Source organism: Zootoca vivipara, chromosome Z1 (genome assembly GCF_965207765.1).
Source record: "Zootoca vivipara chromosome Z1, rZooViv2.hap1.1, whole genome shotgun sequence".
Classification (NCBI taxonomy): domain Eukaryota; kingdom Metazoa; phylum Chordata; class Lepidosauria; order Squamata; family Lacertidae; genus Zootoca; species Zootoca vivipara.
Window position 1 is genome coordinate 74,544,622 of NC_142583.1, and position 60,948 is coordinate 74,605,569.

Genomic DNA, 60,948 nt, shown 5'->3' on the forward strand with positions numbered 1-60,948 from the left:
AGAACCTGCTGCAAGACAGACCCCAAAAAAGAAAATAACAGAACACCACTAGTCATCACATACAGCTCCCAAGTTAAAACAGTACAACGCATCATCAGAGATCTACAGCCTCTCCTGGACAATGACAGCTCCCTTTCTCAAGCTCTGGGAGGAAGACCTTTCATTGCCTACAGACAGCCACCCAATCTTAAACAACTCCTCACCCACAATAATACAACCACCAGACTTAACATGGACACTGGTACCAGAGCCTGCAATAAACCCAGATGTCAACTTTGCTGCCACATACACCCGGACAACATCATTACTGGCCCAAAACAGCATCCAACATACCATCTCAGGACTATTTAATTGCTCATCTTCTAACATTGTGTATGCCATCAAATGCCAACGGTGCCCTTCAGCTCTCTATATTGGACAAACAGGCCAAACCCTACGCCAAAGGATAAATGGACATAAATCTGACATCAGGAACCATAAGACTGAAAAACCAGTAGGAGAACACTTCAATCTTCCAGGACATTCTATACAAGATCTCAAAGCAGCTGTTTTATTACAGAGAAATTTCAGGAACAGACTGGAAAGAGAAGTTGCTGAATTGGAAATCATTACCAAGCTTAAAACCATGGAAGCACCTGGGATGAATAGAGACATCGGATTCTTATCTCATTATGCATGATCAAGCTTTCTTTAGCACCTCAGCCCTTCCTTCCCCCCCCCAGGACTAATTGCAGCCATCAGCAGCCATTAACAGCCATCTACAGGTTTACCACTCCCATCACCCATTCCCACCCAACCCCACCCCCCTCTCTCTATATATAGGGTCTGACACTTCTGTTTCTAGTGTATCTGAAGAAGTGTGCATGCACACGAAAGCTCATACCAAAATATAAACTTAGTTGGTCTTTAAGGTGCTACTGAAGGAATTTTTTTATTTTGCTTCTGTGCCTTGTAAAGTAGCGACCATGGAGATCAGAAGGGGCAATGGGGCATCAAACACACAGAGTAGGGAAACAAATATTGGTATATGTAAGGGGGTGGGCTTACAGGGAGCAGCCACCCCCCATCAAATCCAGCTCCTCCGAAAGGTCAGACTGCAGCGGAAGGACAGGAGACAGGAAGCAGGAAGTGAGAGGAAGGGGCCAGGGCTCAGGCAACATACAAGAACCCTTCCTGCAGCCTGGGATATCAGCAAGGAAGGAGGGGCCAGTGGAAAGTTCAAGCGGGGAAACAACAGAGGAGCGTCCTTTCAAATTCATCCCGGAACTGAGGAGATCAACGGCTCGCAAATGCAGGGGGAGGAGATTTGGGGTCCCCAAACTACTCTGCTGGGGGAGGAGCTGAAAAGTGCCATTGGGAGAATCTGATAGCAATGAGTAGACATGTTTTTCTGAAGCTCTTGCTTTGTAAATAGCTTGCATAATAAAAGCATTAAAGACAAGATGGTTTGGAGTGTCGTTGCTTGAGGGTAGCCAGCAACTTCCATGACAGTATGCCTTGCAAATAAATACATTGAACAGAAAACAGGCTATGACTGGACCCTTCCATTCTTTATTTTTGTAGCCATCTACGTTTGAGCTTTCAGAATAAGGTCTTCTCAAGGTGTTTCTCAGGGCTGATGCCAGAGAGTCCCATAATCTAGATGGCAGAGAATGGGTTGTGCATTAAAACATTGGGGTGGGGTGATCTCTTGGTTTTGTTTTTGATTAGTGATCATGAGATCCAGTTTCGTTCATCTTAAAGTGTCTTCTTAGAGCCAGTTATCATCAGGCACCTTTTTACAAACGTACCCTAAGCGTTCCTCACAGTGTAATGCTATCCAGCATCTGGTGTCGCAGTTAGGCCCTATTGCAGCACAGTGGTTTTTCTTTGGCTCCTTAGGCTCATTATCGTCCTCATTCCAATACCTGAAAGAAAAGAAAGACCAGCACTGATCCATCAAGATTGGATGTCTACTTCCTCACCCGCTCCCTGTGCCTTCTACCATTAAAAAGATGTTCAGCTCTTTCTCTCTTAACACCCACGTACAATTGTGATGGATTTTTCTCCCCAGGTTTTAGCATTCTAACCATGTAAGGAAAACAACAACAACAACTGTGGGTCAAGACTGTCTATTTTCTTTTCACATCAAGTGATTTCTCATAGGAAACTACAAAAAGGTGATGATGTCACTTTGGAAGGCTCAGTGGTGCACACAAGAACTTTCAGTCAATTTAGTTTGGGCAGTATCCAATGCAGTACTTCTGCTATTGCCAGGATCAGGGCCGGCCCTATGGCAAAGCTGGGTGGCGCAGGGCGCCAGGGGGGTGTCATGCGGCTGTGCCTGCAGCAGCCGCGCAACATGCACTATAAAACGGGCCCGGGGGAGGGCACCAGAGGGATCTTCGCACCATGGTGCCAGGGCGCCAGATATGCTTAAGATGGCCCTGGCCAGGATTTCCATTTCTGCAACAGAACTGCCCCTTTCTCCTTTCCATATGCACCCACATCCTCCTCAGATCTCCTCTGTATCATTGTGGGTGTTGGAGAGAGAGTGTTGAAAGAGAGATCCTTACTCTCTCATAGCAGAGTTAGCACAGGAGTGATTGTTCTGAGCAAATTAAAACCTCCTTAGATGTGCATCCACCTTTATCCACCTCATCTCACATCCATCACCCACCTCATGCATGAGGATAGCAATGAAACTATTACAGAAAGAAAAATAACTATGTCCTCAAATGAATTACAAAATATAAGAAAGGTAAAGGGACCCCTGACCATTAGGTCCAGTCGTGACCGACTCTGGGGTTGCGCGCTCATCTCACATTATTGGCCGAGGGAGCCGGCGTACAGCTTCCAGGTCATGTGGCCAGCATGACAAAGCCGCTTCTGGCAAACCAGAGCAGCACATGGAAACGCCGTTTACCTTCCCACTGTAGCGGTTCCTATTTATCTACTTGCATTTTGACGTGCTTTCGAACTGCTAGGTAGGCAGGAGCTGGGACCGAGCAACGGGAGCTCACCCCGTCACAGGGATTCGAACCGCCGACCTTCTGATCAGCAAGCCCTAGGCTTAGTGGTTTAACCCACAGAGCCACCTGGGTCCCTTCACAAAATATAATATATAACCACAAAGCCATTATAGGGCTGATTGAAATGATATGATCTCTCTCACATATATATCTTATCTAAATCTAACATGATGGATCTAAGTTTACTTTAATCAATTATCCATAGTTGACAGAGGTATCACCCTAGCCTCACTCTTATTGGCACTTGCATTCTCCAGTGTCCACTGTACAGTGGTGCCTCGCTAGACGAATTTAATTCGTTCCACGGGTTTTTTCTTATAATGAAAAATTCGTCTAGCGAATCCCATAGGAATGCATTGAATTTTTTTTGAATTTTTTTTTGCCCATAGGAACGCATTAATTGAATTTCAATGCATTCCTATGGGAAACTGCGATTCGCTAGACGAATTTTTCGTAAAACGAATTCGTCTAGCAAGGCAACCTCCGCTAGAAAAAACCTTTCGTTAAGCGGAAATTTCGTTAAGCGGGGCATTCGTTAAGCGAGGCACCACTATATACTAAATCAAGTCCCACTACACAGCACTAAAATTCTGTGATAAATGTATTCTGTAACTCCCTCATTTTTAGCTCTCTGTGAATCTATTAAATTGATATTACTAGTAATGGTGCAGTAGGTGTTTTTTTACTCCCATGAGATGTTTGGGTGAGATCTGTTCAAAGGTAGGGTGGCCCATGGCTTGGCTTTTGAAAAACAAGGGGTCTGCAGTACTTAGCTAACTGGGAACCACTGGCATACAGGGCTTAAGTTCCCAGCTAGTATTATACAACCCCACGGCCCGTTTGTAATGTTTACACAATACCTTTGCCCAAAAGGAGAAGTGGTTGGTATTGGGTGCAACAATGGAGATGAATGTCATTGGATTTTGTTCCAGGAGACCTTGCAAAATTGAAAGCCTGTTAATCCAGTCTTAGTAATAAATGCCAGACCAGTTCTCTGTTCTACTACCAAGCTGTGATGAGTGAGATCTTACTCTGACCTTGTACATTCATCAACAAAAGCTGAAAAGAGTTGTTAGATACTTAAAGGAAACCATGAACTGTCTTACCGTAACTGCCAGCTGACAGTGTTGCTCAGCTTTAGGTTCCTGCAAGTCCTTTTGAAGCTGAACTAAGCAGCACAAACCATTCAAAAGCAGCCTCTTCCAAATCACTACATTCATTAGGTCAGAGAAGGAGGAAGAGTAGCCTAGTGAGAAGCAGCAATCACTCACCTGGACAATGATGTGGAGGAGTACATATGTAGATCTTTGGTAGTAGAGAAAATTCCATGGCAAAATATATTTGGAAAGGGAAAGGATCAATTATGTAAATAGAATCTGCAACTTTATGGAACGCATACCATTAACAAATGTTTCTGCAGAAACTTACTGAACATTAGCATCTATTCCAATGAGCCATTTCCATTGGTCCTTTTCTTTAAAGACTCCAAGCCAAAAATTCTTATTGCGCTTTTTTACTTCGCTGTCTATATGAAGCTAGGGTAGGGGTGGTGAGAAAGAACAAATAAAATATTTTAAGACAGTGTCCCTTTCTCTGGGAGACTTATAGCTCTTTACAAAAATTCAACAGGCATAAAACAAACACATTTTAAAAGGAGCAAGTGTCACATTTGAAGACCCAATCCAAATTTTGGGGGGAAGCAGAGATCAAATCTATACATTGTATTCCCATCACCAATAATAATTTCGTACAGTGGATGTGATATTGTCCCCCTGATCAAAGTTACGATGGTGATGGTGATGGATGATGACGATGATGGAATCAAGGAAGCACCCAAAGAGGATATATTGCAGTGAAGGGTAACTTCGCCTGCCCTCACCGAGACTGGCTGGATATGTGTTCCAGTCATGACACAGAGTTCACATTTCCAGATACTGTAAATGTCTGTGCCATAGAACAGTCGGTCTTGGAACCACCTAGGAGGACAGTGACCTGTGTGGAAAATACTCCAATTTCTGCATTCATGTTTGTTGGTTGGTTCCAGAGACACTGGAATCGGTCTGGTTGTGGTATGCTTGATGGCGTGATGATGAGGTCTTATACATGTCTGGGCCCTGCAGCACCCCACTAGCCCCTCTGCCAGGGCTAAGGGCCTGGGAGAGGGATATACCTTGCAAGCTTCTCTAGAGTCAACTCCATGAATCTCTCCTGCCAGAAGGTTAGCATGGTGAGGGAAGCAGTCTCAAGCATGTCGGGCGCCCTCGCCCCGCCCCGTTTCTTGCCGCGGCTGGTGGGCATCCGCACGGCGCCCCCCTGCCGGCCCGGTGCCCCGCGCCACCCAGCCTAACCCTAGAGCCGGCCCTGGAGGGAAGCCATTTTTTCTAAGCACTCAATACATCTCAAAGAGCAGAGGAAGAATTTACAGAGAATCCAAGAAATAGATGCCTCTGAAGTATCATCTCCTCCTCCTCCTCCTCGACCTCCTTCCTGACTGCCAGCTTCATTCTATTAGAGCTCAGCAGCTCCAAGAAACCTTATTGAGTTCCAGATGGTAGCAGCTGCTCCCCGCCCCTCCCACCCCTTGGCTTGACTGAGGGAATTGCTGTCTTGGCTGCATACAAGTAGATGTAACATTCTTAAACGGATAGTGATCTTCTCAAGAAGATCCGCTACCTTTCCTATACTTAGCTTTGATGCTCACCTGTTCTTCCCTTGTTTCTACAGACATGAGCTGGGCGCCTTCCTCCTGGCATCTTTTAATGGAATCCGACCATGAGGCTTGGTCACGAGAAAGGTAATACATTGCCCTTGAATATATAAACCAACCTTCGTTCAAGTTTTCAATAATGCGGTCTTTGAGTCAAGCCAGATATGGAGGAAGAAGAGAAAAAGAAAACAAGGTAGGGAATTTAAGGAGAACCACTTTGTATGTCTGTGCAAATGTCAACTATTTTTTGTTAAGTTCATTTCTGTGGCCACATGATAACCATAGCTGCCAAGTTTTCACTTTTCTCGCGAGGAAGCCTATTCAGCATAAGGGAAAATCCCTATAAAAAAGGGATAACTTGGCAGCTATGATGATAACATATATCCATCTAGGAAGCTCAGAAAGATTAAAACAAGAACAACATTAACTCTTCAACCCCTTCATGATGCTGCAGGAAATACCTGGGGGGACATAGCTGGAACAGGGAGCACAGTCAAGAACCTTTTATTTCAGGGAATAGATGCAAGTCCCTCACAGGCCTTATCTGAACCCCAGGGGCCTCACCCACTTGTTTCCACCTGGATACTTAGGGCACAATTAGGGTAGACTTGAAGGTTGGGGAGGGGGAGTAGCTGTGGTTTATCAAAAAATTCTCTCTCTCTCTTCAGGCTCTCTGCTCAGCTGTGGAGGGAATCTAGAGTGTGTGTTGCTGGCATTGGGCAACTGGGACAGATGAGGGATTCTGCTGGTTTACCACCCGGTTTGCTGCCCAGCAGTCTCCCTGTCTGAGCTGACAGGATGGATCCAGTGGGCTTCCAAATGGCTCTTGGGGATTTTCTAGCTGATCTGACTGGTGCTCCTCCTGAGCTTTGGCTGACCTCTGGAACAACCGAATAACAACAACTACTAAAAGGTAAAGGTAAAGGTAACCCTGACCATTAGGTCCAGTCGTGACCGACTCTGGGGTTGCGCGCTCATCTCGCATTATTGGCCGAGGGAGCCGGCGTATAGCTTCCAAGTCATGTGGCCAGCATGACAAAGCTGCTTCTGGCGATCCAGAGCAGCACATGGAAACGCCGTTTACCTTCCCGCTGTAGCGGTTCCTATTTATCTACTTGCATTTTGACGTGCTTTCGAACTGCTAGGTTGGCAGGAGCTGGGACCAAGCAACGGGAGCTCACCCCGTCACAGGGATTCGAACCGCCGACCTTCTGATCAGCAAGCCCTAGGCTCAGTGGTTTAACCACAGCGCCACCTGGGTCCCTCCTGAGCTTTGGCTGACCTCTGGAACAACCGAATAACAACAACTACTACTATAATGATAATACTACTACTAATAATACAGTGGTACCTCTACTTATGAATGACTCGACTTACGAATGTTTCTACTTACGAATGGAGCTCCGTCCGCCATCTTGGATGCTGTTTAGATAGGATTTTTTCTACTTATGAATTTTTAGATAGGGTTGCTTCGACTTACAAAATTTTTCTCCCAATGCATTCCTATGGGATTCAACTTACAAATTTTTGCGACTTACAAATGTGCGTTCGGAATGCATTAAATTCATAAGTAGAGGTGCCACTGTAATAATAAGTAGCAGTCTTAGTAGTAGGCTGCCCATTTGACTTGGTTCCCCCCCCAACCACTCTGGGCAACTTCCAAAAAATTAAAACACAATTGAACACCAACCATTAAAAACTTCCCTGAACACGGCTGCCTTCAGATGTCTTCTGAGAGTCAGAGAGTAGTTTTTTCCCTTGACATCTGGTGGGAGGGAGTGCCACAAGGTGGGCGCAACTACCCAGAGAGCCCTCTGCCTTGGCTTGGGCCATTGACACAATTGGCCCTGAGCGCCCTCTCCCACTTCATGCAGCCTGTTTGGCCCCCTGGTATACCACAGAGGTGAGGGCGAAAAAAGAAGTGGAGAGATGGCTTGAACGCAAGTGGAGGGAAAATCTGGTTGAATGCTATCAACTACTGGTGAGGGCTCATCATCAAGCCGACCAAGTGGCAGTGAAGGATACAAAGAAGCCTTGCTTTGCTTCCTCCATTGTGCAATCCAGCAGAGCTTTCCTTCCCAGATAGTGTGGGGCCTGCTACAGTCTGGCCCGAAGGAGATGACAGAAATGAAAGCAGCTTTCTGTGACTTGCTTGCAAAGCATTTTGTGGATAAAATTGCTAGCACCCCCTGGCATCTTTAACCCCCCCCCCTGCTATTACAGCAGACAAATCTCAAAGAATGTCCATAGCAGAGTCTGTTTCCATTGTGTTGGGTGTGTTTCAGTCGGTAAGGTTCAAGAATGCGGACAAGGTGCTTGGATCGGTCAGGACAACCACTTGCGCACTGGATCCTGCCCCTTGTCGCCGATACAAGCTAGCAGGGAACGGACAGCTGACTGACCTAGAAAGGTGATTACTGGTCCTGGCCAGCTTGAAGGAGGCAGTGGTAACAGCACTCCTTAAGAAACCTTCCCTGGGCTCAGAAAATCTACGTAACTGCCTGTCAGTTGCTAATCTCCCCTTCCTGGGCAAGGTTCTTGAGTGGGTGGTTGTGGACCCGATCCAGGTGCTCTTGGAGGAAACTGATTTTCTAGATCCATGTCAATCAGGATTTAGACCTGGTTTTGGAACAATGTCTTTAAAGGCAATCATATTCCCCAAGGTCAAAGAGAAAGAGGGGAAATGGCATTATACGACTCTCACAAAATGTGTGTTTTGGTGCTGAAAATCTTTAGCTTGCTTTTTATGTACAAGTGACGTAATATGCATTCATTCCCATTCTTTGCTTTCGCATCTAAAGCTTTATAGACAATTTCATAATCACTTTACCTATCATGTATTCAGTGGCTAATGTGAGTGGGCTTGAGGGCTTCTTTCTGACGATGGGCTTGTGAAACAGGAGAGAGATTTTGCTGTTGCACCAATCACCCCACTGCCCAGCAGTCTCTCTGACCAAGTTGGCGGAAGTTGCCTTTGAAGTGCTGCTCAAGAATCTCTCTCTTTCAGGTGACCTCTTTTGATTGTCTCTGCAGAGGCGGGGCTCTCATGGGTGAAAATAATAAAGGACAGGTCTTTTAGCTGACCTGTTTTGATTGTCTCTGCTATAGCAAAGAATGGCAAAGTCTTTTCTTTCCTAACCATAGAGGCTAAATCAATTCAAAAGTTCAGGAGATAGCAGAATATCAGAATATCTCTGATGTTTCTCTAGGGTGGCCCCATGCAAAGGAGGGCAGCACTCTGCTCTGGCTCTAAGAGTTTTCAGCTAGAGGAGGGCCTTTCAGCTGGTGCAGACTCAGGGCAGGTTCCCACTGCACTACAATTCTTCAGCATCGTAGGGTAGCTTACCAATTTCTTTTTGCAGTTGATCATTTCTGTTGGCAAGATACCGCAATTCCTCTGATACGTTTTGAGCTACAGCGAGTATACCGAAGTCTAAAAGATTTGAAATAGTTCAAGGCAAAAGAGTATCTGAAATAACAATCTGCAAATATTAAGAAAGCATTTCCAAACATTTTGGAACACTCAAGCCTGAAACAAGAAGCAGAGCTCAAGGATCGGGTTCTCATAAATATGAGGGCAGACTTGATTCTCTGTGGCTGAGATTACCAATGAAAAGCCTCAGAAGAATCCTGCAGCTGGATCAGACCAAAGACCCATGCAATCCACTATCCTATTCTCATATTAAAAGTGGCTCGTGAAGTATCTCCAATATTCCCTTCCTATGTCCTCCTTTTCTGCTGGGAATCACAGGGCCACAAACCAATGCCCCACTGAGTCACACAGTAAAGCCAAACATACAAAGAATACTTTGAAGTTTTCTATTACGCTTTGTGAGATCTAAGACAATAGAGGCGCCAAATCTCTTTTTCCTGGTGAATACTGGGTTGCATTCCACATAATTCTAAGGAGGACATAATGTCAGTGCAGGAATTTCTCCGTGTGCAATGCCAATCTCCAGCCCCTTTCCCTCCAATCTGTCCCCCCCCCCCGAGTCCCCCCCCCCGGGAGAGCAGCTTTGGTGCAATGCTGTCAACCTTCCCTTTTTTAACGGGAAATTCCCTTATTCCAGCGCCCTTATTTCCATATCCGAAAGTTGACAGCACAATAAGATCCCTTATTTTCAAATCCGAAGGTTGACAGCTATGCTTTGGGGATGGCATGCAGGGAGAAGTGGGGGCAAAGTTCCCTTGTGCTACGGCTAAGATCTTGCAGTGGCACAAATCTTGCACTAGCACAAACATTGTGAATTACAGTTTGATGGGGAAGGACAGCATTTCTAGTGGGGAGATGTGAGAATGGCGACCATCTGCTTTTCTTCCTGCTGAGCAATGAAACAGTGATAAACTCTATTGGGTGATGAGTTTCATTGAATATATGTATCGCTCACAAATATGAATCCCAAAGTGAACTACAGGAATTGAAGCCTGTTTAAATTAAACAGGGCCCAGCAAAAGTGAGGATGTGCATTAAAAATGCTTACCATCCTTGTCTTCGTGGATTGAATCAGTCCCAACAACAAAGGTCCGAATTGAATCCATTGCCTCTTTAAACTGTTGTCTTTTTGTCATTTCCTTATTATCTAAGGAAGACGTAGGTAGAAAAGAAATGATTAAATTGTCTGATTATCGGGGGGAGGGGATACTTGGTTTCAAACTGTTTTTAATATTGAATTTAAATTGCTGACTTGTAACGCAGATAAGAAATCAAATCAACAAAACCATGAAGATGACTTTTTAAAATATTTTCTGCTCTCAGCCCTTGATAGAGGCTGCCCTGCTGGTCTGAAGTCCTGTTTCAATTTGGCCTGTTACTCCTGCCTGTCATCAAATGGTTGGCCTTCCTTAGAGAGCTGTAAATGTTAGGGTGTCTCCTTACACCTGTCCTCTTTGTCCTATGGACTTACATTTTCCAGGCTGCCTCATGCTCTGCCACATGCTTAAAAGATGCAAATTTTTGGATCATTTGATCCCCTCCCCCCTCCTCGAGCTTTGTTTACTTTTGAGTGCCCTTTCAAAATGAATTAGGTGTGCAAATAGGTCAAGGGCTCATCGATCCAGTACTATTATTCTAGAAAAGGAGGTGCTGGAACTCAGCATGAATGTCTCCCTTGTTCTCTTACAATGGCACTGGCGCCCACCTGATAGGGGCCAGAACAGAGTCCTGATGAATTTCGGCTGAAAAAAGCCCTGCATATATCTCAATAGTTAGATAGGCTGTGGACCCACCCACTTTGGCCATGGCCTTATCCTCTGCAGCCTGTTTCCCCCAAGCACTTTCTTTCCTTCAGGGGACTGGAGCCCTAGCAGAGGGCAGGGTGGCGAGGATCAGGAATGGGGGCTCTCCCACAGCAAATGGGGATTAGTTGGGAAAGGAGGAGAGAATTGCAAGCTGGGAAAGGGAATTGCCCAGGGAGTCCCAAGGACTTGTGTTAGCCTGTGCTTCAGTTCCAAGTGCTGGAACTCACTTATTAGGGAGAACAAAACAGTGCCATTGCTCTCAATGGGTGACAGCTGCAAGTCATCCTCGGAAATGAAAGGGGTAAATGGAAGTGGATCGAGCCGTCTCTTTTTGGAAATGCTATTGGCATTCAAGCAAAGCCCAAGACAGTAGTAGCAAAGTATGCCAATTATGTACTTACATAGCAGGAAAAGCAGCAGCGTCAAGGCAATGAGGGTGATCATCCCAAATACGATAACGTATTCACCCATGGGAGATTTTATGAAGGTTACAAACTTCTTAAAACCAGATACTTGAAGAAAGAAAATTCTGCTTTAGCCATCAGTAGCCAACATATCATCGCCACCCCAGAAAACAGGATCCTCATACGCTGTGGCAGCCATCAGCCAAAGACATTCAGTGGTTCAGGGGGCGGGCCCTTGGGAAGGTAAGCCGATGGAGGAAGCAAGGCGAGATGGCCTGCTGCTTGAGGAAACTTTTCTATCTTTTTTCTTTTAAAAAAAGTTTTAATCTATACTTTTCAAGTTTATAGATTTCATTAGTTTTACAATCATTTTAACATTTCTAGGTTTGACTTCCTTCCCCCTCTTTCTGTGGTTCCTTGAATTTATATTTTAAATATCTTCTGCATATCCCAATTCATTTAACTTGCTCATTTAGTTATCTATTTTAAATATATACTCTTATGAAACTGCAGATTACAATAATCCTCCTAATGTTTTTATCTGGTTTCAACTTATCTGTAACTATTCAATAAACCATTTCCACTCCTTTATAAAAAGTTTGTTATCTCGATTTCTTATTCTTCCCGTAAGTTTTTGTAGCCGTTTTTCCTTTGCTGGGACTTCTGCTTCTTTCTGTAGTAGCATACATAAATAAATTTCCATACAATTTAGGTAGCTCTGTCCCTATAATTCCCAAAAGAAAAGCTTCTGGTGAAGCATTGCCACCTGATGTCTATATTATGACTGATAATCTGTTGCCCAGTGATCACTGAGGATTTTACTTGCTCATCCTTTTTACTTGCTCATCCAATCTGTTACCTCCGAGGATGTGGACAGGCTGCTTGGACGAGTGAAACCAACCACCTGTCTCCTTGATCCATGCCCATCCTGGCTCATAAAAGGGCTGGGCGATGGGCTCCGCGGGGTGGTGAATGCTTCTCTCTGTGAGGGAGCCTTTCCAGACCCGCTGAAAGAGATGGTTATTAAACCGCTTCTTAAAGAAAAACAATCTTTAGACTCCTTTACTTGCATCCCATACCACTTTCAAATTGTCTCCTGATTCAAATTGATTTCAAAATTATCTCTTAATACCTCCCCCTTTCTAATATCTATTGATCATTTAAGAAATTCTCATTTCGTCTGAATTGGCAATTTTGCTCTGTTCTTAATTCTATAATAATCAAGTTGTGATCCGATAATGTCCTGGGTAAAATTTCTACCTTCTTCACCTTGGTGTACTAATCTCTATTGGTCCATCCAGAGTCTGTTCGACTTGCTGATTTATTCTCAGACAAGTAAAATGTAAATTGTCTGTCCAATGGGTATTTCTTTCTCCAGACTTAGGTTTTCTTTCATCTGAAAAAGGCCTTAGGTAGCTTCCCTTCTTTTGGATTGCTTCTTCTTATAGTCCTGTCCCATTCAAGGGAAGCTACATCATTCATATCTACCCTCAAAATTATCTTTTCATTCATATATTCAAATAAGATTTCCTCGTCTCTAATAAAAGTCAGCTTTTTTCTCATTTGGTGCATCTACATCTATTAATATTCTTTTTTTCTCTGCTTGTGATGTTATCTGTATTTACAGTGTTCTTCCTTGTTGTTGTTTAGTCGTTTAGTCGTGTCCAACTCTTCGTGACCCCATGGACCATAGCACGCCAGGCACTCCTGTCTTCCACTGCCTCCCGCAGTTTGGTCAAACTCATGTTCGTAGCTTCGAGAACCCTGTCCAACCGTCTCGTCCTCTGTCATCCCCTTCTCCTTGTGCCCGCCATCTTTCCCAACATCAGGGTCTTTTCCAGGGAGTCTTCTCTTCTCATGAGGTGGCCAAAGTATTGGAGCCTCAGCTTCACAATCTGTCCTTCCAGTGAGCACTCAGGGCTGATTTCCTTAAGAATGGATAGGTTTGATCTTCTTGCAGTCCATGGGACTCTCAAGAGTCTCCTCCAGCACCATAATTCAAAAGCATCAATTCTTCGGTGATCAGCCTCCTTATGGTCCTGCTCTCACTTCCATACATCACTACTGGGAAAACCATAGCTGTAACTATACGGACCTTTGTAGGCAAGGTGATGTCTCTGCTTTTTAAGATGCTGTCTAGGTTTGTCATTGCTTTTCTCCCAAGAAGCAGGCGTCTTTTAATTTCGTGACTGCTGTCACCATCTGCAGTGATCAAGGAGCCCAAGAAAGTAAAATCTCTCACTGCCTCCATTTCTTCCCCTTCTATTTGCCAGGAGGTGATGGGACCAGTGGCCATGATCTTGGTTTTTTTGATGTTGAGCTTCAGACCATATTTTGCGCTCTCCTCTTTCACCCTCATTAAAAGGTTCTTTAATTCCTCCTCACTTTCTGCCATCAAGGTTGTGTCACCTGCATATCTGAGGTTGTTGATATTTCTTCCGGCAATCTTAATTCCGGCTTGGGATTCATCTAGTCCAGCCTTTCGCATGATGAATTCTGCATATAAGTTAAATAAGCAGGGAGACAATATACAACCTTGTCGTACTCCTTTCCCAATTTTGAACCAATCAGTTGTTCCATATCCAGTTCTAACTGTAGCTTCTTGTCCCACATAGAGATTTCTCAGGAGACAGATGAGGTGATCAGGCACTCCCATATCTTTAAGAACTTGCCATAGTTTTCTGTGGTCGACACAGTCAAAGGCTTTTGCATAGTCAATGAAGCAGAAGTAGACGTTTTTCTGGAACTCTCTAGCTTTCTCCATAATCCAACGCATGTTTGCTATTTGGTCTCTGGTTCCTCTGCCCCTTCGAAATCCAGCCTGCACTTCTGGGAGTTCTCGGTACACATACTGCCTAAGCCTGCCTTGTAGAATTTTGAGCATAACCTTGCTAGCGTGTGAAATGAGTGCAATTGTGCGGTAGTTGGAGCATTCTTTGGCACTGCCGTTCTTTGGGATTGGGATGTAGACTGATCTTCTCCAATCCTCTGGCCACTGCTGAGTTTCCCAAACTTGCTGGCATATTGGGTGTAGCACCTTAACAGCATCATCTTTTAAAATTTTAAATAGTTCAGCTGGAATATCATCACTTCCACTGGCCTTGTTATTAGCAGTGCTTTCTAAGGCCCATTTGACTTCACTCTCCAAGATGTCTGGCTCAAGGTCAGCAACCACACTATCTGGGTTGTACGAGACCTCCATATCTTTCTGGTATAATTCCTCTGTGTATTCTTGCCACCTCTTCTTGATATCTTCTGCTTCTGTTAGGTCCTTACCACTTTTGTCCTTGATTATGGTAATCTTTGTACGAAATGTTCCTTTCATATCTCCAATTTTCTTGAACAGATCTCTGGTTTTCCCCATTCTATTGTTTTCCTCTATTTCTTTGCATTGCTCATTTAAGAAGGCCCTCTTGTCTCTCCTTGCTATTTTTTGGAAATCTGCATTCAGTTTCCTGTATCTTTCCCTATCTCCCTTGCATTTTTCTTGCCTCCTCTCCCCCGCTATTTGTAAGGCCTCGTTGGACAGCCATTTTGCTTTCTTGCATTTCCTTTTCCTTGGGATGGTTTTCGTTGCTGCCTCCTGTATAATGTTACGAGCCTCCATTCATAGTTCTTCAGGCACTCTGTCCACCAATTCTAAATCCTTAAACCTGTTCCTCACTTCCACTGTGTATTCATAAGGGATTTGATTTAGGTTGTATCTTACTGGCCCAGTGGTTTTTCCTACTTTCTTCAGTTTAAGCTGGAATTTTGCTATAAGAAGCTGATGATCTGAGTTACAGTCAGCTCCAGGTCTTGTTTTTGCTGACTGTATAGAGCTTCTCCATCTTTGGCTGCAGAGAATATAATCAACCTGATTTCGATGCTGCCCATTTGGTGATATCCATGTGCAGAGTCGTCTCTTGTGTTGTTGGAAAAGAGTGTTTGTGATGACCAGCTTGTTCTCTTGACAGAACTCTGTTCTTCCTTACTCATCTTTAAATAATTGTTTTGGATCTAATTCTGGTTTTTGTATACATTACCACACCTCTTTTCTTTGTACAGTCAGAGGCCACAAAGTCCTTTCCTAACCTTTTATTGATCAGAATTCTTCTGTGTTTCATCACAATATGTGTACCCTGAAAGCAAATCACGTCCAAATTTATTATTACCACATGTTCAATCTCATTCCTTTTTGTTTCATTATTGAGTCCATTTACATTCCACATTAAGATTATCAATGCCATTTTGTCCTTTGTTTATTTATCTCTCTTCTCCCCCTCTGTTGATTCTTCTTCATGTTGTGGCTCCAAACCAAATGCTCTTTATCCTGCTAATTCTTTTCCATATTTTCTCCAGAATTTATCTGCTTCTGTGGGATCTCTACATCTCTGCTTTCTCCCTTTAAATGTAAAGGAGACTCCCTCAGGGTATTCCCAATGAAAATTGATTTTGTTTTATCGCAGTGTGTCCGTCAGATATTTGTAATTTGCTCCTTTCCATAGCAGTCTCATCGGGATTTCTTTCAAAATTATTATTCTCTGGTCATCAACCTGAGATTTTTCTGATATTGCTTCTGTATTTTTCTGTCTTTAAATCTCTTTGAATTAAAAAAAAACATCAATCACCCGACAGATTTTTTTGCTTTAGCATATCTAGATTTTACATGAAAAGATTTATCCACTGCCATTCTAAAAGTTTCTTCATCAATTTCAATCAAATTGGCAAGTTCTTTTATTATTTTTTCTCTTAATTCCACTGCCATATCTTCTGGTAAATCTCAAACTATATATCACTATATTTCCACCCTTTGTCTCTAGTTAGTATCTATCCCCGTCAGATCCCAATAATTTTTTTTAAAAAGGCACAGTGCCAATTAAAAAAATATTAATCCTTAGGTTATGTATTACAAATAATAATAATAATAATCAGCAATCCACGAAGTAATTCAGATGAGATTTGGTCTCACAGTGTCCATCTCCTTTGGGTTATCAAAAGGCAGCAAAGGAAATAAAAATATATACAAAATACACATTTTTATAAGGAAAAAAAGGGGAAAGAAAGGAAAACACAGTCAAAGCCCCACTTTCCTCTCTTCACTTCCAGGACATTTAAAGATCTTTGCAATTTGCCCACTTGCTGGAAGATATTTAAAAAGTCACAAAAATTCTGCATCCAGAGCTTTAGACAGGGGTCCCAAACTTACCGCGCTTCGGGCCAGTGCCCGAAGCGCCAATCGTGCGGCGGGCCGGAGGGCGGAGGAGCGTGCTGGAGCTATTTCTGGCACTCGTCTGACCCGGAAGTGGGCAGCTGTGCTGCGCCACGCCGGTAAGAGCAGATGGCAGCAGCTGGCGTTGCTGCGGACTGGATAAATCGGTCCTTTGTATCCAGCCCGGGGGCCGTAGTCTGGGGATGCCTGCTTTAGACAAATTACAAGTTAATCGTAATTCTTCGCCTGGAATGCTTGTAAAAATAATCACTACCCTGTACTTCTCATTCTTAATTCAGTCCCTGCATATTTTTCCCATGCAGATCAACACCTGCATCCCGGGGTGGTGGTGGACCTCCTCTTTTCCACCGCAGTATGGATCCAATTGTTTTATTGACACGACCTTCCTGCCTTGTTGAATTGGTCCAAATTCCTTTGTTTGGAGATGTCACAGCTTCAGTGGAGGCACACGAGGCAACTTGCTGTGGGTCCTCAATTGTGCCGTGTGTCTGAGCTCAATCTGGGATCTTTCTCAGCTCCCTATGGAGTGTTGGGAGAATTGAGAGAGCGTATTTTGACACGACTGGACCCTTCAGAAACTGAACTTTTCCTTCACGCTCTTGTTGAGAAGGTGCTTTGCCTGAGCCCCATTCTTCGATCCTCACAGCAATCAATGTTATCCTCCATTATCCGTATCCAACAGGAAGTTTTGGAGGAAACTTTTCTGATAACTAGCAAATAAAAATGCTAGCAGAATTAAAGTAAATTCAGCAGTATATAATTAAGTTGGGAGAAAGTGAGAAAGAATTACATGGAGTAAGTTATACTTAAATGGAGTAACATATATGGAGTAATTAGAATATGCAGTAGCAGGAGGATAATAATTAGAAGGAACCGTGGAAGGGGGGAAGGAAGTTGATGAATAAATGTATTTGGGGTTTTTCTTTTTGTAAATGTGGAAATTTGTATAAGTGTGGCATAGGGCAGGGAGGAGGAGGAGGAGGCAGAGCAAAGAAGGCGATCATCGCCCTCGCTCATCCCAGCCCCCTCCCGGCTCCCAGGATACCAGGCAGAGGCTAGGAGGAGTGAAGGCAAAGATCGTCCTCACATGTCCCAGGTCCCTCTCAACTCTTGGGCTTCTGGGTGGAGTTTGGGAAGAGAGAAGGTGAAGATTCCCTTGCATGTCCCAGCCCCCTCTTGGCTCCTGGTTTCCCGGGCAGGGGTGAGGGCACACATAGGGTGCCCAGTGATGGTTGGGGGTGTTAGCCCCTCAATGTTGCAGGGGCTGGGACCGCTGCCTCAACATATGGACATGCCTGAAGCCCCTTGCACCTCCTATACCCAACACCCCTGGACAAGATACTCCCTCCGTCCACATAATTCCACATACAGAAGCTTTCCTAGGCTGGCTATGGGCTCTGTTTTCAATGATGCTGATGGGGCAGCAGACTAACTGAGGAGGTGCAGTGCTGCTTGTGTGGTCTACACATCTCTACCCACCCCGGCACCTGCTACCTCCACTCTTCCCTGACACATGTCTGGTTCCACTTTCTACCTGTCTCCCCATCAACTTCCCTTTCCCGAGCATTCCTCTGCTTTAAGAGAAACCTCATCCCACATTACTGTGCTGTATACAGACCATCACTTCCTGGTTGTTCTGCTCCCGCTGGAGCTGCAGGGGCTGCGGGCTTTGCGGGCGCTGCGGGCTTTGCGGGCTTTGCGGGCTTTGCGGGGGCAGGCTTCCCCATTCTGTCAGTCTTATCTGTGAAACAACAAGCTAGAATAAGACAACAGCAAATGGAGAGTAAGACTATGAGCACATTAGGTACAGAGCAGTGACTGTCAGTATTAGACAATCCAACATAAAGACGTTGCTGAGTCGAATATACCGGTAACTGAAATGTCTTTCTTTTTCTTTTGCTGGATCAATATGGATTCCAAGGCATTTTAAAAAATTGATTTAGGTCATATTCTCATTTTACATCACATTCCTCTCTCTTAACTCCTGGACATCTAGTTTATAGGACCCCAGTAAGATGTTCACCAATTAATAATAATGTGGGATCTATGAAGTCTTCAGGTGTTCCTGGGTGTCAACTCCCTCCATCACAGGGCCACATGGTCCCCACCCTTAACGGAAGGTATGGTCATTTAATTATATAAGTACCTCCTGATCATCAGAAAAGTTGGAGTTCTAGATCCGGTCTCAGTTGCATGCATATAAATCCAATTGAATCTAACAAGACTTTGGAGACCCTGGGTTGGTCCTGGAAAAGAAGCAGAGGGAAGCTGTTACACAGGCCATTTTGTGCCAAGTGTGCCATTTTGTGTCTGTGTGTTTTGCAAAGACCCAGGGGCGTAGTAAGAGGGGGGCAAGGGAGTGCGCCGCCCCCTCGACGCAATCCCGGTACGGTGCCATCGCGGCTGTCCCTGCCCCCAAAACGTGCGCCACAACCCCAGAACGTGCACCACGCCCATGCGGGCGGCGCCCTCCGCCCCGGGACGTGTGCCAGTCCCGCCTCCGCCTGCTCTCCGCCACTGCAAAGACCCAGTCTGTCATTTAAAGAAAGAAGAGGACTGTTGTCTAATCCCGTTTCAAAGCCATCTGAGCTAGCAGCCCTTGATAAGCTAGTATATATGGGTTTTTTCTTTCTTTCAAGAATTGTATTTTCTGGATCATGATCTGGATCATAATCTGGATCTGGATTTACAACCTGGGACCATGAATCAGAGCAGGGCACCTGTACATAGCCCTAGAATATACCACCCCTCAGTTTCATTGGATGACCCTGGACCCTAGTATTCGAATGAGAAAAACTATCTGAAGTTTTATAAACCTGCTTATCATTTCCCCTCTTAGTGACCTTTTGGTCCTGGAATGAGACCCTGCAAATATCATCGCTTGTAAGGAAAGTATTTCACCCACCAGACTTCTTTCCATTTGGTTACCTTGGTGTTGTCATGGAACAATCTTTCCTTTCCTTTCCTGTAATTTCTTCTTAAGGTGGATTCATCCTCCCACTGGCTAAGAGCCACCTCCCTTGTGATGTCAGGTATTCCAGAACTCCTCCCCATTTCGGCTATACCATTTCCTGATTGGCTGCTCATTATATCCAATCAGCAATCCAGATAAAGCATAAACCCAGGAAAATGTTCATTTCAGATCTGTTATACTACTTATCCCCCCCCCCAAAAAAAAGGTTATTACAGTTTTATTTTTGAACCTTTTAAAACTTATCTAGAAGTACATCTGACGGTCTTTGTTTTATTCCATTTTTGGAAAGTGTATCTTTTTGTAATGCCCCTAATTCACCTCCCGTGTTTGGTGAGACACTCAAGCATTGCTGTATCCCAGTTATTATTTCCCCATATGTTCAGGGATATTTCCTTTGCAATTACAGTACAACAATAGCCTCATTATAACAATACCAATTTATGATACAATGATTAAAACCAATCGTTCAAATACCTAATTATATAATTTAGCTAAAATGGCCCCCATGTGCTAGAATTTGTCATGGACAGGACTTCCCAGTCAAGATGAGCCGTCAGAAGAGGCAGAGAACTCTTGCATTTTTCACAGCTAGCCGAAAGCAGTGGGCTAAAACACCCCTTCTCAGGAGGAGGAGAGAATGTATCTGGTCAGCACAGCGAGAGCGGGCTGGATGGAGGTCACCTCTTTGAGGAACAGCTGCTAGTCACTTGGTAAGAGGAAGGGGTGGGAGCTGACCCTGAGAGTCCTACCGTAGGGCTCACAGAAGAACAAGGGTCCAAGAAAGATGCCAACCAAAGAAGAAGAGGGGGCCCTTTCGTGTTTCCTGTTGGCAATGCTTCAATGTCCTTTTGTTGTATGCCAAAAATGGCTTATCTTCTGAGTTAGCCAATAAAACTCGGAGACAAGAGGAGTTAGGAGTCCATTTTGTTTACTGCAAAGCAATAGGCTACAGTCGAATGTTTTTGGAAAACTGCAACCCCGCCCAATGTGGGGCAGAGGAATTTATAACATTTCAGACAAAGGATTTTGATTTAACCAATCACATAAAGCATTACATCATCTAATATTTAATATTCATAATCTCATTTCATATTTAATATGCATGCGCAATAAGCACCGCTTACCAAACTTTTATTCTTACCGTGATCTGTTACATATTGTTAGTTTGCATGTTTGGGAACCTGTGTGTTACGTGTGGATGTAACAATTTATGTTCTAGTTTATGAATTGCTTCTTTGTGATTGACATATTAGCTGACCTTCTACCCCAGTAGGGACGGCTTCTTGCTGAATCATCAGTTTATTTAAAGCAACAGGTTACCATAATTCACTAATATAAGCATATTCCAGGATTTGTAGGGATATACATTATCACCTTAATTGGGGCCCTTTGGGCCCCTGCTATATTCCTCCCTTTGACTTCAAGCTAAAGGTGCGAGACTATTCGCACCGATCAGCTTGACACTTATGTAACTCATTCAGCTTGAGCCTCAAGTAACTCAGTTAGACCCTCCTGCTTTTGGCAATTGGTGGTATTGCAAAAGTAACTGCTTTTGGGCCATGATTTTGGACTATGTTGGGAAGGATTCAAATACAGATTGTCATCAAAATTTGGTACTGGGTTGGCACCATTCCTTTTAGCCAATAAGACCAGTGCCAATCCCCCTACTAACATCCAAAAATGTATAGAATTGCCATTGCCCTATTTGGATGAGGGCGCTAAAAATAAGGGAGTCTTTTAGATTTGGAGATTAGGATCGAAGAATCCTCCAGCTTCCCCTTCTGCGTGGAGCAAAGCAGCTTCCGGAGTGTGACGTAGGGATCCTGTTGGTACAAAGTCAATTCTAAGTCAAAGTCTTGGTCCTAAGCACACGTCCCGGTGCTCACAGACCAAAGGTGAATCCAAGGAACAACCCCCCCAGCAATCGCAGTCTGTGGTCAGCAAAAACAGCAAACAGTCCTCGCCAGCGCGGTGTCAATGTCTCATTCATCCACAGATTCAGCCAGATGTGTACTGGTGCGCTGGTGCAGAGGCCATCGAAGGGGTATGCCCAAGGACGCACCTGGGGAGAAAAAGAAACAAAACACGGCAGAGAGAGACTGCACATGGTGATGTCATCCGTGGCGGCCAGCTTGGCGTGTTTGCCAACTCCGCTCTACGGTGTTTTGCTTGGACAATGGAGTTAACCCTTCAATGTGCTCTTTTCAAAAGATGACAATTTCAGGGTTCCTTTTGGGTAACAACAAATTCTGGGCAGGGTAATAGGGAGTACCACTGTCTATTTTATCACAGTCTATGAAGTGTTTGCTTTGTCCACTCCTCCAATACCCCGAAACCAGAGCCACCTTCAGGCTCCTCTCATCGTCCCATGCTTCTGCCATGACAGGCAGCCCAGCAGGCCGCCAACTCCTTGGCGGGCCGTCAACCCTGCTCCACAGAGTACCGTTTGGACGACGGAGTCACCCCTCAGATGTGCTCTGTAACATGGGCACGGAGGGTTGTGAAAGCACACTCCAAATCTGTGTAGAAGATAGACATCATCCTCAAAATGTGTACACATTTCTTTTCCATTCTTTTTTTTCTTCCAATTATTCCAAATTTCTGCCCCCCCATCTGTCCCCCAGTAGCATCCCACTCTCCCCCTTTTTCTCCTGAGGTTCAAAAGTACCCCACGTCCTCACAATGCCAGGTCCGCTACTGTAGTTGCTGCTGCCAAGAGCCCCACCTTGCCCACCCCCAACATCCCATTCTTCACTCGCCACCCTCATTCTTCATCACATAAACCTTCATTAACATTCCCACACATAACAACAGTACTCTGCTCACATGTTCACTGATTATTGGGAGCTGTGAGGCCCCCTTTCGTTCCTCTTGCAAACTAACAGTAAGAATAAGAATAAACCAATAACCTCCCTCCATTCTTTTCCTAACCCATTTCAAAATTCATCCACTGCCTGCACACCACTCTCCCCCCACAAAATGTGTCAAAAAATGAAATACAGGGTGCAGGAAAACTACAGTTCAGCCAGGTGTCAAAAGCAAGGGCTGAACTTGCAGAAGACTTAAAAAATGTGAAATTGTGTCAAAAAAAATGAAATACAGGGTGCAGGAAACTACAGGTCAGTCAGGTGCTAAAGCCAGGCCAGAACTTCAGAAAAAACTTTTTTTTAAATGACTACTTGTGTTAAAACAGTGGAGGAAACTACATGTCATTCTGAAACCTTTAAAAATGTGGAAAAGGTAAACAGGTAAACAACAATTCAGGTCTGCTGCTTAAAGCCAACACCATACAGATGAACAAAAGAAAATGAGGGAAGGGCCTGCCAGTAGGAGTAAATCAATAGCGTAGACCCAGCCGGGTGGGAGAGCTAGAGAATCAAGCTGCCCCCAGCCACCCCCTTCCCTCCAATGAAGGGGGCCTGGGAAAACAGTGGAAAGAGGACAGTGGGAAAAGAACAAAATATGAAGATACAATTCATATCTGGAGAACACACAGCTCAGTTCTCGCAGAAGGAATGCAAACGCCTGGGACTGCCCCCTGAACCCCCTTCCGAATGGAAAAAATACAAGCCTCAAACTGGAGAGGGAGAAAAAAGACTTCTAGAAAGGTAGGAAGTTTATTAGTCAAATGGATTTTGAATAGCCTGAACAGAAAACAATAGGCAGACCTAAATAATCATCGGGGCCCAGCCACAAAGTGGGCCGAAGCTGCAATGAGAATCCAGAAACCAATATAAACCAGGAGAGCAGAAATCAATGAGACAATTAGAGCAACCAGTGTAGACCAGTAAGAGCCAGTCAAGAGAGCAGGCCTTCAAGGGCACCTAAGCTGCAGTGGGAGGGAGGGAGGGAGGGAGGGTGGAAGGAGAAGAGAAGAGAAGGGGGGGGAGAGAGAGAGAGAGAGAGAGAAGGGGAAGGTGTTGTCCTGCACCCCCTCTCTGCACACACACACACACACACACACACACACACACACACACACACACACAGAGGACAAACCTATATTGTGTTAAAAGTAACTCAGAAGGACAGCAGAAAGAAATGCACTGATCTGCTATCGTTCGGGGGGGGGGGGAATGATACAATTCGAAATGCTAGTTTAAGGAACACATAGTCCTTTTCACACACACACACACACACACACACACACACACAAACTTAATGCAAATGCCTGGGTGCAGGCCCCCCCCCCCGAGATAGCTCTTGGCAGCCCCCCTCCGATCGGGTTGGAGACACAAGCCCCAATGCAAAAACACTCAAAAAGAGAAACAGCTACACAGTCATGCAAAGGCCTACCCCCCCTTCCCCCAGCCCTTTTGCTCGGGAGGAAGGGGGGAGCCCATAAAAAACATACAAAGAGGGTACGTGGAGGTACTGCAGATGTTTCTACCTCCATGTTACTGATATAGGCAAAAATCTGCCTTTATTCCCTTATTGGGTTCTCCATCGGTTGGAGAATATAACAGGCCAACCAGAGAAGTTTGAGAAGCAAAGCCTTTATTTTCGCTGTTGCAACAGGGTCCTTCCCCTCACGCAGGAGAACAAGGAAGGAACCCCAAACAAAGGTGTCCTGCCCTTAAAAAGAAATTTGAAAATGGTTTCAGCCCACCCCCCAGAAGCATCACCCATACGTCACAGAAGGGGTGTAGCCCAAGACCGCCCTCCCTAGAATCATCATAGGTACATCATGAAAGGGGAGGTCTGGTGGCAATAATCTGAGCATCCTGGACCCTGCCCCCTGCCCCCAAAACCTAATCAACAAAAGAGAGAGATATTTACATTTCCCTGTTTCCCAGCCAAGTTAATCACACCCTTTTGTCTGGCACCCAGGTATCAGGATGCCAGGGATTATCACTTTAATTCCTGAGACAATGAGAAGGTTCCCCCCACCCCCCTTCTTCCTTGCAGAGGAACACCTGGTCAGAGAGAGAGAGTCAAAATGGTGTCAGTTAGGCCTGTCTTCCAGTGCTGCTTCAGACATGTTTCTGTACATTCATGTACATGTTTTATGAACAATTATTATATATATATATGACCTTAAAATTCTTATAACATTACACAGACAGAGAAAGAGTTTGTGGAAGGAAAAGCCCCCCCCCCAGTACATAAGCCTATCAGTTGGAGGTGCGTACTGATCATAAGAACTTACAGTACTGGAAACGGTACGTCACTTGAACCAATGTCAAATCAGGTGGGCATAGTTTTTCGCCAGATTCAATTTCAGGATAAAATACGTAACGAGTGCGCAGAACCAGGGAGCGGATGCCTTGTCCCTAAAGCCAGAATATTTTGGAGCAGAGACAGGAGGGGAGCAAAGATTGATTCTTAAACCTGAGCAACTGCAGCTGGCAGCGGGGACAGTAGTGGAACTGTCTGAGTTTCAGCAGCAGACGCAGAAGGATGTGTTTGCTCGCAAAAAAAGAAAAGCCATACAAAAGGGGGAGGCCCGGGCAGAAGGTTTTTCAGAGAGAGGAGGGTTGTTGTACAAGGGGGAAGCTCTGTATGTGGCAGAAGGTGAGCTCCGGGCCAGGGTGCTGAGACAATGCCATGACAGCCCGACGGCAGGTCACTTTGGGCAATGGAAGACAGAACGCTTAGTGTCCAGGGACTTCTGGTGGCCGCACATGCAGGAGGAGGTCAAAGAATACATCAGAGCCTGCGAGGTTTGCCAACGGGCAAAGAGGCCGCGTGAGACCCCAGCGGGTCTGCTTCAACCATTACCTACACCACAGGGGCCATGGGAAGCTATTTCCATGGACTTCATTACGGACTTACCTGCATCACAGAGACAAGCAGTGATCTGGGTGGCGGTAGACTTGTTTTCTAAGATGGCACATTTTGTGCCTTGTAAGAAACTGCCGTCAGCCCAGGAAACAGCTCAATTCTTTATGGAACACGTGTTCAAGTTGCACGGATTACCCCGGAGGGTGGTGTCAGATCGGAGAACGCAGTTCACCTCCCAGTTTTGGAGGCGGCTGATGCAACTATTGAAGGTGTGTCTCTCTTCGGCCCGCCACCCGCAGATGAATGGTGAGTCCAAGCGGACGAACGCCACCTTACAACAATACATACGATGTTATGTTATAATAACGCGGTACACACATCGACAAGACAGACTCCGTTTTTCGCGTGTCAAGGGAGACACCCAATGGGGTTTCTGGGGCAGAGTGATAGTTTGGCAGTGCCCGCAGCTGAACAGCTTGAGGAAGAGATGGAAGCATTGCACAGTATTCTGCGGGACCATCTAGAAAAGGCGAAGGCCCAGTACAAGGCAGAAGCAGATAAGCATCAAAAGCTGGGCAAGCAGATATGGGTGGGAGATTTAGTCAGGCTGTCTACGAAAGACTGGCCGAGTAAGGGACATTGTCGAAAACTGCAACCACAGCGGGTAGGACCATTTGAAGTGCTGGAACAAATCAACCCTGTGTCATACAAGTTGCGACTACCAGCATCAATGAAGATATATCCTGTTTTCCACCGGTCGTTGCTATCATCGATAACGCCTAAACACCGGTACCAGGAGAGACAAGAGCCACCACCTTTGCCAATCTGGGTGGAAGGTGAACTGGAGTACGAGGTGGCCGAGCTCCTAGACTCTCGTAGAAGGGGTAGAGGGTTGCAGTATCTAGTGGCTTGGAGAGGGTATGGTCAGGAGGAGAACTCGTGGGAGAACGCGAGTAATATACATGCGTCCAGGCTGCAGAGGGAGTTTCACCGCAGGTATCCCGATAAACCCAAAGCCCTAGATTGGGTGGAGGAGCAGGCGGAGGGGGGGAGTAGAAACGAATGATGAACTTGATTGGGAGGAAGAGGTGGAGGAGCCACACCCGGGTTGTAGTTATTGGGAAGACGAGGATGAGGAATGGAGAGAAGTACCCCAGAGAGCTCCAAGGAAGGGAGTGGGGGAACCTGAAGGACGGGAGGATGAGATAGTTGGACAGTGTTCTCGAAGCTATGAACATGAGTCTGACCAAACTGCGGGAGGCAGTGGAAGACAGGAGTGCCTGGCTTGCTCTGGTCCATGGGGTCACGAAGAGTCAGACACGACTAAACGACTAAAGAACAACAATTCTCTATTATCTGTGGACTGAATGATTACTGCTAAAAGGACAAGAAGCTAAACAACCTGGGTTATCTCACAACTTTGACATATTTCGACTTGAAATATGGCAACCATACGTTAAATATACCACATACAAATCACCACTCAAATGAGAAATAATTCACACAGAAACAAAGTAGAGAGAGAACCAAGAAAGAAAAAGAGAGAATTAAACGAGGCTCCCTCTGGCCTGTTATTAAAAGACACCATGACCTTGGGAGAAAGATTACAGGACTAGTTCATTCTTCTTAAATTAGCTGCACCCAAGGAATCATAAAACCCACTAACAAATACCCCTTCCTTTTGGTCCATGTGGGAACCAATGACACTGCAAGCCATAGCCTCCAGAAGATCAAAAGTGATTATGAGGCTCTGGGCAGGAAGTTGAAGCAATTAAATGCACAAATTGTCATCTCATCTGTCCTCCCAGTTGAACGACATGGCCCAGGGAGAGAGGGGAAAATAGGGGAAGTGAACAACTGGCTTCGCAAATGGTGCAAACAGGAACGGTTTGGATTCTTAGATCACGGTCTGCAGTTTCTTGAAGATGGACTTCTGGCAAGTGATGGGCTGCACCTCACAAAGGTTGGGAGGAATGTTTCTGCCACGAAACTCAAAAACCTCATCAGGAGGTCTTTAAACTGACTTATGTGGGGGAGGGAGACAGTGGTCCTGACGGTAGGAGTCTGTCAAGTGCTGAAGATGTTCATCCAAATGTCAAGGACCAAATGGAGCAAACAGCATGCAGACCTAGTGGTGGGAGGAAAATATCCTTCAATAAGAGACATGGGGGAATGATCAATAGTCTTCAATGTCTGTATACTAATGCACAGAGCATGGGAAATAAACAAGATGAACCTGAGCTCTTGGTACAGCAAACTAAATATGACATAATAGGCATCACTGAAACCTGGTGGGATGAGTCTCATGATTGGAATGTAGAAATAGAGGGATACAATCTATTTCAGAGAAATAGACCAAACAGGAAAGGAGGAGGAGTAGCGTTATATGTCAGGGATGTGTATACCTGTGAAGAGATCCAGGATTTAAAACTTCAAAGCCAAGTTGAGAGTATCTGGGTCAAAATAAAGGGAGAAAAAAAAACCAGTGATCTCATTGTGGGAGTTTACTATAGATCCCCAAGCCAAACTGAGGACACAGATGAGGCCTTCCTGGAACAGCTGACCAAGCATTCTAAAGGAAGTGAGATAGTAGTAATGGGGGATTTCAACTATCCTGATATTTGTTGGATGTCAAACTCAGCCGAGACCATACTTCACTGGCCTTGCAGACAATTTCTTTGTCCAAAAAGTGGGAGAAGCAACAAGAGGATCAGCTATTTTAGATCTGGTAATAACCAATAGTGATGACCTGGTTAGTGGGGTAGAAGTGGCAGGAGCATTAGGTGGGAGTGACCATGCTCTTCTGGAGTTTATTATTAAGAGGAAAGGAACAACCAAGCATACTAAGACTCAAATCCTAGACTTTAAGAAAGCCGACTTCAGAAAACTTAGAGAAATGCTGGGTGAGACCCCATGGACAGAAATACTAAAAGGGAAGGGAGTTCATGATGGTTTGGAATTTGTAAAAAGGGAGATATTAAAAGCACAACTTCAGGCAATACCAATGAGACGGAAACATGGAAGGTGCCTAAAGAAGCCAGGGTGGGTATCTAAAGAACTTTTAACTGAGTTAAGATTTAAAAGGGATATGTACAAAAAATGGAAAAGGGGGGAAATCACCAGAGAGGAATTCAAACAAATAGCCAGTGTAGAGTCAAAGTCAGAAAAGCTAAAGCACAGAATGAACTCAGGCTTGCTAGACAGGTTAAAAGCAAGAAAAAGGGTTTTTATGGGTATGTCCGTAGCAAAAGGAAGAACAAGGAAACAGTGGGGTCACTCAGAGGAGAAGATGGTGAAACGCAAACAGGGGACAGAGAAAGGGCAGAACTCCTCAACGCCTTCTTTGCCTCAGTCTTCTCCAAAAAAGAAAACAATGCTCGACCTGAAGAATACGGAGCCGATCATTCAGCAGGGGAAACACAGCCCAGAATAAGTAAGGAGGTAGTACAAGAATAATTGGCTAGTTTAGATGTATTCAAGTCTCCAGGGCCAGATGAACTACATCCAAGAGTATTAAAAGAACTGGCAGAGGTGATTTCAGAACCACTGGCAATAATCTTTGAAATTTCCTGGAGAACAGGCGAAGTTCCAGCAGACTGGAGGAGGGCAAATGTTGTCCTTGTTTTCAAAAAGGGGGAAAGAGAGGACCCAAACAATTACCGCCCAGTCAGCCTGACATCAATACCAGGAAAGATTCAAGAGCAGATCATTAAGCAAACGGTCTGTGAGCACCTAGAAAGAAACTCTGTGATCACTAAAAGTCAGCATGGGTTTCTGAAAAATAAGTCATGTCAGACTAATCTGATCTCATTTTTTGGCAGAATTACAATCCTGGTAGATGAAGGGAACACTGTGGATGTAGCCTATCTTGATTTCAGCAAGGCCTTTGACAAGGTGCCCCATGATATTCCTATAAAGAAGCTGCTAAAATGCGGGCTAGACAATGCTACCTTTCAGTGGATTTTTAACTGGCTGACTGACCGAACCCAAAGGGTGCTCATAAATGGCTCCTCCTCATCCTGGAGAGTAGTGACTAGTGGGGTGCCACAGGGTTCTGTCTTGGGGCCAATCTTATTTAACATCTTTATCAATGACTTGGATGATGGGCTTGAGGGCATCCTGAGCAAGTTTGCAGATGACACCAAATTGGGAGGGGTGGGTAATACCCTAGAGGACAGGATCACACTGCAAAATGACCTTAACAGATTAGACAACTGGGCCAAAGGAAACAAGATGAATTTTAACAAGGAGAAATGTAAAGTACTACACTTGGGCAAAAAAATTGAAAGGCACAAATATAGGATGGGAGACACTTGGCTTGAGAGCAGTACAGGTGAAAAGGATCTAGGAGTCTTGGTAGACCACAAACTTGACATGAGTCAGCAGTGTGATGCAGCAGTTTAAAAAGCCAATGAAATTCTGGGCTGCATCAATAGGAGTATAGCATCTAGAATAGATCAAGGGAAGTAATAGTACCACTCTACTCTGCCTTGGTCAGACCACACCTGGAGTACTGTGTCCAGTTCTGGGCATCACAGTTCAAGAAGGATACTGACAAGCTGGAACGTGTCCAGAAGAGGGCAACCAAAATGGTCAAAGGCCTGGAAACGATGCCTTATGAGGAACGGCTTAGGGAGCTGGGTATGTTTAGCCTGGAGAAGTGAAGGGGGGATATGATAGCCATGTTCAAATATATAAAAGGATGTCATATAGAGGAGGGAGAAAGATTGTTTTCTGCTGCTCCATAGAAGCGGACACGGAGCAATGGATTCAAACTTCAAGAAAGAAGATTCCACCTAAACATTAGGAAGAACTTCCTGACAGTAAGAGCTGTTCGGCAGTGGAATTTGCTACCAAGGAGTGTGGTGGAATCTCCTTCTTTGGAGGTCTTTAAGCAGAGGCTTGACAGGTATATGTCAAGAATGCTTTGATGGTGTTTCCTGCTCGGCAGGGGGTTGGACTGGATGGCCCTTGTGGTCTCTTCCAACTCTACGATTCTATGATTCTAACTGTAGCTTCTTGTCCCACATAAAGATTTCTCAGGAGACAGATGAGGTGATCAGGCACTCCCATTTCTTTAAGAACTTGCCATAGTTTGCTGTGGTCTTTTGTCCATGGGGTTTTCTTGGCAGGGAGACTGGAGTGGCTTGCCAGTTCCTTCTCCAGGTGGATCACGTTTAGTCAAAACTCTCCACTATGACCTGTCCATCTTGGGTGGCCCTGCATGGCATAGCTCATAGCTTCTCTGGGTTATTCAAGCCCCTTCGCCACGACAAGGCATTGATCCATGAAGGGGGTGCTTAAATCTATCCTGCCTCAAAACAAGCAGCGGAAGGAAAAGGCTGCAAACTGTTAAATGGGAAAAACCCCAGGCACAGGGCAAACAAGTAAAATAGCAAGGGGAGGCAGGCGATTCAAAGCCAGCCGGCGCTTTTAAAAGCGGTGTGTAGCCAGCAACAGCTGCAGCAGCCTCAGCTAGCAAAGGTCCGTGCGTTCCCTCAACGGAGCAAGGAGGCTGCAGAGCAGGCATCCCCAAACTTCGGCCCTCCAGATGTTTTGGACTACAATTCCCACCTACCCGACCACTGGTCCTGTTAGCTAGGGATCATGGGAGTTGTAGTCCAAAACATCTGGAGGGCCGCAGTTTGGGGATGCCTGCTGCAGAGGGACGTCACGGCGCAAAGGAGGGGTTGGATTGGGAAGGATAAAATTTAAGCAACCAGCAGCAAAACAACCTCCTCGAGCTCTGAGCCACGAGCGCAGTGAAAACCAGGAGGTAAAATAGGAAGGCTGCTCGGGATGGGAGGGCAGGACAGATGAGGGAGAGGGGGGAATTATGCAAATCCCCCGGCGTCTCAGCTGATCCGCTGGCTGACTCCTTGAGCATGCACACTAAACAAACATACAGCTCCTCTCACTCTCACTCTGCTATACCAGTAGTTTATCACATAGTTTAGTTGTATAACAACATTTGCTTCAGAATATTTTTTCCTGGTTTCCCCCCTGTAAAAACTGGGTGCATCCTATGGTCCTGTGCGTCCTCTGGAACAAAAAATACGGTAAGAAGGATGCTGACAAGCTGGAAGGTGTGCAGAGGAGGTCAACCAAGATGATCAAGGGGCTGGAAATCATTCCTTATGAGGACTGGCTGAGGGAATTGGGAATATTTAGCATGGGAAAGAGGAGCCATCTTCAAAAACCTCTGCAGTTGTCACATGGAAGGTGAGACCACTTCCAGAGGGAAGGACACAGTCTCATGGTTTCAAGCTCCAAGAAAGAAGATTCCAACTGAACATCTTTCTGACACTAGGAGCAGTTGGACAGTGGAACAGTCTCCCTCGGGCGGTTGTGGACTCCTTTAATGGAGCTTTTAAAGCAGAGGTTAGATGGAAATCTGTCATGGAGGCTTCAGTTTGAGATTTCTGCATTGCCGAGGGTTGGACTAGATGACCCTCTGAGTCCCTTCCAACTCTACAATCCTATGATTCTAACTATCATGCATGTGGTAAAGCCACATGACAGGATGGAATCCCAACAGAAGTTCTGAAAGCCGGCTTCAGTTCTTCCCTCATGAAACACCTCCACAACCTCCTCTCTCAGAGTTAGGAACAAGAATCCATGGCACAAGACACAAGTATCATACATACCACCAAGATGATATCCTTTTGTCAATAAATGTCAGGAGTGGAGAACCCTCTCCTCCCCTGGTAGCATCAAAGACAAGAAGGACAAGCAAGTGCGTATTCATTTTATTTTATTCAGTCATCTGGTTGCAAGACAAAGAATCCAGGTCTCCGCACAAAGGAGATATTGCCTACTCTGAAGATCACCTCTTCCATCCCCAACAACATCCTGAGCACCTACAAAAAGTCCCAGGAATCACATTCCTCTGCATTCTCTGTTCCTGAATGCAGAGTGACTGACAAGCCCTTGGGGAAGGAGGATCTCCCAAACTTTCCAGGGAGGTCTCTGCAGTCTGCTCTCTCACTCCCCCCTCCTCTACCACTATCTTGTAACTAGGCATTTCTTCATTCAGCTATAATTCAGCTCAGTCTTCTTCACCTCTTGAAATTGCTGGAGACAAGGGGGCAAACCTTCCCACTCTCCCTCCTCTTCTGAGAGGAGCCAAACAGACTGAGTGGAATTAAAATTTCAGTTCTCCTTGGCTGGGTATACAGGACAGATTGAAGCAACCACAGCCACTTCCAGCCATCAATCATGCAAACGTGGCAGGAGGCCGGCTAGACTCCTGGGGTGCTAGTCCTCAACATAGAGCAAGCTATTCACACCTTGTAAAGTTGTGGTTCAGGACAGCAGTCTAATTGGTTACTTAACTCAGTTGAGGGCCACTGTGCATACGGTAGGAGCCAACTCCTAGGGGTAGAGGCCCCAATAAAAGATTTTAGGGAGCCACCTCTCCCCCAAGTTGATGGCCATTGCCATTCAAATGATATGTGTGCACTGTCTTGTGATCAATTATGCAGGGGGGAGCTTGCCTGCTCCACCCCCAATATTTTATTCAAGTTGGCACCCCTGCCACCATGAATGCCATGAAAGCAGCAGCACATGCTGCCAGTGCTGTGCCCACACTGGTATGGGCACCAGTCTTGCCCCCTGCCAAGCCCTGAAGAAATGGAGAGCAGTTCAATGTAATGGCTTGGTTCTCCCCCACAGACAGGAGACGACTCCAGCGATAATTATCTCAGGTTTATTGCTCAAACTCATAAATCACTGCGGAGCTCAGTCTTCAACGTGTTCATCCCAGCTTGCGGTTGCCGAGTCTGAGCTCCACCCCTTCCTCCTCCAGCAATGAAGCCCCCGCTTTCCCTTCCTTCCTTCCTTCCTTCCTTCCTTCCTTCCTTCCTTCCTTCCTTCCTTCCTTCCTTCCTTCCTTCCTCTTGCAGATTCTCTTGAGCCTACGGTTTTTTAAACAGGCTATATTTCCAGGGTCTCTGCCTCAGAGTTCGAACTGGAACTAACAGTGTGCCCCCCCCCCAGCTTTTCCTTATGTGGTTGTCCTTATGTGCCCTGTAAGGGAGCGACCATGGAAATCAGAAGGGGCAATGGGGCAAACACACAGAGTAAGGAAACAAATAAATACATTGAACAGAAAACAGGCTATGACTGGACCCTTCCATTCTTTATTTTTGTAGCCATCTACGTTTGAGCTTTCAGAATAAGGTCTTCTCAAGGTGTTTCTCAGGGCTGATGCCAGAGAGTCCCATAATCTAGATGGCAGAGAATGGGTTGTGCATTAAAACATTGGGGTGGGGTGATCTCTTGGTTTTGGTTTTGTGTAGTGATCATGAGATCCAGTTTTGTTCATCTTAAAGTGTCTTCTTAGAGCCAGTTATCATCAGGCATCTTTTTACAAATGTACCCTAAGCGATCCTCACAGGGTAATGCTATCCAGCAATTTAAGCTGCATTCATCGTGCCGTACTGCACCACAGGGGTTTCCGTCCTTAGGCTCGCCTAAGCCAAAGTACCTGAAAAGAAAAGAAAGAGAAGCACTGATCCATCAAGATTGGATGTCAACTTCCTCACCCGCTCCTTGTGCCTTCTACCATTAAAAAGATGTCCAGCTCTTTCTCTCTTAACACCCACGTACAATTGTGATGGATTTTTCTCCCCAGATTTTAGCATTCTAACCATGTAAGGAAAACATCAACAACAACTGTGGGTCAAGATTGTCTATTTTCTTTTAACATGAAGTGATTTCTCATAGGAAACTACAAAAAAGTGAGGGTGTCTCTTTGGAAGGCTCAGTGGTACACACAAGAACTTTCAGTCAATTTAGTTTGGGCAGTATCCAATGCAGTACGTCTGCTATTGCCCGGATTGCCATTTCCCTCTCTCCTTTCCATATGCACCCACATCCTCCTCAGATCTCCTCTGTATCATTGTGGGTGTTGGAGAGAGAGTGTTGAAAGTGAGATCCTTACTCTCTCATTGCAGAGTTAGCACAGGAGTGATTGTTCTGAGCAAATTAAAACCTCCTTAGATTTGCATCCACCTTTATCCACCTCATCTCACATCCATCACCCACCGCATGCATGAGGATAGCAATGAAACTATTACAGAAAGAAAAATAGCTATGTCCTCAAATGAATTACAAAATATAATCTATAACCACAAAGCCATTATAGGGTTGATTGAAATGATATGCTATATCTTATCTAAATCTAACATGATGGCTCTAAGTTTACTTTAATCAATTATCCATAGTTGACAGAGGTATCACCCTAGCCTCACTCTTATTGGCACTTGCATTCTCCAGTGTCCACTGTATACTGAATCAAGTCCCACTACACAGCACTAAAATTCTGTGATAAATGTATTCTAGAATTCCCTCATTTTTAGCTCTCTGTGAATCTATTAAATTGATATTACTAGTAATGGTGCTGTGAGGGACAGGGGATATCGCGAAGTCCCTCCCCTCCTGAGTTCCAGCCCATCCCCGAGCGCAGGGGAAAGCAGGGAGTTCCGTCTCAAGTGGGGAAGCAGGAAGTGGGGTCCGAGGCTCAGACAGGGTAGCGGAGCCAGCGTCCCAGGTGGGACAGGAAGGGGGAAGCAAGGGGGGCAGACCTGTCCCCCCAACTCCGGAATTGCGCAGAAAACGTAGGGGGAAGAGGATGGGTCTCTCCAAGTTGTTATGTTGGAGAAAAACGCGCCAAACGCCATTCGGAGGTTCTGATTCAAGCGGATAAGATGTGTCTCTGTAAATAGCACTGCCTTTAGCACTGTAAATACGCAACACCAATAAAAAGATAAAATGCAGAGCTGTGTAGAGTCGTCACTCTGAAGTAGCCCACTCCGGCCACTGTGACAGGTGCAGTAGGTGTTTTTTTACTCCCATGAGATGTTTGGGTGAGATCTGCCCTTTGATCAAGTCTAAGATCACATTTAGCAGTGATTCCCAATTGGTGGTCCACGGACCACCCACCCAGGGGCTCCATGGTGTCATTCACATAACAAAAACCACCACAGAGATATCCAAATGTTCAAAGGTAGGGTGGCCCATGGCTTGGCTTTTGAAAAACAAGGGGTCTGCAGTACTTAGCTAACTGGGAACCACTGGCATTCAGGGCTTAAGTTCCCAGCTAGTATTATACAACCCCACAGCCCCTTTGTAAAGTTTACACAATACCTTTGCCCAAAAGGAGAAGTGGTTGGTATTGGGTGCAACAATGAAGATGAATGTCATTGGATTTTGTTCCAGGAGACCTTGCAAAATTGAAAGCCTGTTAATCCAGTCTTAGTAATGAATGCCAGACCAGTTCTCTGTTCTACTACCAAGCTGTGATGAGTGAGATCTTACTCTGACCTTGTACATTCATCAACAAAAGCTGAAAAGAGTTGTTAGATACTTAAAGGAAACCGTGAACTGTCTTAACTGCCAGCTGACAGTGTTGCTCAGCTTTAGGTTCCTGCAAGTCATTTTGAAGCTGAACTAAGCAGCACAAACCATTTAAAAGCATGCCTTCGGCCTCTTCAGCCTCAGTGCCTGGAGCTGGAGCTATTCTTGGATGCAGCGGAGCACACTGTCTGAACCAAGGAGGAGACAGGGGACATCCCTGAGGAGAAGGTCAGTTCCCCAACACAGGAGCCAGATGTATGGAGGAACGTGACTCATAGAAGTAGTAAGTCCAGGGATCGCTCTGAGTGTTTAGAACAGGGTTCCCCAAACTCAGGCCTGGGGGCCGGATGCGGCCCAATCGCCTTCTAAATCTGGCCCACGGACGGTCTGGGAATCAGCATGTTTTTACATGAGTAGAATGTGTCCTTTTATTTAAAATGCATATCTGGGTTATGTCCTTTGATCTAAAATGCATCTCTGGGTTATTTGTGGGGCATAGGAATTAGTTCATTTCCCCCAAAAAAATATAGTCCAGCCCCCCCCCCCACAAGGTCTCAGGGACAGTGGACCGGCCCCTTGCTGAAAAAGTTTGCTGACCCCTGGTTTAGAACTACACAATTGATTTGAAGTGCTCTCCCTTAACATGAAAGATGAAAGAGAGACTCCATTTGAAGATCTCTCCCTCATCACAGTTGGTCAGAAATATGAAGACGAGCAGCAAAGTCAGTCCTCCGGAAATACCGTATGCAGGTGACCTTGGAAGGGACAGCACATGGAAGAATCCTAACCAAGCCTACGAAGAGGCGTGTAGTGGTGATAGGGGATTCCCTACTGAGGGGTACAGAAGCAGTGATCTGTGGGCCTGATAAGACGTCTCAAGAGGTGTGCTGTCTCCCTGGGGCCAAGATCCAAGATGTAACAGAACGGCTGCAAGGAATCATAAAACCCACTGATAAATACCCCTTCCTTTTGGTCCATATGGGAATCAATGACACTGCAAGCCATAGACTTCAGAAGATCAAAAGTGATTATGAGGCTCTCGGCAGGAAGTTGAAGAAATTAAATGCACAAATCGTCATCTCATTTCTCCTACCAGTGGAACAACATGGCCCAGGGAGAGAGGGAAAAATAGGGGAAGTGAACAACTGGCTTCGCAAATGGTGCAAACAGGAAGGGTTTGGATTCTTAGATCACGGTCTGCAGTTTCTTGAAGATGGACTTCTGGCAAGTGATGGACTGCACCTCACAAATGTTGGGAGGAATGTGTTTGCCATGAAACTCAAAAACCTCATCAGGAGGTCTTTAAACTGACTTATGTGGGGGAGGGAGACAGTGGTCCTGAAGGTAGGAGTCTACCAAGTGCTGAAGATGATCACCCAAATGTCAAGGACCAAATGGAGCATACAGCATGCAGACCTAGTGGTGGGAGGAAAAAGTCCTTAAATAAGAGACATGGGGGAATGATCAATGGTCTTCAATTTCTGTATACTAATGCACAGAGCATGGGAAATAAACAAGATGAACCTGAGCTCTTGGTACAGCAAACTAAATACGACATAATAGGCATCACTGAAACCTGGTGGGATGAGTCTCATGATTGGAATGTAGAAATAGAGGGATACAATCTATTTCAGAGAAATAGACCAAACAGGAAAGGAGGAGGAGTAGCGTTATATGTCAGGGATGTGTATACCTGTGAAGAGATCCAGGATTTAAAACTTCAAAGCCAAATTGAGAGTATCTGGGTCAAAATTAAGGGAGAGAAAAATAACAGTGATCTCCTTGTGGGAGTTTACTATAGATCCCCAAGCCAAACTGAGGACACAGATGAAGCCTTCCTGGAACAGATGACCAGGCATTCAAAAGGAGGTGAGATAGTAGTAATGGGGGATTTCAACTATCCTGATATTTGTTGGATGTCAAACTCAGCCAAGAGCATAAGGTCGACCAGATTCTTCACTGGCCTTGCAGACAATTTCATTGTCTAGAAAGTGGGAGAAGCAACAAGAGGATCAGCCATTTTAGATCTGGTCCTAACCAATACTGATGACCTGGTTAGTGGGGTAGAAGTGGCAGGATCATTAGGTGGGAGTGATCATGCTCTTCTGGAGTTTATTGTTCAGCGGAAAGGAGCAACCAAGCATACTAAGACTCAAATCCTAGACTTCAGAAAACTTAGGGAAACGCTGGGTGAGATCCCATGGACAGAAATACTAAAAGGGAAGGGAGTTCATGATGGTTGGGAGTTTGTTAAAAGGGAGATATTAAAAGCACAACTTAAGGCAATACCAATGAGACGGAAACATGGAAGGTGCCTAAAGAAGCCAGGGTGGCTATCTAAATAACTTTTAACTGAGTTAAGATTTAAAAGGGATATGTACAAAAAATGGAAAAGGGGGGAAATCACCAGAGAGGAATTCAAACAAATAGCCAGCACGTGTAGAGTCAAAGTCAGAAAAGCTAAAGCACAGAATGAACTCAGGCTTGCTAGAGAGGTTAAAAGCAACAAAAAGGGCTTTTATGGGTATGTCCGTAGCAAAAGGAAGAACAAGGAAACAGTGGGGTCACTTAGAGGAGAAGATGGTGAAATGCAAACAGGGGACAGAGAAAGGGCAGAACTCCTCAATGCCTTCTTTGCCTCAGTCTTCTCCAAAAAGGAAAACAATGCCTGACCTGAAGAATATGGAGCAGATGATTCAGCAGGGGAAACACAGCCCAGAATAAGTAAGGAGGTAGTACAAGAATACTTGGCTAGTTTAGATGTATTCAAGTCTCCAGGGCCAGATGAATTACAACCAAGAGTATTAAAAGAACTGGCAGAGGTGATTTCAGAACCACTGGCAATAATCTTTGAAAATTCCTGGAAAACAGGCGAAGTTCCAGCAGACTGGAGGAGGTCAAATGTTGTCCCTATATTCAAAAGGGGGGGAAGAGAGGACCCAAACAATTACCGCCCAGTGGATGTAGCCTATCTTGATTTCAGCAAGGCCTTTGACAAGGTGCCCCATGATATTCTTGTAAAGAAGCTAGTAAAATGTGGGCTAGACAATGCTACCATTCAGTGGATTTGTAACTGGCTGACTGACCGACCCCAAAGGGTGCTCATCAATGGCTCCTCCTCATCCTGGAGAGAGGTGACTAGTGGGGTGCCACAGGGTTCTGTCTTGGGCCCAGTCTTATTCAACATCTTTATCAATGACTTGGTTGATGGGCTTGAGGGCATCCTGAGCAAGTTTGCAGACGACACCAAATTGGGAGCGGTGGCTAATACCCCAGAGGACAGGATCACACTTCAAAATGACCTTAACAGATTAGACAACTGGGCCAAAGGAAACAAGATGAATTTTAACAAGGAGAAATGTAAAATACTACACTTGGGCAAAAAATAAAATAAAATGAAAGGCACAAATACAGGATGGGAGGCACCTGGCTTGAGAGCAGTACATGTGAAAAGGATCTAGGAGTCTTGGTAGACCACAAACTTGACATGAGTCAACAGTGTGATGCAGCAGCTAAAAAAGCCAATGCAATTCTGGGCTGCATCAATAGGAGTATAGCATCTAGATCAAGGGAAGTAATAGTACCACTGTATTCTGCTCTGGTCAGACCTCACCTGGAGTACTGTGTCCAGTTCTGGGCACCACAGTTCAAGAAGGATATTGACAAGCTGGAACGTGTCCAGAAGAGGGCAACCAAAATGGTCAAAGGCCTGGAAACAATGCCTTATGAGGAACGGCTTAGGGAGCTGGGTATGTTTAGCCTGGAGAAGAGAAGGTTAAGGGGTGATATGATAGCCATGTTCAAATATATAAAAGGATGTCATATAGAGGAGGGTGAAAGGTTGTTTTCTGTTGCTCCAGAGAAGCGGACACGGAGCAATGGATTCAAACTACAAGAAAGAAGATTCCACCTAAACATTAGGAAGAACTTCCTGACAGTAAGAGCTGTTCAACAGTGGAATTTGCTGCCAAGGAGTGTGGTGGAGTCTCCTTCTTTGGAGGTCTTTAAGCAGAGGCTTGACAGGCATATGTCAAGAATGCTTTGATGGTGTTTCCTGCTTGGCAGGGGGTTGGAATGGATGGCCCTTGTGGTCTCTTCCAACTCTATGATTCTATGATTCAATCAGAGGTGGTAGTAAACATAAATTTCATCAAAGCTGGGAGAAATTTGGAGATTACATGAAGAGGCATTGCCCCACACTAAAAACCTGGATCTGTTTTTAATATTATGTATTGTTCACAATGAATTTCATAATTATGAAATTATGTTCATAAGAGAAATTATGGAAGTATATTAAGATAATGGAAGCAGTAATTAGCTTAATTTAGTTAACCCGGGATGAAGATAAGTGGAAGTCGTATGGGAGGAGAGGACAATTCTGTTTGCTTTGTACGTTATGTTTATTTAGCATATGATGGTTTAATTTGATTTAGCATGAACAAATGATTAGATAGGAAAGGATAATGGAGTGGTATAATAGAGTATAATGGAGTTGTGTTATAGAGTATATTCATAATTTTACTTATTATTTGAAGTTTGTAAATTCATGATTTGTAAATTTTATGTATTTTATGTATTTTCAATAAAGGTTTTGTTTTTTTTAAGAGAATCAAGAATAGTAGCCTTCCTGCCTCTCCAACCTAGTGAGAAGCAGCAGTCACTCACCTGGACAATGATGTGGAGGAGTACATATGTAGATCTTTGGTAGTAGAGAAAATTGCATGGCAAAATATATTTGGAAAGGGAAAGGATCAATTATGTAAACAGAATCTGCAACTTTATGGAATGCATATCATTAACAAATGTTTCTGCAGAAACTTACCTACTCCCGGCGGGTACTCCATTCACCCATTTCCAACCACCCTCTTTATAGACTCCAATCCAAAAATTTTTTTTGCGCGTTGCTACTTCCTTGTTTACAGCATACTAGGGCAGGGGGGGTTAGAAAGAACAAATAAAATATTTTAAGACAGTGTCCCTTTCTCTGGGAGACTTATAGCCCTTTACAGAAATTCAACAGGCATAAAACAAACACATTTTAAAAGGAGCAAGTGTCACATTTGAAGACCCAATCCAAATTTTGGGGGGAAGCAGAGATCAAATCTATACATTGTATTCCCATCACCAATAATAATTTCGTACAGTGGATGTGATATTGTCCCCCTGATCAAAGTTACGATGGTGATGGTGATGGATGATGACGATGATGGAATCAAGGAAGCACCCAAAGAGGATATATTGCAGTGAAGGGTAACTTCGCCTGCCCTCACCGAGACTGGCTGGATATGTGTTCCAGTCATGACACAGAGTTCACATTTCCAGATACTGTAAATGACTGTGCCATAGAACAGTCGGTCTTGGAACCACCTAGCAGGACAGTGACCTGTGTGGAAAATACTCCAATTTCTGCATCCATGTTTGTTGGTTGGTTCCAGAGACACTGGAATCGGTCTGGTTGTGGTATGCTTGATGGCATGATGATGAGGTCTCATACATGTCTGGGCCCTGCAGGACCCCAGTAGCCCCTCTGCCAGGGCTAAGGGGCTGGGAGAGGGATATACCTTGCAAGCTTCTCTAGAGTCAACTCCATGATACTCTCCTGCCAGAAGGTTAGCGTGGTGAGGGAAGCCGTTTTTCTAAGCTCTCAATACATCTCAAAGAGTAGAGGAAGAATTTACAAAGAATCCAAGAGATAGATGCCTCTGAAGTATCACCTCCTTCTGCTCCTTCAAGACCTCCTTCCTGACTGACAGCTTCATTCTATTAGAGCTCAGCAGCTCCAAGAAACCTTATTGAGTTCCAGATGGTAGCAGCTGCTCCCCGCCCCTCCCACCCCTTGGCTTGACCGAGGGAATTGCTGTCTTGGCTGCATACAAGTAGATGTAACATTCTTAAATGGATAGTGATTGTTGTGACGTGGGGTTTGTGATTTCAGCTCTCTTGACATAATATGCTGGAGACAGTTCTCTAGTACAGTGGGACCTCGGTTTATGAATTTTCGGTTTGTGAACGCCGCAGACCCATCTGGAACGGATTAATCCACTTTCCATTACTTTCAATGGGAAAGTTCGCTTCAGTTTATGAACGCTTCAGTTTATGAACAGACTTCCGGAACCAATTGTGTTCATAAACCGAGGTACCACTGTAACACTTCTTTATTAAAGTAAACAAGACTTAGGTCTGAGGAGAGCAAAGCTACATTTATAGGGACAGGGGACTAGATAGAAAGGGATACATTTTGGAGGCAATCACAGTGCTGCCTTTTGGAGGAAACCAAGAAGACAGAGGATCCAAATACAGCAGCTTAAATGAACCAATAGTAGCTGTCCCCTCTGGAACCAAAAGGCAGTTACTTTATCCTAAGGCAAATACAGACAATAATAATACAGATATAAAACTCTTTGACTCAATACACAACAGTGATGATAGGAGCCCTTTGGCTCAAGAAGATCCGCTACCTTTCCCTATACCTAGCTTTGGTGCCCACCTGTTCTTGAATTGTATTCACAGACACGAGCTGGGCGCCTTCCTCCTGGCATCTTTTAATGGAATCCGACCATGAGGCTTGTTCACGAGAATAGTAATACATTGCCCTTTCATATAGAACCCAAGCTTCGTTGTTCAAGTTTTCAATAAGGTGGTCTTTGAGTCAAGCCAGATATGGAGGAAGAAGAGAAAAAGAAAACAAGGTAGGGAATTTAAGGGGAACCACTTTGTATGTCTGTGCCAATTTCAACTATTTTTGTTAAGTTCATTTCTGTGGCCACATGATAACATATATCCATCTAGGAAGCTCAGAAAGATTAAAACAAGAACAACATTAACTCTTCAACCCCTTCATGATGCTGCAGGAAATACCTGGGGGGACATAGCTGGAACAGGGAGCACAGTCAAGAACCTTTTATTTCAGGGAATAGATGCAAGTCCCTCACAGGCCTTATCTGAACCCCAGGGGCCTCACCCACTTGTTTCCACCTGGATACTTAGGGCACAATTAGGGTAGACTTGAAGGTTGGGGAGGGGGAGTAGCTGTGGTTTATCAAAAAATTCTCTCTCTCTCTTCAGGCTCTCTGCTCAGCTGTGGAGGGAATCTAGAGTGTGTGTTGCTGGCATTGGGCAACTGGGACAGATGAGGGATTCTGCTGGTTTACCACCCGGTTTGCTGCCCAGCAGTCTCCCTGTCTGAGCTGACAGGATGGATCCAGTGGGCTTCCAAATGGCTCTTGGGGATTTTCTAGCTGATCTGACTGGTGCTCCTGCTGAGCTTTGGCTGACCTCTGGAACTACCGAACAACTACTACTACAACAACAACAATAATAATAATAAGTAGCAGTCGTAGTAGTAAGGTTCTTGAGTGGGTGGTTGTGGACCAGATCCAGGTGCTCTTGGAGGAAACTGATTTTCTAGATCCATGTCAATCAGGATTTAGACCTGGTTTTGGAACAATGTCTTTAAAGGCAATCTTATTCCCCAAGGTCAAAGAGAAAGAGGGGAAATGGCATTATACGACTCTCACAAAATGTGTGTTTTGGTGCTGAACATCTTTAGCTTGCTTTTTATGTACAAGTGATGTAATATGCATTCACTCCCATTCTTTGCTTTCACATATACAGCTTTATAGACTCTACAGTGGTTCCCAACAGGTGGTCCGGGGACCCCCAGGGGTCCGCGAGCTATGCCAGAGGGGTCCGCAAGATGCTATTAGAATAAAAAATATATTAAATATATTTCGTATGATAACAGATTTTTTGTTTTGGCCGCTTCCTGCATGAGCAGAGTCTAGCGCAAAACTAGAATTAGATAGAGGCAGTAGTTCTGCTGTATGCCGTTAGGTGGCGCTTTACAAACACTACTGTTTTGCAAAGAGGCAGCGCACGCATTCTACTAACGCTCACCTCCCCAAGATGCTTTGCGCGCGTCGGCTTCATTTGTGCGCTACTGCGCAGGTACCCTGTCTTCTCCATTCCCCTCCCTCCTCCCTGGCGCGCGCTGCCTCTTTGCAAAACAGTAGTGTTTGTAAACAAAGCGTTGTTTTTCGCGGAAGCTACAGTTCGCATAGTTAAAAATGGACCGTTGGTTAAAAAGTGGTTCATTAAAACGACAAAGGCCTACAGATGAAGAGGAAGATAATGCATTTGATGTTCAAGCAAGTAAGTCAGTGACTCTCGAACCGATCTTGTCAGTGTCCATTGAACCTAAATTGTCAGCATCCCTTGAACCTAACCCTTCCAAGATCAGTGTTAAGCTTACTGGAAAAATTAGATTAGGAATTAGGAATTAGATTTAGGATTAGGAATTAATGGGGGTCCTTGTCACAATAGCGGCTCAATGAGGGGTCCTCGAGAAAATTTTGTTGGGAACCCCTGTTATAGACAATTTCATAATCACTTTACCTATCATGTCTTCAGTGGCTAAAGGGGCAATTCACTATGTGAGTGGGCTTGAGGGCTGCTTTCTGACGATGGGCTTGTGAAACAGGAGAGAGATTTTGCTGTTGCACCAATCACCCTACTGCCCAGCAGTCTCTGACCAAGTTGGCGGAAGTTGCCTTTGAAGTGCTGCTCAAGAATCTCTCTCTTTCAGGTGACCTCTTTTGATTGTCTCTGCAGAGGCGGGGCTCTCATGGGTGAAAATAATAAAGGACAGGTCTTTTAGCTGACCTGTTTTGATTGTCTCTGCTATAGCAAAGAATGGCAAAGTCTTTTCTTTCCTAACCATAGAGGCTAAATCAATTCAAAAGTTCAGGAGATAGCAGAATATCAGAATATCTCTGATGTTTCTCTAGGGTGGCCCCATGCAAAGGAGGGCAGCACTCTGCTCTGGCTCTAAGAGTTTTCAGCTAGAGGAGGGCCTTTCAGCTGGTGCAGACTCGGGGCAGGTTCCCACTGCACTACAATTCTTCAGCATCGTAGGGTAGCTTACCAATTTCTCGTTGCAGTTCTTCATTTTTGTTGACAAGATACCGCATTTTCTGTGACATGTTGTGAGCTACAGCGATTATACCGAAGTCTAAAAGATTTGAAATAGTTCAAGGCAAAAGAGTATCTGAAATAACAATCTGCAAATATTAAGAAAGCATTTCCAAACATTTTGGAACACTCAAGCCTGAAACAAGAAGCAGAGCTCAAGGATCGGGTTCTTATAAATATGAGGGCAGACTTGATTCTCTGTGGCTGAGATTACCAATGAAAAGCCTCAGAAGAATCCTGCAGCTGGATCAGACCAAAGACCCATGCAATCCACTATCCTATTCTCATATTAAAAGTGGCTCGTGAAGTATCTCCAATATTCCCTTCCTATGTCCTCCTTTTCTGCTGGGAATCACAGGGTCACAAACCAATGCCCCACTGAGTCACACAGTAAAGCCAAACATACAAAGAATACTTTGAAGTTTTCTATTACGTTTGTGAGATCTAAGACAATAGAGGCGCCAAATCTCTTTTTCTGGTGAATACTGGGTTGCATTCCACATAATTCTAAGGAGGACATAATGTCAGTGCAGGAATTTCTCCGTGTGCAATGCCAATCTCCAGCCCCTTTCCCTCCAATCTGTCCCCCCCCCCGAGTCCCCCCCCCCCGGGAGAGCAGCTTTGGTGCAATGCTGTCAACCTTCCCTTTTTTTTACGGGAAATTCCCTTATTCCAGCGCCCTTATTTCCATATCCGAAAGTTGACAGCACAATAAGATCCATTATTTTCAAATCCGAAGGTTGACAGCTATGCTTTGGGGATGGCATGCAGGGAGAAGTGGGGGCAAAGTTCCCTTGTGCTACGGCTAAGATCTTGCAGTGGCACAAATCTTGCACTAGCACAAACATTGTGAATTACAGTTTGATGGGGAAGGACAGCATTTCTAGTGGGGAGATGTGAGAATGGCGACCATCTGCTTTTCTTCCTGCTGAGCAATGAAACAGTGATAAACTCTATTGGGTGATGAGTTTCATTGAATATATGTATCGCTCACAAATATGAATCCCAAAGTGAACTACAGGAATTGAAGCCTGTTTAAATTAAACAGGGCCCAGCAAAAGTGAGGATGTGCATTAAAAATGCTTACCATCCTTGTCTTCATGGATTGAATCAATTGCAATAACAAAGGTCCGAATTGCATCCACTGCCTCTTTAAACTGTTGTCTTTTTGTCATTTCCTTATTATCTAAGGAAGAGGTAGGTAGAAAAGAAATGATTAAATTGTCTGATTATCTGGGGGAGGGGATACTTGGTTTCAAACTGCTTTTAATATTGAATTTAAATTGAATATTGAATTTAAATTTAAATGTAAACGCAGATAAGAAATCAAATCAACAAAACCATGAAGATGACTTTTTAAAATATTTTCTGCTCTCAGCCCTTGATAGTGGCTGCCCTGCTGGTCTGAAGTCCTGTTTCAATTTGGCCTGTTACTCCTGCCTGTCATCAAATGGTTGGCCTTCATAGAATCATAGAATCATAGAGTTGGAAGAGACCACAAGGGCCACCCAGTCCAACCCCCTGCCAAGCAGGAAACACCATCAAAGCATTCCTGACAGATGGCTGTCAAGCCTCTGCTTAAAGACCTCCAAAGAAGGAGACTCCACCACACTCCTTGGCAGCAAATTCCACTGCCGAACAGCTCTTACTGTCAGGAAGTTCTTCCTAATGTTTAGGTGGAATTTTCTTTCTTGTAGTTTGAATCCGTTGCTCCGTGTCCGCTTCTCTGGAGCAGCAGAAAACAATCTTTCTCCCTCCTCTATATGACATCCTTTTATATATTTGAACATGGCTATCATATCACCCCTTAACCTTCTCTTCTCCAGGCTAAACATACCCAGCTCCCTAAGCCGTTCCTCATAAGGCATCGTTTCCAGGCGTTTGACCATTTTGGTTGCCCTCTTCTGGACACATTCCAGCTTGTCAATATCCTTCTTGAACTGTGGTGCCCAGAACTGGACACAGTACTCCAGGTGAGGTCTGACCAGAGCAGAATACAGTGGTACTATTACTTCCCTTGATCTAGATGCTATACTCCTATTGATGCAGCCCAGAATTGCATTGGCTTTTTTAGCTGCTGCATCACACTGCTGACTCATGTCAAGTTTGTGGTCAACCAAGACTCCTAGATCCTTTTCACATGTACTGCTCTCAAGCCAGGTGTCTCCCATCCTGTATTTGTGCCTTTCATTTTATTTTATTTTTTGCCCAAGTGTAGTACTTTACATTTCTCCTTGTTAAAATTCATCTTGTTTGCTTTGGCCCAGTTGTCTAATCTGTTAAGGTCATTCTGAAGTGTGATCCTGTCCTCTGGGGTGTTAGCCACCCCTCCCAATTTGGTGTCATCTGCAAACTTGCTCAGGATTCCCTCAAGCCCATCATCCAAGTCATTGATAAAGATGTTGAACAAGACTGGGCCCAAGACAGAACCCTGTGGCACCCCACTAGTCACTACTCTCCAGGATGAGGAGGAGCCATTGATGAGCACCCTTTGGGTTCGGTCAGTAAGCCAGTTACAAATCCACTGAATGGTAGCATTGTCTAGCCCACATTTTACCAGCTTCTTTACAAGAATATCATGGGGCACCTTGTCAAAGGCCTTGCTGAAATCAAGATAGGCTACATCACGGGTGTCAAACACAAGGCCCGGGGGCCTAATCCGGCCCGCCAGACCTCGTCATGTGGCCCGCGTAGCTGCCGCCGACAATAGCCGCTGACAGTAGTTCTGGAGCCTGTGATTGGCCGAGGGTCAAAACCGGGGGCGGGGCTGCAGGCGGAGGCCTTGGCCAGGGAATTTCAATTTCGAATGAGGCTGAGGGAGGCGGTGGCACAGCGGCCAGACGGGGAAGTGAGATGCAGGAGGAGGAGGAGGAAGCCCGCCGAGGAGGTAGGAAAGCCCTACAGGCACCGCCGGCAAAGTTGGTGCCGGGACGGAGCAGCGCTAGATTTTTTTTTGGCAGGCTTTGCTGTTGTCTCCGAGAGCGAGTGAGGCGGCACTGGGGAGCCGCCGCCCGCCGCTTCCCTTCCTCTCCTCGGCTGCATCCGGGAGGTGGGCGAGCGAGCGGGCGAAAGGGACGCGGAGTGAGCCTGAGGGGGAAGTAGGCGAAGCGCAACAGTCGCTCTCTTGATGGAGCCGGGTTTCTCTTCCCTCTTCCCCCGTTTTCTCCTCATAGACACTCGGGAGGGTGCCTGGCTTTTGCTCTGCCCCCCATCCCCGAGCCGCCCTTTGGCTTCTCAGTTCCGGCGGAGCTGCTCCCTGAGGGGCGGACGGGAGGGAGGCGGTGACGACGGCACGGGTTCCTGCTCTTCCCGCTCTGCCGCCGCCTCCTCTCAGCCCCTCGTGATGTAGGGCTCCAGATGGAGTCGCCTCGCGGTTTGAGTAGGTGGGAGGGGGATTTTTTTTGGGGGGGAGGTTTTCAAGCCTCCTCTGCCTGCAGTCCCGGTAGGGAGAGGCGGCGGCGAAGACGACAACAGCGCGGGTGGGGGGGAAGAGCAGCTCTGAGGCGAAGATGCACGTCCGCTGGGGCTGCCGCCGCCGCCTTCCTCCTCGGGAAATCCGCTGCCCTCCCTCAGCGCGAGGGGAAGGGACTCTGGCGCTGAGGAGGGAGGATGTAAAAGCAAAGCAGGGAGTTGCCGCTGCACCGCATGTTCCTGCCCCTCTCCAAAGCATGGGGTGGGTTGCAGCGTGTGGCATCCTGCCTAGCGGGATTTGGGTGTGCGCAGGGCGGGAGAGGGAAGCCCTCTTTCCATCTGCAGGTTTTTAATCCCAGCAGTGGCTTTCTCCTTCCTGCCGAAGGTTTAGTTGAGCCCCCACCCCCGAAGCCGTCGATCCCCACCTTTTGTTCAAATTTCCCTCGTTTACATCCCCTCCCACACACGCGCCATGACGCAGGAATGTGATCCGCGTGGGGGCGGGAATGAGCTTACATTATTACAAAAAAACAGTAATAATTGAATGCAGTGACAACAATTTATGATAATAAAGAGTGGACACATAGTCCTACAGACACAACCGGCCCTTTGAGGGTGACCAAACTGCTGATGCGGCCCCCGATGAATTTGAGTTTGACACCCCTGGGCTACATCCACAGTGTTCCCTTCATCTACCAGGCTTGTAATTCTGTCAAAAAATGAGATCAGATTAGTCTGACATGACTTATTTTTCAGGAACCCATGCTGACTTTTAGTGATCACAGAGTTTCTTTCTAGGTGCTCACAGACTGTTTGCTTAATGATCTGCTCTAGAATCTTTCCTGGTATTGATGTCAGGCTGACTGGGCGGTAATTGTTTGGGTCCTCTCTTTCCCCCGTTTTGAATATAGGGACAACATTTGCCCTCCTCCAGTCTGCTGGAACTTTGCCTGTTCTCCAGGAATTTTCAAAGATTATTGCTAGTGGTTCTGAAATCACCTCTGCCAGTTCTTTTAATACTCTTGGATGTAGTTCATCTGGCCCTGGAGACTTGAATACATCTAAACTAGCCAAGTATTCTTGTACTACCTCCTTACTTATTCTGGGCTGTGTTTCCCCTGCTGAATCATCTGCTCCATATTCTTCAGGTCGGGCGTTGTTTTCTTTCTTGGAGAAGACTGAGGCAAAGAAGGCATTGAGGAGTTCTGCCCTTTCTCTGTCCCCTGTTTGCATTTCACCATCTTCTCCTCTGAGTGACCCCACTGTTTCCTTGTTTTTCCTTTTGCTACGGACATACCCATAAAAGCCCTTTTTGTTGCTTTTAACCTCTCTAGCAAGCCTGAGTTCATTCTGTGCTTTAGCTTTTCTGACTTTGTCTCTACACGTGCTGGCTATATGTTTGAATTCCTCTCTGGAGATTTCCCCCCTTTTCCATTTTTTGTACATATCCCTTTTAAATCTTAACTCAGTCAAAAGTTCTTTAGATAGCCAGCCTGGCTTCTTTAGGCACCTTCCATGTTTCCGTCTCATTGGTATTGCCTGAAGTTGTGCTTTTAATATCTCCCTTTTAACAAACTCCCAACCATCATGAACTCCCTTCCCTTTTAGTATTACTGTCCATGGGATTTCACCCAGCGTTTCCCTAAGTTTTCTGAAGTCGGCTTTCTTAAAGTCTAGAATTTGGACCTTAGTATGCTTGGTTGCTCCTTTCCGCTGGATAATAAACTCCAGAAGAGCATGGTCACTCCCACCTAATGATCCTGCCACTTCTACCCCACTAACCAAGTCATCACTATTGGTTAGGACCAGATCTAAAATGGCTGATCCTCTTGTTGCTTCTCCCACTTTCTGGACAATGAAGTTGTCTGCAAGGCCAGTGAGGAATCTGTTCGACCTTATGCTCTTGGCTGAGTTTGACATCCAACAAATATCAGGATAGTTGAAATCCCCCATTACTACTATCTCACTTCCTTTAGAATGCTTGGCCATCTGTTCCAGGAAGGCATCATCTGTGTCCTCAGTTTGGCTTGGGGATCTATAGTAAACTCCCACAATGAGATCACTGTTGTTTTTCTCTCCCTTAATTTTGACCCAGATACTCTCAGTTTGGCTTTGAAGTTTTAAATCCTGGATCTCTTCACAGGTATACATATCCCTAACATATAAAGCTACTCCTCCTCCTTTCCTGTTTGGTCTATTTCTCTTAAATAGATTGTATTCCTCTATTACTACATTCCAGTCATGAGACTCATCCCACCAGGTTTCAGTGATGCCTATTATGTCATATTTAGTTTGCTGTACCAAGAGCTCAAGTTCATCTTGTTTATTTCCCATGCTCTGTGCATTAGTATACAGACACTGAAGACCGTTGATCATTCCCCCATGTCTCTTATTTAAGGATATTTTCGTCCCACCACTAGGTCTGCATGTCCTTGACATTTAGATGATCATCTTCAGCATTTGATAGACTCCTACCTTCAGGACCACTGTCTCCCTCCCCCATATAAGTCAGTTTAAAGCCCTCCTGATGAGGTTTTTGAGTTTCGTGGCAAAAACATTCCTCCCAACTTTTGTGAGGTGCAGTCCATCACTTGCCAGAAGTCCATCTTCAAGAAACTGCAGACCGTGATCTAGGAATCCAAACCGTTCCTGTTTGCACCATTTGCGAAGCCAGTTGTTCACTTCCCCTATTTTCCCCTCTCTCCCTGGGCCATGTAGTTCAACTGGGAGGACAGAAGAGATGACAATTTGTGCATCTAATTGCTTCAACTTCCTGCCCAGAGCCTCATAATCATTTTTGATCTTCTGTAAGCTATGGCTTGCAGTGTCATTGGTTCCCACATGCACCAAAAGGAAGGGGTATTTGTCGGTGGGTTTTATGATTCCTTGCAGCCGTTCTGTTACATCTTTGATCTTGGCCCCAGGTAGACAGCACACCTCTCGAGACATCTTGTCAGGCCCACAGATCACTGCTTCTGTACCCCTCAGTAGGGAATCCCCTATCACCACTACACGCCTCTTCATAGGCTTGGTCAGGATTCTTCCATGTGCTGTCCCTTCCAAGGTTACCTGCATATTCCCGGAGGACTGACTTTGCTGCTCGTCTTCATATTCCTCATCAACTGTGATGAGGGAGAGATCCTCAGGTGGAGTCTTTTCCTCGTCTTCCATGAGCACTTCAAAACGGCTGTGTAATTCTAAGCACTCAGAGCGATCCCTGGGCCTTCTACTTCTATGAGTCACGTTCCTCCATACATCTGGCTGCTGTGTTGGGGAACTGACCTCCTCCTCAGGGAGGTCCCCTGTCTCCTCCTTGGTGCAGACAGTGTGCTCTGCTGCATCCAAGAAAAGCTCCAGTTCTTTAATTCTCTGGAGCGTAGATACACGCCCCTGAAGCTGCTGCACCTTCTCTTCCAGAAGGGCAACCTTGTTTTCTAGTAGGGCAACCAACTTGCAATTGTTGCAGGTGTAGCTACCCACATCCTTTGGCAAGAAAACAAACATTGCACAGGAATTGCAGGTGACAACGGTTGTTCCCTCCACCTCCATCTTGAAAACCTTGAAGTCAAGGGGGAAAGAGGAAGAGGCCTAGGTCCCCCCTAACAAACGTGTGAGACTTGCTGCCCTAAATCAAAAAGATGGGTTAAACTGCGCGCGCCGCTAGGCGCGCACCGCTGCACTCCAAGCTCTGACTAGCTCCGCCCACAGCTAATCACCTGACCCTCCTGACTCACACTTCTAGGTGAAAGGTCACAGCCAGAAACAAACAAGGTCACAGCCAGAAACAAACACCCACACAAGCCTGGACAGTCACCCAAATCCAAGAGGCAGCAGCCCTTCTGCTCCTTCCTCAGTCGCTGCACTCCAAGCTCTGACTAGCTCCGCCCACAGCTAATCACCTTCCTTAGAGAGCTGTAAATTTTAGGGTGTCTCCTTACACCTGTCCTCTTTGTCCTATGGACTTACATTTTCCAGGCTGCCTCATGCTCTGCCACATGCTTAAAAGATGCAAATTTTTGGATCATTTGATTCCCCCCCCCTCCCCGAGCTTTGTTTACTTTTGAGTGCCCTTTCAAAATGAATTAGGTGTGCAAATAGGTCAAGGGCTCATCGATCCAGTACTATTATTCTAGAAAAGGAGGTGCTGGAACTCAGCATGAATGCCTCCCTTGTTCTCTTACAATGGCACTGGCGCCCACCTGATAGGGGCCAGAACAGAGTCCTGATGAATTTCGGCTGAAAAAAGCCCTGCATATATCTCAATAGTTAGATAGGCTGTGGACCCACCCACTTTGGCCATGGCCTTATCCTCTGCAGCCTGTTTCCCCCAAGCACTTTCTTTCCTTCAGGGGACTGGAGCCCTAGCAGAGGGCAGGGTGGCGAGGATCAGGAATGGGGGCTCTCCCACAGCAAATGGGGATTAGTTGGGAAAGGGGGAGAGAATTGCAAGCTGGGAAAGGGAATTGCCCAGGGAGTCCCAAGGACTTGTGTTAGCCTGTGCTTCAGTTCCAAGTGCTGGAACTCACTTATTAGGGAGAACAAAACAGTGCCATTGCTCTCAATGGGTGACAGCTGCAAGTCATCCTCGGAAATGAAAGGGGTAAACGGAAGTGGATCGAGCCGTCTCTTTTTGGAAATGCTATTGGCATTCAAGCAAAGCCCAAGACAGTAGTAGCAAAGTATGCCAATTATGTACTTACATAGCAGGAAAAGCAGCAGCGTCAAGGCAATAAGGGCGACTATCCCAAATACGATAACATATTCACCCGTGGGAGATTTCATGAAGGTTACAAACTTCTTAAAACCAGATACTTGAAGAAAGAAAATTCTGCTTTAGCCATCAGTAGCCAACATATCATCGCCACCCCAGAAAACAGGATCCTCATACGCTGTGGCAGCCATCAGCCAGAGACATTCAGTGGTTCAGGGGGCGGGCCCTTGGGAAGGTAAGCCGATGGAGGAAGCAAGGCGAGATGGCCTGCTGCTTGAGGAAACTTTTCTATCTTTTTTCTTTTAAAAAAAGTTTTAATCTATACTTTTCAAGTTTATAGATTTCATTAGTTTTACAATCATTTTAACATTTCTAGGTTTGACTTCCTTCCCCCTCTTTCTGTGGTTCCTTAAATTTATATTTTAAATATCTTCTGCATATCCCAATTCATTTAACTTGCTCATTTAATTATCTATTTTAAATATATACTCTTATGAAACTGCAGATTACAATAATCCTCCTAATGTTTTTATCTGGTTTCAATTTATCTGTAACTATTCAATAAACCATTTCCACTCCTTTATAAAAAGTTTGTTATCTCGATTTCTTATTCTTCCCGTAAGTTTTTGTAGCCGTTTTTCCTTTGCTGGGACTTCTGCTTCTTTCTGTAGTAGCATACATAAATAAATTTCCATACAATTTAGGTAGCTCTGTCCCTATAATTCCCAAAAGAAAAGCTTCTGGTGAAGCATTGCCACCTGATGTCTATATTATGACTGATATCTGTTGCCCAGTGATCACTGAGGATTTTACTCGCTCATCCTTTTTACTTGCTCATCCAATCTGTTACCTCCGAGGATGTGGACAGGCTGCTTGGACGAGTGAAACCAACCACCTGTCTCCTTGATCCATGCCCATCCTGGCTCATAAAAGTGAGCCAGGAAGGGCTGGGCGATGGGCTCCGCGGGGTGGTGAATGTTTCTCTCTGTGAGGGAGCCTTGCATCCCATACCACTTTCAAATTGTCCCATACCTTTACTTGCATCCCATACCACTTTCAAATTGTCTCCTGATTCAAATTGATTTCAAAATAATCTCTTAATATCTCCCCCTTTCTAATATCTATTGATCATTTAAGAAATTCTCATTTCGTCTGAATTGGCAATTTTGCTCTGTTCTTAATTCTATAATAATCAAGTTGTGATCCGATAATGTCCTGGGTAAAATTTCTACCTTCTTCACCTTGGTGTACAAATCTCTATTGGTCCATCCAGAGTTTGTTCGACTTGCTGAATTATTCTCAGACAAGTAAAATGTAAATTGTCTGTCCAATGGTGTTTCTTTCTCCAGACTTAGGTTTTCTTTCATCTGAAAAAGGCCTTAGGTAGCTTCCCTTCTTTTGGATTGCTTCTTCTTATAGTCCCGTCCCATTCAAGGGAAGCTACATCATTCATATCTACCCTCAAAATTATCTTTTCATTCATATATTCAAATGAGATTTCCTCGTCTCTTATAAAAGTCAGTTTTTTTCTCATTTGGTGCAGCTACATCTATTAATATTCTTTTTTTCTCTGCTTGTGATGTTATCTGTATTTACAGTGTTCTTCCTTGTTGTTGTTTAGTCGTTTAGTCGTGTCCAACTCTTCGTGACCCCATGGACCATAGCACGCCAGGCACTCCTGTCTTCCACTGCCTCCCGCAGTTTGGTCAAACTCATGTTCGTAGCTTCGAGAACCCTGTCCAACCGTCTCGTCCTCTGTCATCCCCTTCTCCTTGTGCCCGCCATCTTTCCCAACATCAGGGTCTTTTCCAGGGAGTCTTCTCTTCTCATGAGGTGGCCAAAGTATTGGAGCCTCAGCTTCACGATCTGTCCTTCCAGGGAGCACTCAGGGCTGACTTCCTTCAAAATGGATAGGTTTGATCTTCTTGCAGTCCATGGGACTCTCAAGAGTCTCCTCCAGCACCATAATTCAAAAGCATCAAATCTTCGGCGATCAGCCTTCTTTATGGTCCAGCTCTCACTTCCATACATCACTACTGGGAAAACCATAGCTTTAACTATACGGACCTTTGTCGGCAAGGTGATGTCTCTGCTTTTTAAGATGCTGTCTAGGTTTGTCATGGCTTTTCTCCCAAGAAGCAGGGGTCTTTTAATTTCGTGACTGCTGTCACCATCTGCAGTGATCAAGGAACCCGAGAAAGTAAAATCTCTCACTGCCTCCATTTCTTCCCTTTCTATTTGCCAGGAGGTGATGGGACCAGTGGCCATGATCTTGGTTTTTTTTATGTTGAGCTTCAGACCATATTTTGCGCTCTCCTCTTTCACCCTCATTAAAAGGTTCTTTAATTCCTCCTCACTTTCTGCCATCAAGGTTGTGTCATCTGCATATCTGAGGTTGTTGATATTTCTTCCGGCAATCTTAATTCCGGCTTGGGATTCATCTAGTCCAGCCTTTCGCATGATGAATTCTGCATATAAGTTACATAAGCAGGGAGACAATATACAACCTTGTCGTACTCCTTTCCCAATTTTGAACCAATCAGTTGTTCCATATCCAGTTCTAACTGTAGCTTCTTGTCCCACATAGAGATTTCTCAGGAGACAGATGAGGTGATCAGGCACTCCCATTTCTTTAAGAACTTGCCATAGTTTGCTGTGGTCGACACAGTCAAAGGCTTTTGCATAGTCAATGAAGCAGAAGCAGACATTTTTCTGGAACTCTCTAGCTTTCTCCATAATCCAGCGCATGTTTGTTATTTGGTCTCTGGTTCCTCTGCCCCTTCAAAATCCAGCTTGCACTTCTGGGAGTTCTCGGTCCACATACGCCCTAAGCCTGCCTTGTAGAATTTTAAGCATGACCTTGCTAGCGTGTGAAATGAGTGCAATTGTGCGGTTAGTTGGAGCATTCTTCGGCACTGCCCTTCTTTGGAATTGGGATGTAGACTGATCTTCTCCAATCCTCTGGCCATTGCTGAGTTTTCCAAACTTGCTGGCATATTGGGTTTAGCACCTTAACAGCATCATCTTTTAAAATTTTAAATAGTTCAGCTGGAATATCATCACTTCCACTGGCCTTGTTATTAGCAGTGCTTTCTAAGGCCCATTTGACTTCACTCTCCAAGATGTCTGGCTCAAGGTCAGCAACCACACTATCTGGGTTGTACGAGACCTCCATATCTTTCTGGTATAATTCCTCTGTGTATTCTTGCCACCTCTTCTTGATATCTTCTGCTTCTGTTAGGTCCTTACCACTTTTGTCCTTGATTATGGTAATCTTTGTACGAAATGTTCCTTTCATATCTCCAATTTTCTTGAACAGATCTCTGGTTTTCCCCATTCTATTGTTTTCCTCTATTTCTTTGCATTGCTCATTTAAGAAGGCCCTCTTGTCTCTCCTTGCTATTTTTTGGAAATCTGCATTCAGTTTCCTGTATCTTTCCCTATCTCCCTTGCATTTTTCTTGCCTCCTCTCCCCCGCTATTTGTAAGGCCTCGTTGGACAGCCATTTTGCTTTCTTGCATTTCCTTTTCCTTGGGATGGTTTTCGTTGCTGCCTCCTGTATAATGTTACGAGCCTCCATTCATAGTTCTTCAGGCACTCTGTCCACCAATTCTAAATCCTTAAACCTGTTCCTCACTTCCACTGTGTATTCATAAGGGATTTGATTTAGGTTGTATCTTACTGGCCCAGTGGTTTTTCCTACTTTCTTCAGTTTAAGCTGGAATTTTGCTATAAGAAGCTGATGATCTGAGTTACAGTCAGCTCCAGGTCTTGTTTTTGCTGACTGTATAGAGCTTCTCCATCTTTGGCTGCAGAGAATATAATCAACCTGATTTCGATGCTGCCCATTTGGTGATATCCATGTGCAGAGTCGTCTCTTGTGTTGTTGGAAAAGAGTGTTTGTGATGACCAGCTTGTTCTCTTGACAGAACTCTGTTCTTCCTTACTCATCTTTAAATAATTGTTTTGGATCTAATACTGGCTTTTGTATACATTACCACGCCTCTTTTCTTTGTACGGTCAGAGGCCACAAAGTCCTTTCCTAACCTTTTATTGATCAGAATTCTTCTGTGTTTCATCACAATATATGTACCCTGAAAGCAAATCACGTCCAAATTTATTTATTTTTACCACATGTTCAATCTCATTCCTTTTTGTTTTATTATTGAGTCCATTTACATTCCACATTAAGATTATCAATGCCATTTTGTCCTTTGTTTATTCATCTCTCTTCTCCCCCTCTGTTGATTCTTCTTCATGTTGTGGCTCCAAACCAAATGCTCTTTATCCTGCTAATTCTTTTCCATATTTTCTCCAGAATTTATCTGCTTCTGTGGGATCTCTACATCTCTGCTTTCTCCCTTTAAATGTAAAGGAGACTCCCTCAGGGTATTCCCAATGAAAAATGATTTTGTTTTATCGCAGTGTGTCCGTCAGATATTTGTAATTTGCTCCTTTCCATAGCAGTCTCATCGGGATTTCTTTCAAAATTATTATTCTCTGGCCATCAACCTGAGATTTTTCTGATATTGCTTCTGTATTTTTCTGTCTTTAAATCTCTTTGAATTAAAAAAAAACATCAATCACCCGACAGAATTCTTTGCTTTAGCATATCTAGATTTTACATGAAAAGATTTATCCATTGCCATTCTAACAGTTTCTTCATCCATTTCAATCAAATTGGCAAGTACTTTTATTATTTTTTCTCTTAATTCCACTGCCATATCTTCTGGTAAATCTCAAACTATATATCACTATATTTCCACCCTTTGTCTCTAGTTAGTATCTATCCCCGTCAGATCCCAATAATTTTTTAAAAAAAGGCACAGTGCCAATTAAAAAAAATATCCTTAGGTTATGTATTACAATAATAATAATAATAATCAGCAATCCACGAAGTAATTCAGATGAGATTTGGTCTCACAGTGTCCATCTCCTTTGGGTTATCAAAAGGCAGCAAAGGAAATAAAAATATATACAAAATACGCATTTTTTAAAGGAAAAAAGGGGAAAGAAAGGAAAACACAGTCAAAGCCCCACTTTCCTCTCTTCACCTCCCGGACATTTAAAGATCTTTGCAATTTGCCCACTTGCTGGAAGATATTTAAAAAGTCACAAAAATTCTGCATCCAGAGCTTTAGACAGGGGTCCCAAACTTACCGCGCTTCGGGCCAGTGCCCGAAGCGCCAATCGTGCGGCGGGCCGGAGGGCGGAGGAGCGTGCTGGAGCTATTTCTGGCACTCGTCTGACCCGGAAGTGGGCAGCTGTGCTGCGCCACGCCGGTAAGAGCAGATGGCAGCAGCTGGCGTTGCCACGGACTGGATAAATCGGTCCTTTGTATCCAGCCCGGGGGCCGTAGTCTGGGGATGCCTGCTTTAGACAAATTACAAGTTAATCGTAATTCTTCGCCTGGAATGCTTGTAAAAATAATCACTACCCTGTACTTCTCATTCTTAATTCAGTCCCTGCATATTTTTCCCATGCAGATCAACACCTGCATCCCGGGGTGGTGGTGGACCTCCTCTTTTCCACCCCAGTATGGATCCAATTGTTTTATTGACACGACCTTCTTGCCTTGTTGAATTGGTCCAAATTCCTTTGTTTGGAGATGTCACAGCTTCAGTGGAGGCACACGTGTCTGAGCTCAATCTGGGATCTTTCTCAGCTCCCTATGGAGCGTTGGGAGAATCGAGAGAGCGTATTTTGACACCACTGGACCCTTCAGAAACTGAACTTTTCCTTCAGGCTCTTGTTGAGAAGGTGCTTTGCCTGAGCCCCATTCTTTGATCCTCACAGCAATCAGGCTGCTCAGAGCGAGCAGCCTCTGTTATCCTCCATTATCCGTATCCAACAGGAAGTTTTGGAGGAAACTTTTCTGATATCTAGCAAATAAAAATGCTAGCAGAATTAAAGTAAATTCAGCAGTATATAATTAAGTTGGGAGAAAGTGAGAAAGAATTACATGGAGTAAGTTATACTTAAATGGAGTAACTTATATGGAGTAATTAGAATATGCAGTAGCAGGAGGATAATAATTAGAAGGAACCCTGGAAGGGGGAAAAGGAAGTTGATGAATAAATGTATTTGGTTTTTTTTCTTTTTTTAAATGTGGAAATTTGTATAAGTGTGGCATAGGGCAGGGAGGAGGAGGAGGCAGAGCAAAGAAGGCGATCTTCGCCCTCGCTCATCCCAGCCCCCTCCCGGCTCCCAGGATACCAGGCACAGGCTGGGAGGTGTGAAGGCAAATAGCGTCCTCACATGTCCCAGGCCCCACGCAACTCCTGGGCTGCTGGGGGTAGTTTGGGAAGAGAGAAGGTGAAGATCCCCTTGCTTGTCCCAGCCCCCTCTTGGCTCCTGGTCTCCCGGGCAGGGGTGAGGGCACACATAGGGTGCCCAGTGATGGTTGGGGGTGTTAGCCCCTCAATGTTGCAGGGGCTGGGACCGCTGCCTCAACATATGGACATGCCTGAAGCCCCTTGCACCTCCTATACCCAACACCCCTGGACAAGATACTCCCTCCGTCCACATAATTCCACATACAGAAGCTTTCCTAGGCTGGCTATGGGCTCTGTTTTCAATGATGCTGATGGGGCAGCAGACTAACTGAGGAGGTGCAGTGCTGCTTGTGTGGTGTACACATCTCTACCCACCCCGGCACCTGCTACCTCCACTCTTCCCTGACACATGTCTGGTTCCACTTTCTACCTGTCTCCCCATCAACTTCCCTTTCCCGAGCATTCCTCTGCTTTAAGAGAAACCTCATCCCACATTACTGTGCTGTATACAGACCATCACTTCCTGGTTGTTCTGCTCCCGCTGGAGCTGCAGGGGCTGCGGGCGCTGCGGGCGCTGCGGGCTTTGCGGGCTTTGCGGGGGCAGGCTTCCCCATTCTGTCAGTCTTATCTGTGAAACAACAAGCTAGAATAAGACAACAGCAAATGGAGAGTAAGACTATGAGCACATTAGGTACAGAGCAGTGACTGTCAGTATTAGACAATCCAACATAAAGACGTTGCTGAGTCGAATATACCGGTAACTGAAATGTCTTTCTTTTTCTTTTGCTGGATCAATATGGATTCCAAGGCATTTTAAAAAATTGATTTAGGTAATATTCTCATTTTACATCACATTCCTCTCTCTTAACTCCTGGACATCTAGTTTATAGGACCCCAGTAAGATGTTCACCAATTAATAATAATGTGGGATCTATGAAGTCTTCAGGTGTTCTTGGGTGTCAACTCCCTCCATCACAGGGCCACATGGTCCCCACCCTTAACGGAAGGTATGGTCATTTAATTATATAAGTACCTCCTGATCATCAGAAAAGTTGGAGTTCTAGATCCGGTCTCAGTTGCATGCATATAAATCCAATTGAATCTAACAAGACTTTGGAGACCCTGGGTTGGTCCTGGAAAAGAAGCAGAGGGAAGCTGTTACACAGGCCATTTTGTGCCAAGTGTGCCATTTTGTGTCTGTGTGTTTTGCAAAGACCCAGGGGCGTAGTAAGAGGGGGGCAAGGGAGTGCGCCGCCCCCTCGACGCAATCCCGGTACGGTGCCATCGCGGCTGTCCCTGCCCCCAAAACGTGCGCCACAACCCCAGAACGTGCACCACGCCCATGCGGGCGGCGCCCTCCGCCCCGGGACGTGTGCCAGTCCCGCCTCCGCCTGCTCTCCGCCACTGCAAAGACCCAGTCTGTCATTTAAAGAAAGAAGAGGACTGTTGTCTAATCCCGTTTCAAAGCCATCTGAGCTAGCAGCCCTTGATAAGCTAGTATATATGGGTTTTTTCTTTCTTTCAAGAATTGTATTTTCTGGATCATGATCTGGATCATAATCTGGATCTGGATTTACAACCTGGGACCATGAATCAGAGCAGGGCACCTGTACATAGCCCTAGAATATACCACCCCTCAGTTTCATTGGATGACCCTGGACCCTAGTATTCGAATGAGAAAAACTATCTGAAGTTTTATAAACCTGCTTATCATTTCCCCTCTTAGTGACCTTTTGGTCCTGGAATGAGACCCTGCAAATATCATCGCTTGTAAGGAAAGTATTTCACCCACCAGACTTCTTTCCGTTTGGTTACCTTGGTGTTGTCATGGAACAATCTTTCCTTTCCTTTCCTGTAATTTCTTCTTAAGGGTGTTTCATCCTCCCACTGGCTAAGAGCCACCTCCCTTGTGATGTCAGGTATTCCAGAACTCCTCCCCATTTAGGCTATAC

General features: G+C 45.1%; 2 protein-coding genes across 2 annotated transcripts; both read right to left on the minus strand.

The window, feature by feature from the left end:
• Positions 1–1,149: 1,149 nt before the first annotated feature.
• Positions 1,150–11,433, minus strand: LOC148687430 (CD209 antigen-like protein 2). Its single transcript, XM_088660794.1, has 7 exons — positions 11,358–11,433; positions 10,200–10,298; positions 9,065–9,151; positions 5,713–5,864; positions 4,440–4,546; positions 1,791–1,907; positions 1,150–1,180 (listed from the first exon to the last, which is right to left on the minus strand). The coding sequence occupies exons 1-7, from the start codon at positions 11,425–11,427 to the stop codon at positions 1,150–1,152; spliced, it is 663 nt and encodes a 220-aa protein (XP_088516920.1). The 5' UTR covers positions 11,428–11,433.
• Positions 11,434–39,751: 28,318 nt separating this feature from the next.
• Positions 39,752–60,134, minus strand: LOC148687431 (CD209 antigen-like protein 2). Its single transcript, XM_088660795.1, has 8 exons — positions 60,030–60,134; positions 59,511–59,624; positions 52,711–52,821; positions 45,687–45,785; positions 44,553–44,639; positions 42,117–42,271; positions 40,452–40,555; positions 39,752–39,785 (listed from the first exon to the last, which is right to left on the minus strand). The coding sequence occupies exons 2-8, from the start codon at positions 59,608–59,610 to the stop codon at positions 39,752–39,754; spliced, it is 690 nt and encodes a 229-aa protein (XP_088516921.1). The 5' UTR covers positions 59,611–59,624; positions 60,030–60,134.
• Positions 60,135–60,948: the final 814 nt, after the last annotated feature.

What these genes read in the sequence shown, in the direction of transcription:
- LOC148687431 (XM_088660795.1), bottom strand. Translation starts at nt 59,610, where the DNA reads ATGGGGAAGCCTGCCCCCGCAAAGCCCGCAAAGCCCGCAGCGCCCGCA. An exon ending in GCTGCTGCTTTTCCTGCTAT is followed by an intron (nt 45,786 to 52,710) that starts GTAAGTACATAA and finishes CCTCTTCCTTAG; the next exon opens with ATAATAAGGAAATGACAAAA. An exon ending in AGAACTGCAACGAGAAATTG is followed by an intron (nt 42,272 to 44,552) that starts GTAAGCTACCCT and finishes CTTGACTCAAAG; the next exon opens with ACCACCTTATTGAAAACTTG.
- LOC148687430 (XM_088660794.1), bottom strand. Translation starts at nt 11,427, where the DNA reads ATGGGTGAATACGTTATCGTATTTGGGATGATCACCCTCATTGCCTTG. An exon ending in TAGAAACAAGGGAAGAACAG is followed by an intron (nt 4,547 to 5,712) that starts GTGAGCATCAAA and finishes CCCCTACCCTAG; the next exon opens with CTTCATATAGACAGCGAAGT. An exon ending in GGAATAGATGCTAATGTTCA is followed by an intron (nt 1,908 to 4,439) that starts GTAAGTTTCTGC and finishes CTTTTCTTTCAG; the next exon opens with GTATTGGAATGAGGACGATA.